General features: G+C 41.2%; 1 protein-coding gene across 2 annotated transcripts; it reads left to right on the top strand.

Moving 5' to 3' along the window:
- The first annotated feature begins 4,415 nt into the window (after window positions 1-4,415).
- dhx15 (DEAH (Asp-Glu-Ala-His) box helicase 15) lies at window positions 4,416-28,921 on the top strand. 2 transcript variants are annotated; one of them, XM_029526406.1, is made up of 14 exons: window positions 4,416-4,645; window positions 6,104-6,416; window positions 7,480-7,673; window positions 7,904-8,063; window positions 9,328-9,546; window positions 12,836-13,003; window positions 18,763-18,849; window positions 19,259-19,408; window positions 19,901-20,009; window positions 23,931-24,122; window positions 25,158-25,280; window positions 25,365-25,555; window positions 26,289-26,458; window positions 27,576-28,921. In XM_029526406.1, exons 1-14 carry the CDS (start codon window positions 4,638-4,640, stop codon window positions 27,691-27,693), a joined length of 2,202 nt encoding a protein of 733 aa, XP_029382266.1. In that variant the 5' UTR covers window positions 4,416-4,637; the 3' UTR covers window positions 27,694-28,921. The 2 variants fall into 2 exon arrangements, with proteins under 2 accessions (XP_029382266.1, XP_029382265.1); XM_029526405.1 differs by lacking the exon at window positions 4,416-4,645 and adding an exon at window positions 4,670-4,807.
- Window positions 28,922-60,948: the final 32,027 nt, after the last annotated feature.

Genomic DNA, 60,948 nt, shown 5'->3' with positions numbered 1-60,948 from the left:
CTTTCATGCTTCAGATTTTGAGATGGGCTTTAACATATTGTATATATACTTGGAATCTTGTCACAGTATTTACTTGCTTTGCTCTGATCCAAACTCCCTCACTTTTCTGCGCAGTGAGAAAGACTGGCCAGGTCACAGCAATGCTCACCTGCTTTAATAAGTGTGACCAGAGGGACGGGGGGCAGCTGTATGTAGGAGGGTTTGACACCCCATCATATGCGGGTTCTTCAAAGGTTTGAGGGATGGGGGTGGACAGGAGCATTTGGAGCAAGCAGTTTCCAGGCCAACCACTCTGAAGGGTTAATTGCTATCCCAACCAGATGTCCCTTCCACTGATGGTCACTGCCCTTGTGATCCATGCTTCATTCACTCACCTTGCTTTTTTACGCTTATCTGAGTTTTATCATGTGGTGCCTCATAGACACTTGGGTTCACAGAGCTCTGCAGGTTTGCCCCCCTGGTGCTGCGATTTGAGGAGTGTAACTTTCTGCTCTGTTGCTGACAAGGCTGTTATTATTTGAAATAATGGAGGAAAGAAAAGAACGGGCAAAAATATATCAGTCATCCTTTTCCTCGTTGTTTGATGTGCAGTTAATAGTTCTAATGTATTATACATATGATACCAATAACTGAATCCTTTGCTGTTATTTGCACTTATATATAGGAATCTGTTGGCACTGTGTGCATTTCTGCATTATTCAGCTGTCAAGTATAAATGTGGTATAGTCTGTTTCAGACAGGTAAATTATGTGAGCCTAAAGCAAAGGCTATTTAATCTTAAAGTACATGACACCATGATGTTGTCCTCCCACGTGGACTTGGTATCTCTTCAAAGATTAAGGTTGTTGATTGATTTTTTTTTTCTTTAATTTTAACTTGCCTGCCAAGTTTCATATACGTAGAAGGAATTTGAGCTGATCCCTTTTGTATATGTTTTGCAAAAACTCACTGGCAGTTAGCTTTAGCTTTATATTTGAAAAAACATTATCTCTCTGCTTTTCTAAGTCTTTGCAAAACCAAGACTTTTAATGTAGTGGGACTGCCATCAGGCCTCATGTTTGTATGGATTTTTACTTGATCGCATAAAGCTGTCGACTGCTTGTGGTTCTTCGTCCCCTCTGACCTCCCCCAGTAGTTTCCACATTTCCTAGAGGCAAAACTGAAATTGGCTGCAACAACAACAACAACAACATGGCTCCCAAGGCAATGCTGGGAAGCAAGGCAAGCAAAGTCGCAGCATGTTGGAGGAGTGAGAGCTTGCAGACAGAAGATAAGCAGGAAGGCCACACCGGGGGTCAGCACGTAGCCACGGCATACAGTTAGATCTCTATTAAGATAGAAGATAGTGGTCCAGTGTGATTAGATCCGATAGGACCTAGTGATGCAATATCAGTTATTGGGCACTGGCAGGACATGCCTCTGCCCCCAACAAGCACAGTAATCAGGGCTGGGTCAAACTTATTGGTATAATTATGAAATGTATTGTCTTATTATTATTATTATTATTGTCTTTATTGTATTTGTGAATTTCAGAAAAAAGTACACATTTTTGGTTCATATTAAATTTGAAGGAACACTGATTAAACTTTACAGTGCATTTGGTACCTTAAACAAAACAGCTGCAGTATTCCAGTTTACTGCAGATCATCGGTGTATAAACAGACGTTCTACAGAATGGCAAAGCATTGAATGAATGTTACCTTTTATTTCTCCTAAGCAGTATTCCCTTCATTCTGTAATCTTGCACAGCTGCTGCGGAGCAAATAAATGAGCGGAGAAATAGATATTAATGAAAAGATTTATTCAGGAAGGAAAGCCACTTTAGTTTATCACCAGAGTTAAAGAGTCTCACAGTTTATTGTAGCTCAACATTTCCTCTCATATTATGCTAGAGAACTTGTTCACAAACACACTGTATCATTAGCCATGTGAATAGACAGCAGTTATAACATCCTTGGGTCTGTTTGCAGAAGCTTTAGCACAGGATTAATTTTCTGACAAGCTGGACTTTCTATTTGTGTCTTTTCTGTATCACCTTCTGCATTTGACCATCTAGTTTGAGTTGTTTATCAAGGATGTTCGTGTAGACCTCGGACTGACCTACAGAGAGGGTGGTGCTGGATCTCATTTTGCAAGCAGCTCTACAATGATGTTATGTAGTTTATGATCTCAAAAAGGGCATTTAATTTCAACACTACGGTGTTGAGCAGTGTAATAATATCACAAACAGGATATTATAATGCTGAATTTGTGTATCTTCAGGTTGAATTAACTTATTTTCTGTCTGATTTTGAAACCCACATCAAAAGTCCCGAGGTGGTAATTTTCAAAGTAAGTGTTTTTTGCAGTTAAATTCACCCAGGTTTGGATCTATGATTGAAAGTATATTTTAAAGTTTTTCAGAGCTTTAGCACATTTGCCTGAAACACCAACAGCCTCAGTGCCTAGCACTTAATTCTCTGTTGTCCAATTCGATAAAATGCCCCCCACTTAAAAGATTTCATGGGTAGCCAAGAGACTTGTTAAAACTTCCTGTTAAGACTATATTGGCCCATTATGCAAACCCAGAAACTACACTGAAAATGTACTGCAAGAAAGCTAAGATGTGGCCTGAATAAGCAAAAAGCCTTTTTCTCTTATTCAAATCAGTAAATCAACCAGTTAGTTTTAATGTGTTGTTCAAATCACTCCTTCTGACAACAAATATCCATTTTGCATTTCTTGATAGTTAACTTTCATCTCTTCTGTAACTGTTTTACTTCTCAATCTAGTCATGCTGTGTCCTCTTTGCATTTTTTGTGGCACCTCTAATTATTTTGTATTCATTCTTTGTATTGGTTTTGCATCTTTGTAGTCTATTTGTTATAGGTTTGCATTTTTAAAAGTTCATTTTAAGTCTTTAGTGTTTGTTTTTTGTTCACTTGCATCTTGAGTCTCTTTGTAGTTGTTTCTGTGTCTCTTAGTGATGTTCCACAGTTGAAACACAACTCAGTAGTCTCAGTAAAAACTCTAAAACTTAAATTGATTGGGTCGCTGGCTGCTGAGACCACTGGACCGATGCATGTTAATCCCTCTTCCAATACTGTAGAAAATGCAACTATAATAGGGCAATAAAAATGTCCTTTGTGGGTTACATTTGCTATTCGGGTCAAATGTAAATTATTGTTGCAGGTTGATTGCATGGAGCAACACGATAAATTATTCGTCCCCAGTGTTGTCCATGCTGTCCCTACTTGTGTTACAGCTATGTTTGCCAGAGCTATTTCATACACAATTGGATTGCTATTTAATTGGGTGTGAAAGAGAGATGGACAGAAAGGTGGAAAGAATCTTCAGTATTTTAAATTATCCTTGAATATTAAGAGCATTATGACTTTGTTCTAACGTTGACTTCTACTTAACCATCACCATTAATCCCCCTGCTACTGTATAAGCAATGAGCCATTTGCCATTATGCAGCTTGTTAGCAATGTCCAGGGTGTGTAATTACCTGTGTCAACGGCAATGATTGTCGTCAGTAACAGATTATTCATCACTTTATAATTGTCGAGGTTGAAAAGGGCTTTAAGGATCTGCAAATAACTTTACTCTTTTCAAGATCTTCTCCTTTCTTGGTTGCGCCTTCTACGCTTGAGGCCTGTAAACGAAAAATAAGATCACAAAGACTTCTATTTCCCTCTTGGACTATAATTTTTAAACAAAAAATAAACAACTCAGACAATCCCATGTATCACTATGTAAGCATTTTTTTATTTAAAATGTGATTTCTGTTGGGTCAGGTCAGCCGAAGTTTCAAGCCTTTTTGTCTGATGTACCAGGACACACTCAACAGAGAAACATTAAGAGAGAGTTTTGAATCAATTTGACTTAAAAGACCATCATCGTCTAATGTCCTTTCAAATATAATGCTGTCCAGTACAATTTTTTAATTCAGTTAAATTTTCCATGTAGAGTTGTAGAAGTCATTATTTGTATATGGAGGAATTGTAAGGAAATGTTATTACTTGACGTGCACCAAAGGCTAAAACCTGAAAATGACAGTAACTAAGATAAAAATAAAAATAAAAATAAAAATTAGGAATAAAGAAATAAAAAGATCAAAACCAAAACATGTGTTTTTAATAAATGTGTCACAGCGGATGTGGCCCACTTCCCTTCAGCTCTCACTGCCTGGAAAAATCAAGGCAGCAAACTCTGATTTCAGCTCTGTTCTCCGTCAGATGGACCTTTTTTCAAAGAGACGTGTCTGAGTGTGCAAACATACTTCACACATGCATGCAAGATATGTTTCTGTAGCTCAGACACAACTGAGACCTGCATGCACTGCAGTGGACTGAAGGGGGCGAGGCTTCGTGTGTGTGTGTGTGTGTGTGTGTGTGTGTGTGTGTGTGTGTGTGTGTGTGTGTGTGTGTGTGTGTGTTTGTGTCTGTGTCTGTCTGTCTTTGGCGGGCACATCATCATCCCGACCGAGAGGCAGCAGACCTCCCGCATCCCCGAACCGCTGCACCGTGTCTGCAGGGACGGCAGCGCCATGTGCAGGACTCGGTGAAGCCGGGACTTCCTCTCTCCGCACCGCGCTCACCGGGCTCTCATAAATAAACCGCAGCGCTACGACTCATTTTGCCAAAAGGATAATAATGATGAGGTAAGAGCTTCCGGTCGCCATTTTGCCGGAGTTGAACGGTTTATGGAGAATGTGCATGGAATGATGAGTCGTTAAGTCGGACACCGGGGACAGGATGTCCAAGCGACACCGTGTAGATTTAGGCGACGAGTACTCCTCCGCTAAACGGCGGTCATGTGTGGGGTATGTCCCGTTAGCATGAAGCCGGAGAAACGTCCTGCTGTTGCGGCGTGGTGTAACGCTGCCGTGCTGTTTGTTTTTGTCCCGTTGCTAACTAGTCGTGCTAACAATAAGTCTCAACAACTTTAGCTAGTAAGATACTGTGCTTAATGGGCTAAAGTGGCTAATAAAGCTAACTTAGCAAACAGTTATTTTTTTAGCCATTGGCCTGAACTGGATTGCACGTGGCTAGGTGCTAGCCAGTGCTAGGCTACATAGAAAATACAGCGTAAATACAGTTAGCAGGTCAGAGCGGACACTTGGTTGTCGGTGCATGTGGCGTTTAGGGAATGTAGGAGGCAATAGGTGACTGCGCACAGGACCCCCCACCGCCAGGCTAATGTTATCCGCTCAGCAACATGCTGTATCAGATATTACCGCCATGCCAGACACAAGTCAGCATCAGTGGATGTTTTTCTATTGAGGTGAGCACAGTCAAGCGGGCACTGTGCTTTAATACGCTTCTGTAAATCACCGACGGGCCTCCATAAGTTCAACCGACCAGGCTGAGCTGTCTCGGTTGGTCTGTTGTCAAGAGACCCCGAAGGGGGTCACTGCTCATTTGACATAACCTTGATCCTATGGAGGAGAGAAAAATTCATAATCAGGATATATAAACAGCACACTGTGTGAGGTATAATGTTCCACAAACAAGAGACAGTAGCATCATCTGTGGAGTGCAGGCTGCAGCCTCCCCACAGTCAAGGACACTGAAGGTGTCTCCATCCAGACAAGCTGTTTGGTGGTGATGCTCCCCAGCTCTCTAGTTGTTATGCCTGGCATCACTGTTGTTGTCAGCTCATTTCTGTCATGCTGTATTCAGCAGTCATGCACACATTCAAAATAGATAGTATATCTAGCTCTAGATCACCATAACGCTTTTTCCAGTTTGATATTTTCCATATGAAACTGTAAAATAACTTTTTTGAAATCAGAAAAAAAATTACTCTGACTAGTTTAGTCATGACCTTTGCATGCTACACCTGATTAGGCCACTGTGAATAAAAATTAGCTTTAACCTTTTCAAGGTATGTATGTATGTGTGTGTGTGTGTGTGTGTGTGTATATATATATATATGGGTGGCTATGGATACCCATTTCATGTTGTACTGTTTGTTTAATCTCCTGTTGTGTATTTGTTGGGCCATTTTTCATCAAAATTATTGCATGCATCCATGCTATAGCTTGGGCTCGTGATGTGTATGTGATGGAATTTTCTTGGCTTGTTGCAATGCTTCATCAAATCTTAACTTCTCACAGGCGTGACCATGGCAGGGACAGAGAACGTGATGAACGCTCAAAAGATCGAGACCGGGACAGAGGCAGGGATGGGAAGTCATCTGCGGTGCCGAATAACTTAGCTGCATGCAGTGGCGGTTACCTCAAGCAAAACCCTATACAGCAGCAAATCAACCCCTTCACCAACCTGCCTCACACCCCACGCTACTGTGAGATCCTGAAGAAGCGGCTGCAGCTCCCTGTCTGGGAGTACAGAGAGAGCTTCACTGACATCCTGATGCGGAACCAGTCCTTTGTGCTGGTGGGGGAGACAGGCTCTGGAAAGACCACACAGGTAGAGAGGGAGATGGTCTAGTTTTCATATAAACATTTACTATAACTTGACTGAAATGTGCCAGATTAAATAAAAATTTGACAGTGATAAAATTGGTGTTATAACATTTAAAAAAAAATCAGGGTGTATTGAACAGATGCTGCATTTCAAATAGTGTCTCTGGAGCAGATCCACAGTATGTGGTTATTAGATGTAAGTTCTTGAAATGGATGGGTTGTCTGTTTTAAAATTTGCAAGAGAGAAGATTAGAGTAAATTACTAGTTGGACTCCTCCTGAGGGGAATATAAACTATCTTCCAAACACGTTTGAAATGAAATGATGTACTTGTTTGTGCTTTTTGGTTAATGCTTAAAAATGTATGTGTTCTACACATTTCTCATGAGGTTTTGAACTTTTTAACAGGAGTTATATTTATGGATCTTTTTAAGGGATTATGATCCAAAATGATCATAGTAGTGATCATAGTAAAATAGTATTTCTTTAATGTTATGGTTACACAAACAAAACACTGCATTTATATTTTATTTTAATACAAATACAGAATAAGTAACATAACATAACAGTAACATAAAAGGTTGAACTAAAGCATAAAATAAAATTTTAAGAGCGTTAATTGTGCTGGTTAATGATTCAACAAACACAAGCTGGTGCTGACAATCAGTTTTATCCAGATTCTATTTCTGTAGGTGAAAGTGTCATCTTGTCTTTAAAATTGAATAATTTCCAAATGGTAATGATTAATGAAACTCAAGCCAACTACCATAGAGTGGATCTCATGGTCTCTACACTTAAGACATGTCTTCACAAACTCCTTGTGTTTTGGAGCTCAAAGCAAGAGCATCCCTCCAGTTAAATTTTGACAGTTAAGATATTCACAGGTGTTTTCTTTCTATGGAATAAGCAGACTGTAGTAATGCACTTTCAATTTGTAGTCCTATGTTTAATCTGTAATTTTTGAAGACGTGTGGTGTGCCGCATAATTAATTTCATCCCCTTCATCTCCCTTCTTTGTCATTTCCTTGTATTTCTTCAACCAAACCTGAGTTATTTGCTCTTTTCCAGATTCCTCAGTGGTGTGTGGACATGGTGCGGTCAATGTCGGGACCAAAGCGAGCAGTGGCCTGCACCCAGCCCAGGAGGGTGGCAGCCATGAGCGTTGCCCAGAGGGTGGCTGATGAGATGGATGTCATGCTGGGCCAGGAGGTGGGCTATTCCATCAGGTTCGAGGACTGCAGCTCTGCCAAGACCATACTCAAGTAAGAGGACCTTTTTAAAGATCCTAATTTGTTAGTTTTTGAATTCACTGAAACCCATCTTGATATTTTTTTCACAGCACAATAATTTTTTGCTTGAGAAAGGAAATGTCTCATTGTGGGAAATTTTAAGATGAGTTTTATTCAAATAATAAAGTTGTGCAGGTTGAAGAATCCTTTGTATGTGATTGTCTCTTTTCTCACCATGCGAGATCTCTTGTATTCACCCGCAGGTACATGACAGATGGAATGTTGCTGCGGGAGGCCATGAATGATCCCCTGCTAGAGCGCTATGGTGTCATCATCCTGGATGAAGCTCATGAGCGCACATTAGCCACTGACATCCTCATGGGTGTCCTCAAAGAGGTTGTCCGACAGAGGCCTGACCTCAAGGTACAAACGGGGGTTTCTTTGAGGGCCTTAATTTTAGGATTTGCAAGCAGGTATATGAATTCAAATAAATCCCTAATCTGAGAGTAGTAATTTATCCAAAACATTCATTGTTTGTTCTGGGAGATCAACTCGTCGCTTTTATTTTTCCAAATATCCAAACTTGATGTTGAAAATACTCTTGACAATCTGTTTGCATAAATATGCCCCACTTAATGCCTACAAAACATTGTAAAAGCTCTAAATATTATATTCCCTGTAGGATAAGTCAGTCACATCCGGTATTTATGTCCCTCTTTTGTCACTCCTTCCTTTGATCACATTTTTCCTGACAGTGTCCCCATGTCTGACAGCTGTGTGTCTGTTAAGGCGAAGAAATGTTGCTGTTAGGCTCAGGAATCTATTCTGCACAGCAGCACTAGTGGAGATTGCTCCCAGAGTCAGCCCCATTTTAAGCCAATCAACCAGGGGAGAAACAGCAATGTGTCGAATGTGGATGGACGCATGGAGGCAGGCAGAAGTTTTATAGGCAGTGTGTGCCAGACATAATTCTCATACAGCAGATGGATAATGACTAGTTGTTTGTCAGTGTGGAATCAAAGGTTAGATTGTTGTTCGCAGACTGTTAAATGAGGTCTAGGTTATTGGGAATGATCATCCACGCACACCCCTCTATCTCCTTCATCCCCATCTCCTACCAAATTTGAAAGTTTAATTTGCCTTGATTAAGAGCAATTATGATGTCTCACAGAGCGTAAAGCGAAATGCAGAGACGCTGGCCCCTGAAAATGTTTGAGATTGAAAATGGGAGACGTATTTCCCATCAGAATCCTAATGCGCTCTATCTAATGGCTTTGAGAGAACATTGTGTACCCAATATCAGGAACAAGAGCTGTCATAGCTGTGTGTAGGTCAGTGACTTGGAGTATAATGTCAAGTTTGACACCATGGACACTATCTTAGGTTTGTGCCAATGCACCCATCCTATATTCAAGTTCAGAGTAGCATCCTTCTTGTTTAACGTTTTGAACTCCTCATATATCCTGTATTATGTTGTGCCATAATCCGCTGTTCCCTCATCCCCAATCATCACTAAACCGTTCTAGATGTTAACTCATTCTTTACTTCCACGTTCCCACGTTGCTATTGCCATGAACACTGTTTTTATTTTTATTTTTATCTTGTATTTCACCTCTATTTTGAATACTGTGTCCTTTACAAACTTTTCTCACTTCCCTCTCTCTCTTCTGTGCCTTTATTTTTACAGGTTATTGTCATGAGTGCTACACTCGATGCTGGCAAATTCCAGGTGTACTTTGACAGTTGCCCACTGTTAACGATCCCCGGAAGGACGCACCCAGTGGAGATTTTCTACACACCAGAACCGGAGCGGGATTACTTGGAGGCAGCCATACGGACTGTGATCCAGATTCACATGTGTGAGGAGGATGAAGGGGACGTTCTGCTCTTCCTCACCGGACAAGAGGTACAATTAATAGCCCTCATTGGAGTACCTGTTTTCTTTATTCATAGTTTCAGGTTTAACAATTAATCAACTAATCATTTCAGCTCATGTATGGTTATTTTTTTTGTCCTCATCAGAAGAAATTTCTAGAATGTTAATTTTAATGTAATTCCATATATGGTTTATGTTTATTCACATACATGTGAAAACAACAATTTGCACAGGAAATTAGTAATCATCAGACTGATAGATAGATAGTTAATGCATGTCAGTGTCGCTGTTTGAGAAACCACCAAGACTTGCACAGCGAAGGAAAGAAAATGAACAAGGAGTGACCCACATTTTGCCTTTCCAATGAATTTCTTAAATTAAGTCCTTTATTTATTTCTTTTTCTTCCCTCGCCCTGCAAATGTTGTCCACTGATGTGTAATGGAGGGCAGGGTTCATGCCCAACATGATGAATTTTGTCACAGCTGGGTGCACACAGACACGCGTGCGCACATACGCAGAGACATGCACATACACTAGCTATTGCTTGTCAGAGCCTACAGTGTCTTTGCAGGTTTGATTAAATGTTTTTTGAGTACATGTGGTAACTTTGAATCTTGTTGTTGTGTCTGTATTACTTCCACAATCACATTTTGTAGCAGCATGTTTATTGGCAGTAATTATTTGTCACTCAGCAGCGGCAGCTTGACCGTTGCAGAATACCTTTGTCAGTTTCCATTAGTCAAAGCATGATCAATATGCAGCTTGTTAAGAAGGGAGTGAAGTCATTGGAGGGCACGGCGTTTGAAGTGGTCTCCTTTGAGGCCTGGTAATTGATTTTCGATTACGTGATATCCCAGCTGCTCAGACGGCCAGCAACATTGATAGTCACTTGTGCAGAGATTTTTTTTTTTTTTTTTTTTTTTTTTTTTTTTGCGATTAGATATAATTTGTTGATGCATATTCCACCCCCTCTGTACTGTGTCAGGCTAAGGCATTATTGAGCGCACTCCCATAGCGAGTTCATTATCAGCCCTTGCTAATTGGGTTAAAGGAGTTCATGTGTGTTACATCTGGCTGAGGTGGGTGTTCAAAGAGGTGCTGCAACATGCCTCTCAAACACTCCCTAACCTTGTCAGTCTCCCAGCAACATTGATAGAGACTAATGATCAGGAGGCAGATCTATTGCAAAGCCCAAAACTCTTTTTATCTGGCTGTTTCATTTCAGATGAATGCGAAATGCACAGTGCTTAGTTCATCTCTCTTCTGCAGTTTTTCTGAGAAAAACAAATAGAACTGTAGCACCAACCCCAAACCAGAAAGTCAAAACTTATCACAGCTGTTGAGCAAAGATAAGTCCTAATATTTAAGCTTACCCCTCAGCAGCTAACATCAAAACATGGGGATTGGCAGGGGGGTTGTTTGCGAGTCAAGAGGAGCTCCTAAATGTGTCGGTTATTAGCTTGGCTGTAGATTGTTGCTTCTGGGGTCGCAGGGAGAAATGGTGGACAGGTTCCCAACACTGGCCAACTGCCCCTATGCGTGTGTACGCACAGACACACACTCTGTCTTCATGTCCCTAAGGGACAGCCAGCCAGCTTGCTTCCAGCGCTTTGGCAAACTGGTCCATTTTTTTCTTCATGGCAGCTGCTGCATCCAGAGGCTTGATAGGCTATTAATACCCAGGATAATTTTACCAATCCATTCAGATTTACCATTTTCCACTTGTCACTGTGTTGATTAAGAGGCACATGGCCATCAGCAGGCTTTGACTTAATGCAATGAACAAGGAGACAAACAGGGCAAATAACACATCTCCAGTCCTGAAGGAAAACAGGAAACATCACCATGGTGCCTTTTCATGTCGAGGCAAGTGTTACTGGCACAAATGAAGTCACTTTCTGCCATGTGTTAACGAAAGTAATCTTGTTGTGCTTTCAGAGAACAACAGTGTCTAAGGATGTTGTTGCGGTGGCATACAAAATAAAAAGATGTATGAATTACTCAGATGCTCTTTATTTGGCCACAACCACCAGTAACGTTGCTATTCATTTTGGGAATCTGAAAGTCTGTTCATCATGACACTCTAAAGAACTGCTGCATTGTTCCCATGGGCCTGCAGGTGGTGCAACAGCATAGGCTGTAATGTGACACGTAGTAACTGGTGCTTCATGACGATTAAATGATTGTTGTGCAGAAAATAGTTATGAACAGTCGAACAGAAAGCTGTTACACGTTGGTCTGGGACATACCAGAAACTACTTAAAACCTTCAAGTGTGGTCATGTTTATGCACATATGGGACAGGTAAAATAAAGCACATTTTCCCATGATGGTTACATCTGTGGTATATGTGGGTGTGTTTAGTTAATTTAATATTGTATTCCAATAGACCTATTGAGTATAAGATCAGTCCCTGTGTACACTTTTATGTGCTCTTATTCCTGGTGTTACTCAGGTCCTCTGTCTGTCTGCCAGCCCACCAGCTCTAGAACGATCAGCTTCACTAAACTGATCTGCCACACGTAATAACTGGTGCTTCATGAGGATTAAATGATTGTTTTCCAGAAAACAAGGAAAATAATTCTGAACAGCAGAACAGAAAGCTGTTACATGTTGGTCTGGGACATACCAGAAACTACTTAAAACCTTCAAGTGTGGTCATGTTTATGCACATAGGAAGTAGGTAAAGGAAGTAGGTAAAATAAAACACATTTTCCCATGATGGTTACGTCTGTGGAATATGTGGGTGTGTTTAGTACATTTAATATTGTATTCCAATAGACCTATTGAGAATAAGATCAATCCCTGTGCACACTTTTATTCTGGTGTTACTCAGGTCCTCTGTCTGTCTGCCAGCCCACCAGCTCTAGAACGTTCAGCTTCACTAAACTGATGTGCCGTGATTTGCCGCTGGTTATGCATCAGTGCTGCAGTCTCATCTCACATTCCCCTCCACAATACTGCACTGTGGAATAATGAACCCTGTTTGAGTCTGTCTGGCTTTGTATGTGTGTGTGTGTGCCAGCTGAGAGTGCGCGTCCATGTTTTCCGTGATTGCGGCATTTGACAACAGAGCCACGGGGAGTTCAGCAAAGCATACTGCAGTCCAGGTTTAATTTCCTCCGTCAGATGGAGTGATAGTTAGAACAAATGTACTGTAGCAGGGAACCACCGATTCCCCAGCCGTCTCCCCTCGCCATGCCCTATCATCTAGAGTCACCACCATTGTTTATCCAGGTGTTGTTCAAATCGTGTTTAGATTTTTATGTTTGCATACCCAAGTGATGCCCGCATTAATTATTGTGCTTCTATCTTTCAGGAAATTGACGAAGCCTGCAAGCGCATCAAGAGAGAGGTTGATGACCTGGGGCCTGAAGTTGGTGATATCAAAATCATTCCATTGTACTCCACACTGCCTCCACAGCAGCAGCAGAGGATCTTTGAACCACCCCCACCCAATAAACCAACTGGTGCCATCGGAAGGAAGGTATAACTGCCTTGTTGCTGTAAAAACACTCAGAAGGGTTGGTTCAGGGAGGGCGGTTGAGGGAGAGAAGGTAAGTAAAAGGGAATTGAAAGGAGTTGATGTAGAAAGGACAGATGGGGAATAAGGTGGGTAGAGGAAGAGAGCTGGAAGGTAGTGACTGAAACTTTTTTCCCTTTCTCAGCTTTAGTGCAGAACTGACACACAACATATGCTGCTTTTGTCAGCATGCGCTGCTCTGCTCTAAATTATAACTGGGGTATTACTCACGCCCTCTGAGCCTGAGGAAAGTATTGCATTCTCAGTCATTTTTATCTTTCCACTACATTTGCACATGCCCTGCTGCTGCTCAGGGAGGAGGCCTTAGACCTTTGCTGTCTGGTTTGGGAAAGGTTATATAAGCTGACCAAAACCATGGGTTTTTCTTCCACTGTATATCAGGATGTTCTTCAACCTCTTAATCTCAGAGCAGTGCTTGATCCTCTCATTGATACAGACACAAGACAATTCCTCTCTTTTGTGTGACAGTTTCTATTCAGATGGGCTCATCACGAGAGTAGTGGCACCACCTGTGCTGCCACACTGTTGGCCAGAGATCTGACAGAATATCAGAATACCATCACTGCCAGTGAATGAGCAAACATTCACCCCCAGCATCTGAAAGGGGACGTTGTTGATAAATGACTCATTGCTACAACCCCTCTAATTGATGGAGATCAGGCTGACATATGAGCAGAGAAAAATATTTATGGGCTGTCAAAGTTAAATGAATTCCGATACTTAAAAATGCTGAATTTAACCTGGATTTTGGGAATACAATGTCAATAAATATGCAATAAATCTAAAATTTAAAATGTATTATTTGACCATGAGCTCACTTATCCAGTTCATATTTCTGGGTTTTGCAAGAATGTTTGGATGATCTATTTGACTCTCGTCTCATCTCCTGTTATAGTCTTAATTTTTATTGTTTTAACTATTGAAGCTGAGTGTCACGTGGGCTGTGCAGTTTTAAGGGGTCCAAGAGCTCCACTTTGATCTTTGATCTAGCTTTACCAAAGTTCAAATGTCAATAGTCAACTTCTTGACTTTGCTGGTCTGACATGAACGATGGAGTATTGCTTCTGCCTCCTGACTACCGTCTCCTGAATTCCCTGGAGTTGAGTTACTTCAGAGGTGAATACAGCAATGATGCTGTGAACACTGATTTCCTGTTTCCCCCAAGATCAGATTTCTCAGGTGATTGTCGACTCGGTCGAGGTGGCAATCTAAAGTTGCTATGCCAGAAGTAAATGTGCTTCTCCATATCTGAGGGAGCAACCCATCAAGTAAAGAATGCAGAGATGTCATCCAAGCCAGCCCAAGAGGAAGTAGTGAAAAAGGATTAATGTTCACCGTGTCTGCAGCTACGCATGCTAATGACTGCATTAGGCACCCCTCAATTAACATAAAGCAGTAGCTCGTCATTGCTCCATTTCTCTACGAAAGCCGGTGATCTTCCATTTTTGAACAGTTTAATCATTTAGAGCCAAGGCAGCAATTGACTAATTACAAACAAAGACTATAATCTCACTTTGCTTTCCAGCGTCTTAGAGATTGTCTCTAACAAATGTGCCATGATGAGTGTTAGGTTTGTTTTTAGCATTGTCACGTTTGGAATATTCCCTTAAATGTCAGTCGTGATTCCACTGCATATCCATTTCAATGAGCTTTGAATTTGGGTGCGCCAACACTGCCCAAGGCACGTTCTACTTTCCGCAGTTGGGGAAAAGGCTTTATTTGTCAACAAGGCTGTATCTCCCAGCAGGGAATGTGAAAGATGGCCCATGTTAGCCATAGCGCTTGCTCCCATGCAGGTAATAACCCAGAAATAACATGCAAAGATGATGCTCTAATGATATTACTGATGAAGAAGCCAGGATTATCCAGTGCAGAAACAGACTTGAAGGAGCCAGCCTGTATTCAGTGTAATGGCCCCAGCCTGGATAATCCTTCAGAATCAATGCAGTCAATGAGGCCACCCATATGATCATGAATGCGAGAGGTTGTCATGTGTGGCATCTGCCGGAGAACTGACTGTGTCTGACCGCGAAGGGCAGCACAGCCTCACCGATTTCATTTTTTAACTGGACTTTGAAGCATTTAATGCCTTTAATTCCTTGCTGAGATGTTGGCATATAGTGTCTGTCATGAGCCGCTGTCTGACAGCCAGCTCTCTTTGTTTGGCCAGCCACTTTCCTTTCAGACTGCCTCAGTGTGGCTAATTGCTTTCACAATGTGACTCCTCTATACCTTTGGGCTTCTGAGAGCTCCTCTCCTCTGCTGGAACTTAACAAGCTGTAACCTGGGGCTTCCCAATGAATTGGGAACTATCTGAGTTTTGCGTTTTACAACCTAGGACATTTTGGATATTATGCAAATAAAAGATGAAAGCAGGATGTCAAACTTGATGATGTAGTTTTTCAGTCTGTTTTATTGGATGCATTATAATGCAGGATTGTGTTACGTGCAAATTTTTTCCCGCAATACTTAGATCTGTGTTGGATCTTCATTCCTGCCAGACACCCCTGGCACACCTTTTCTTACTTAGTTGATACTGCTCCAACTCCAAAAGGCCTCTGTAATTGATCTTCATTATTGTTCTTTTATGGCTCCTTGTCTTTTTGATACACATGCAGTAGTAAAATTATGGTTATTGCTGTTCTTGGTTGAGCAGCAAAGATGATGACAACAATAAAGATGGCCATCACCATGGGCAACCCTTAAAAGTAGTTGCAAATTTGATGAAGAAATACTTTAGTAGTAGTAGTGAAGAAGTACTTTCAGAAACTCATCTAGCGCAGGTAGCAAACAGCAGTGAGTGAAGAAAACTCACATTGTCATGTAGTGCTCATGTCAGTGTCCTCTGGACCACCACAAGACATCTATTCACAAGATAGCACTGTCTGGTCATTTTCATATGGATATGGATGCTCACTGCCTTCTGTTTATCCCTCTGTTTGAATACTAAAGGGAATGACTCTTTCGATAGGTGAATTACCTGAGGTCAAGGACTTAATGCAGGGGAGAAAAAAGGACCTTCTTGGCATTAATAACTAAACAGTCAAGCATTCTTTGGCTAGAGAGAAATCCTCACTAAAAGGTGGGATTTAAAAGTCTCTCGGGCTCACAGCTTGAAGACAGCTGAAGAGGCACAGCTACAAAGGAAGTGTGTCAAGTGTGCAAAATTGGTTCTGTGGACCTGTATCAGCAAAGACTACAGAGAACCATTTTGTTTTGTGCTTGGCATTCTGTCATAAAGAAATCAGACTGCTACCACCAAGTGACTGCTCAGGTCAGCCTAAAGCTTTTTCCTGTCATGGTAGATGTTGAGCAAGTAAGCAAGAGAAAGATTTTTAAGTGTGGAGATATGATTTTCCAAAACACCCACCTCCATATTAAGCTGTGACACCTGCAGTGGCAGCTGCCAATTGAGTGGGCAAAGACCTGACTGCCACAGTTTGAGGGTGATGATGAATCTAAAAGATTTCTCTGTCCAGTTAGTTTCCTCTGTTATATAAGGACAACTCACCCTTGCGTTGGTCAAGCTTCATGTGAGATCAGCTGCAAGTTTATTTGCTCCTCCCCTCTTTCTTATGCCCCCTGTTTGTGAATATCCTGACAGCTAATGACCTATGAGGTGATGTGATTTTTTTTTTTTGTTTGTTTTCTTCTTTCCTCCAATTAAACTGTCATTTCTCATAGTCAGTCTTGCTATAGGGGATAATTGTTATATAAGAAGATCTGAGACTGGGAAAAGGTAAAGGTTCACAGTTCATTCCTTGTATCATTGGACTGCTTTTCCTGGCTTGCTGTATTTCTCTGTTAATGACATCTGCCCTGATGCGGAAATCAACTCCCACACAACCACTATGTTATCACTATGTTATCATACCCTCAGATGATCAAAACTGCATTATCATGTATGAGCTATGTTTAAAAAAAATAAGGAGTTTATTTTTCTTTATTTCCAGAATTTCAGAATGCCCACAACTGTCTCTTTACCTTCCTTTGAAACTTACAAGGAATTGAAACCAACTTTTTCAGCATATATAGGCACTGATTGACTGAAACTGGGCTTAAAAATGTGGATTCTGCTGTAGCTAGAGGCATACACCTGTCTCCTGTCTTTTCTCTGTGGGCTATGCTGGAGACATCTATGCCGGTTAACATCAAGAATGTAAATGCACATCAGGTCTGTGGCAGTGGTCTACTTCTCCTGCTGGTGTCTGATGGTCGATGGGTTGCTGTAACTGAAGAGAGGGGACAGACTCAGCAGTTTGGCACATCAAGCAAAGTCAGCGCCACTACAAAGTGCAAATTTCTGCTCACTGTCATTGTGGATTAGAAAAGAAAAAACAGCAACTGCATGTAGTATCATTTGTCATATTTTCTTATGCATTAATGATATAGTCAAAGCATCAAAAGTAAACATGTGGCTTAGTTTTGCTCTTGATGACAAATTGATTGAGAGAATGTCACCTTCTCAATTACTGTTGGAGAAAATAATTGTGTTGTCTGTGATCAAGCAAAAATACGGCCTGATCAGATATCTCAGATCCATCAATTGATGTTGGGGTAGCATCAACAGGTGACATTCATTATTGAAAAAAAATCCATATCTTCATTATCTGTGTCCTCCATTAGCCACTCATGTCCATGTGATGGGATAAAGATCCTCCTTCTGACTTTTGTCATCATAAGCGTTGATAGTCGACAAGTTACTGTCAAATCTCAGACGTTTCAGCACAAATTTAAACAGGCATGCTATTATGGAAATGCTGTAAGACCTTTCTCATGGTCAGTTCACGATTTTAAAAATGTTCCAAATTAAAGTTAATGCTTTGCATTTTGGTGTATCTGTGGTGGTGTTTGCAGCACCGCTTTGACACAGCCGACTTTGCGTAACACACAGAGCCAATCAGTGACAATGAGCTGTGCACACTTAGCGTGTCTGCAGACAGCAGTGCGCCATATTTCCAGACATGTGCTGGGCTCACAATAGAGATCTACAACAGCCGTGATTCCTAGGGGGGGGGGAAAAGAGACTCTGATGAAAGCAATAACCATTGTTGAGCTCTCAGTGTGTTGAAAAGCAGGTCACATAAAAGGAACCATTACATCAACAATTTTCTGCAATTTTTTTTCTTTTTTTTTTCTTTTTTTTCTTGAAAATTTCAGAAAAGAGCTTTCCAGGAGAAGCAACCTGGCATCTTCACAGTAGCAGCAACATGCTGAGGACAGTTAGACAGGAACTCCAACCTCATACACACATCATAACACAAAGGACAGAAGTAATGCATTTGGACGGGACACTGAGCACCTTACTAGCTCTCCCCACAAGTACATTGAAAACACATTGAACTTGATTGCAGGAACTGATGTGGGAGACCCCTGATGGGTTGCTTTACAGTGTGTAAAGAGCACAACAGAGACATCTCTACAGGCTTTTTCAGTCAGCTGGCTCACATCAAGTTAAAGCAATGCTGATATCTTCATTTGTTTCGTCTCTTTTCTTCCTCATGTTTAAAAATTACTACACTTTTATAATGGTCAGAAATTGCTTCAGTCTTTTAAAAAATGTCAATTTGTCTGTGTTTGAATGTGCAATTGTGCAATGGATTTGCTAAATAATCATAAGGCTGAGGTCTTGTAGGTTTATCCAAGGTCCCTGCCCCCGACAGGGCGATCATTTTTTAACCCGCGTGTTTTCATTTCCACAGGTCGTCGTGTCAACAAACATCGCTGAGACATCCCTGACCATTGACGGTGTGGTGTTTGTAATTGATCCCGGATTTGCCAAGCAAAAGGTTAGCTTCCTCACGCCTTCCCCCCACTGCCCCAATCTTCTCCTACCACTCTTTATCTGCTGCGATCATCTGCGTCTGTTGCCTGAGAATCCCCAGATAAACACAGCAGTGCACACCTGACAAAGATGGAAAAGCCAGTTATTCATTCCTCTGACATTTCACCAGCCCGGAGCCAAGTCGGTGCAAAAAGAGATTATATATGCGGTGTAGTGGATTGTGTGTGTATGTGTTATTGAAAATCTTTTGCTTGCTGCTTGTATATATGGTCGACTGTGGGTGTTATTATGACTTAAGCTATTTATGTCTTCAACCTTTACCCCTCTAAAAAGTATATGTGAGTACAATTTTGGCTTCTTTTTTTTTTTCTCTCTCCCAACCTGAAATCAGTTTTGTCTTTTTATGCAATCAGGTATATAACCCACGTATAAGGGTGGAATCACTTTTGGTGACGGCTATCAGCAAAGCCTCAGCCCAGCAGAGGGCAGGTCGTGCTGGACGAACACGCCCAGGAAAGTGTTTCCGCCTGTACACAGAGAAAGCTTACAAGACAGAAATGCAGGTAAGAAACAACACAGTCTGAAAATTTAAATTCTGTGAGGGGGAGACAGACTTTTTATCCTCATACCTTACAATTCTTGAACGCCACAAGCTCTTTCTAACCTCCCCCCCTGAGCTGCCCTCAAGCCGGAGAAGCTCTCTGTTAGACAGCATTTGCTCTTACAACTCTATGATTCTTAGTTTTTACCTGAATTGTATTTCCTAGAAATTTAAACTTAACTACAGTGTCCCTCATAACCCGCGCTGAGCATCATTACTGCCTTGTGACAAATTAACATGTGGATGCTCAGTTCTCCCTTATAGAGCAATTCGTTTACAAGCAGAGTGGCAAAGGGAGTTTTTATTCAACATGTAAAATAACCCTACAAGTCCCCTAGACCCCTACTCTTTTTTTCAATTTGGCAAATAAGTGTCACATGAGGACATTATAAGATCCAGATTAATACATGTTGAATGCTCTTGGGCATTTCCTGTTTTCTTTTCACCAACACAGGACAACACATATCCAGAGATCCTGAGGTCTAACCTGGGTTCTGTGGTGCTGCAACTGAAGAAGCTTGGCATTGATGATCTTGTGCACTTTGACTTCATGGACCCACCAGGTTAGTATGCAAAAAAAGCATTTTTCAATCATTAAAAAATAATTTTTCTTCATATATATGAAATCATATTGACAAGTGATTGTCAAATAGCTGAACATCCTGTTACATTTCTCCCTTGTGTGGTAGTTTTTAGTGTCAGTCATCACACCCATCAATTTTCCCTCCATATTCAAACACTCACAGGCACTCTATAATCCAGTGCTACTTCTATTTTGTCTTGGAAAATACCTGTGCTCTTTGCAGCATGAAATCAGATTGTAGCTGTTGGCAGACTTTGCATGGTAGACAGATACAACAAATCTACCTAAGTGTTTCCAGCAGGTTGTTAATCATTGACCAAGGATGTCACCAGCCTAGCTATGAATGAAATCTCAAGGTTTATGACACTGGTGTAAAGTAAGACTAAGATTTTGATGTTCGGTGCATTTTAAATCAATACAAACTCAGTTGCCATGAAATATAGCAACATTTAGTTTAACCATGGTTGTTCTGATGTGCAGTATCAAATCTGGGTCGGCTGTGTCTCTTGGGAGCTTGGGAAAGACTACAAAGCAAAAATAAAGTGATCTTGGCAGATATCAAATACTGCATAGTGAATGTTGAGATTTGCAGATAAGTGCTCTGGCAGACACATCGGTAGCGTTTTGCTAAGTTTAGATTATCGTTTTTCAGAGTGAGAAAAGACAGTTATGTTTAAAATTGGTTTATGTTCTGACTTTCTCTGTTTGTACTTCTTAATTCTTGTGCTTCTGAATGATGCTGGATCTATTCTAAGACAGACCTTCTTGCACTGAAGCACAGAGTTATAGAGTTTCTCAGGAGAGTGTGTTCCTACATCTTCCTGAAGGGACCACCCCTCCTTTCCCTATCCCTAACCTCTCCCCCTCCTTTTCTCGCCATAATATAGTTTTCATCTCACCTCTGAGATTAAACCCATCTCTCCCCGTCCACTGTAGCAAACGCCATTTTGAGAATGAAATTGGTTACATCAATAGCACTGCTATCACCTTGGCTATTGCCTTCCCTTTATATTCCTCCAGTGAAACATGACTGACCTCCACCACCACCCCCACATTTCTCACAACACATAAGGGTAAGCACCAGCATATGGGATTGGCCTTGTCTGCTGCTTCTAACTGGGAACAGTGGGGTGAAGGGAAAGGAGAGGATTACAGTTTATTTATTTGATCCACTTGCAGCAGAGGGTTTCTCCTAACTAGGTCTAGAGCACACTGAAAGCCGGAGCTATAGAGTGCAACCAATTATGTCTGTGAGAGTTCCTGGACAGTTGCATTATAATATCTCATTATAGCTGATCAGTTTCAATACACTGTGTCGAAGGCCCGCCTCAAAGTTTGCGAACAAGTCAAAAACATGGCTCTGGAAAGTCAGGACGCTAAGGATGAAACAATGGCATAATATGATTTTGAGGGAGAGCTTGCCTCAAATCCTAAATGTGTGAAAATGAGGAAATCGCCAAAATTGTTCCAACCAAAAACTTAAAAACTCCATTTGAGGCCGAAGTGGTAATTATGGTAAGACTAAAATCTTGAATTGTTTCTTCATATTTATAATGCCAGTGCCAGGTACTTCTGTCCTGGTTTATGAGGCTGCACTTGCAGTTACTAGTGGAAATAACAAGCAGTAACCCAGGGAGCAATAAAGCTAATGGCTTAATTAAGAGGTCCATCAATAATTGGCCTTTTTCCATCATGCTGTGACCATGATCTGATTTTCTGCTGCACATAGCAGGCTACAGTGAAAGGAGGTTGGTAACCTGATAGAGAAGCTGGAGGTGTGCAGCTTGTACTTGGAGCTCTTTATTGAACTGTGGCTGCTCCCTCTTGTTCCATGACTCTGTGTAATACCTCAAACTGATCCGCTGTCAGAAAAAAAAAATGCCAAAATGACTGTTGTTTTGTTGAGACACTTTTGATGGATTGTGGTAAATGTTAAACTCACTGACACATTGTATTTCCTGTCATTTCCTTCAAATCTACGTGTCATTTATTTGCTATTAATGTGAATCTCTAGTTGTAGGAAACATTCACTATCCCAGTAATGCCACCACATGCAACCGCTTTATTATACTGCATACACACACACACACACACACACACACACACACACACACACACTCTCATTCATCCATCAGCGTGACGGGTTCAGTCACCGCTTGTGTTTTGTCAATGGATCGTGACTTGGCAGACATTTACTTAAATGAAAATCTTTTAGGTTGCCACTTCAAATTTGAAGTCATCTAAATTTGAGTGAAGGTATTTTTTCCCTGATAATCAAACTAATCAACCCCAAAATGCCAGTGGCTTTTTTCCATTTAAGCTTGTCCATAATCTTTAATGGATTCCTGATTTTCCTTTTACTGTGAACAGCTCAAATATCTGGTTTATTTTCCTCTTTGCGCCTCGCTCACTAAGCACAAGAGCGACAGTGTGAGCCAGCCAACCAAATGGAAAATCCAAAAGAAATCAGTAGCGATTTACACAAGGACTTGGCTTGGTGGGATTCATTTGCCTCATGACATTTCCAAAGGAGTACCTTTCAAAGCCAATGTGGTTTAATGTACCTTTAGCCTTTCGTCTCATTGATTTGGCCCTTGGTTAATATATCTGATTCTTGTGTGTTGAGGCAGTCAATACTTAGTTTCTGATGAGCTGCATTGTGTATAGATTGAATTTCCACACTGGTTCATCATGCTAGCAGAACTTGGAAATCAGATTTTCACTTTATGCTCAGCCCCACATAGGCTGTAGGTGTGGTTAGTAATGTGGCCACGACCCACTTTGTGTATTTTACTTTTTTTAAAAGTAACTTTGATACCCTGAATCAATATTTGTTAATCATAAAAAAAATGCCTCTCTGCTGTTGGAAATTGAATTTTTGGGAGCACTTGAAAGAAATGAAAGTGAACAAGGAGCATAGCCAGAGCTTGAAGCTAATTTTCAGTTAACATGCAACTGGTCATTAGGCTTCAGCTCTCGGGAGCCAAAGGTCAATAATTGCATCTGGGGGAAAAATCTTTTAACCAAACGGTGGAAGCCTTTTGTTTTGAAGCATTAAGTAGAAAGTTCTCCTGTAATTGCATTAGTTGTTTAGAATTGCCTGAGCCGGGAATGAAAAATGAGCTTTGCCATGATTACTTCTCTGCTAAGTTGTTGTCTAGTGTAACTCTGGTCATCACATGCTGAGAGCCTTCTCATTTTGATTCACCTTGTGCTCTACATGCCACAAAACTTGCCAACAGCCTCCCTTTGTTTGATTGTCTGTCTCTAGTCTAGTCTTAACTCTTGTTTGTTATCTATTAAAGACCCACATTCAGCTGTTGATGGAACTATTGTTTTCTCTTCCCTTTTTCTCCTGAGCTGAGCCAACAAGCAAGTTAATATCTGAGCTGATAACTACTGACCACATGGCATAAAATCCCATTTTAACTAATGTCCTCTCACCAAAAACACATTTGTTGCTGCAGTTACATCCTTATTTTGCCCTGGATACCTTTTCTTCTATTTGGGAAAATTATGTTTTGATATTAAATATCTTCATTGGACATTCTGTTTTGATAATGTACATACTTGATATCGCGATTTCTCAGTTTTGATACCAATTTAATTTGAATTTGGGAAGAAAAAAATATGCCCAACTGACCAAATCTGACAAATTCATTAATTTATTCAGCTCAATGTTATTTTCACTGGTGAATGAGCTCCTGATTATTTTCTGGATTCATCATTTCACCTTCTGTAGTAAACATGGAGTACTAGAATTCTGCAGATTCTAAATAGTTTTTCTCATATAATGCTGGTGACACTTTTTGAAATTGCTCTTTCTCTGAAATCAGTGTGTGTTTACCCACGAGACTAGAACATTTTGAATGGCCTGTGTCTCCCACTCTGTCTCCCCCAGCCCCAGAGACCCTGATGCGAGCCCTCGAGTTGCTGAACTACCTGGCAGCACTCAATGACGACGGTGACCTGACAGAGCTGGGCTCGATGATGGCAGAGTTCCCCCTGGACCCCCAGCTGGCCAAGATGGTCATCGCCAGCTGTGAATTCAACTGTTCCAACGAGGTCCTCTCCATCACTGCCATGTTGTCAGGTAATGCCCAGGGCTGGCCCGCTGTGTGGGGCTGAGCTGCTACTCTTTCTCATGGACCATGCTTCACAAATGGCCAGTGAGCTGAAAGGAAATTCACAGAGCAGTCTCCTACATGTGTTTGATCTCTGTATGTTATAGTTGTGTTTTTGCGTAAAGTTTTTAATAGGTCCATTTAAATCAAATGAAAATCTTAAGACATGATTTACGTCTGACTTCTCTGTGTGAGCAGTTCAGACCTGCATGGTCTTAATCTATGCAGAGTAAGTGTCGTGTGTTCCCACTGAATTTAACAACAAGGCAAATGGAGAATTAAGTTGGTGGTGTCAGCTATTATTTGTGAAGGACGGGAAAAATACATGTCTGGACAAAATGTATAGGTGTAGCTGGAGCAGCCCCAGCCGACTACAGCAGTAATTGCACTTCAGGCTTTCCAAAGCAGAATGCTGCTCATTGAGATGAATCTTGATGCCTTTGAAGGGAGTGCAAGGGTCTTTGAGTGGGGAAATGGATTTAAGTAGCTGTTTGGATGTGGTGTGCACTTAAAGCAGGTGTTTCAGGATGACAGGTTTTTGCTGAGTTCATTAGAGTAAGCAGCAAAAGTACACCTGAGAATGGTGCCACTACATCAACCAACCGTGAGGCTCAATAAACAGCTTTTACCCATTAAATCTACAATCAAGCAGGTTTGACATTAAGCAATTCAGAGCAAGTGCATTGAGGGTAGAGGGCAGAACCAGAGTCCTCTGGGTAATATATACACCACTGCTTTCAGTTAGGATGCTTGTTTGGACAGGGTGTCACATGTTCACTGTATCTTGTATAAAACCATAGAGTAGGGCATTAGGACCAAGAAGCCCACCCTCCTCCCCTGCTCTCCTTTCTCCTTCCCTTTTCCACCATAAACGCTTGGCAGTACAGTGTTCCCTGTGAAGTGCTCTGTGCCTCTCTTGAGCTGAGGCCTTGTTCCTCTCTCTGGGATTTGCTTAACTTATCCCCATGGGCGGCTGTGTTGGGGCCTATACCAACCTTGTCTAGTCCCACAGTGCTTCATCCGCCCCACGGAGGCTAAGAAGGTGGCTGACGAATCCAAGATGCGCTTTGCCCACATCGACGGAGACCACCTGACGCTGCTGAATGTGTATCATGCCTTTAAACAAAGTGAGTGGCCCAACTAGTCAGGTCACTTTTAACTGAGATTCTTGTTTGTTATAATTCATCAAAATGAAGGCTTTTCTCTCACAGACCACGAGTCCACCCAGTGGTGTTACGACAACTTTGTCAACTACCGCTCGCTTATGTCAGCGGACAACGTACGGCAGCAGTTGTCCAGGATCATGGACCGCTTCAACCTACCGCGACGCAGCACTGAGTTCAGCAGCAGAGACTACTACATCAACATCCGCCGAGCATTGGTCACTGGCTTCTTCATGCAGGTTGGTCATATCAACGCTCCTTCAAGCTGAACCTGCTGAAATTAAACATTGTCATTCTTTTTTCTCTGTTATTTGAGCTGATGAGTCTTTGAACTTGTCACTTCCTGAAGTTTTTCATTGATCAGTTTGACCATTTGAAAATGCATTGTGCAAAATATTTGTACTCACAAAAATGCAGCTAAAATTTACATTGTAAAGGTGTACCTTTCAACCACACACACATGCAGACATGCACATACACAAACAGCTGCTTTGTTTTAAACACATAACAAGAAATCATGTCAATTTGTGCCTCGCTCAGGGAAACAAATGGCATTTTACAAGAAGCCATTTTCAGGGCTACCTGAAACAAGCAATGTGACAAGTTGAATTATGGTGTTAATATTTAAATATTTGTCAACATTAACCTTTATCTCGCAAGAAAATTTGCGGTTCATGTTGGAGCTTTCATAGCATTTGAGATCATGTCTTTGTTTGGAAAGGCCTTTATTGAGACTGATTGCCTTGGTTAATCACAACAGCCACTGCAGCTTTTACCAAGTATTGGTAGAGTAGGAAGAAAATTCATCACTGCCTGATGAGAGTTTTATCGGTGTTATTAATTTAAATGTGATGGAACTGAAGAGATAACAAAAATTACGTGATATACCAACAAAGGCTTGTTTTCCTCTTTCTATCACAGTGGTTTTTTGTTTCTCATGATGACCTTCCTCTCTTCCTGTGCTGCTGACAGATCGCTCATCTGGAGCGCACTGGACACTACCTGACAGTGAAGGACAACCAAGTCGTGCAGCTGCATCCCTCTACTGTGCTGGACCACAAGCCTGAGTGGGTGCTCTACAACGAGTTTGTACTCACCACCAAGAATTACATCCGCACGTGCACTGACATCAAACCAGAGTGGTAAGTGTCAGCTATAGCAGTTTTAGATTTTTTTATTTTTTTTTTCCCACTAAAAGATTTGTTACAAAAGCACTGATTGTTTGATGAAGCATGCATTGGAGTTTTTCATCAAGTACAGTCATTGGAATATTTTGACAATGTTTTCACCTCATTATTCATGACTGAAAGGACAAACGTATCACTTGTTTTCTGGTTGTTTGATTCAAGTATACCTTTTTAATAAGGAGACGTCATTGATCATTTGTTCTTTTGTCCTGTTTCACTCAGCCTGTGTCAGATATCTTTGATTTCTGCACATAAGCACTTCATGTTTGCTAGTTAAAAAAACTGGTTATGATTATTCTTTTTTTCTTTTTTCTTTTTTTTTGGGGGGGGGGCATCCTTTTTGTTTCCATGGGTGCATTCACATATTTTAGTCCCTTTTTCCCCCACCCATACTTTAAAAGTCTACATTTTATAGAATTCACCCAAAGCTGCCTAAACTTGTGGAAAGATCTATCAGTGGGTAATGGACAACATACACCAGCAGTGAAACCACATGTCAACACCAGCACCTGTTGCCATGTATGTAAACCAGTGCACCGGCAGTGTTGTGACGCACATTGTTGTGTCAGGATGCACCATTATTGTTTTTCTTGGTATAAGCACACAGCAGTGCTTCAGAGAAGCAGCAGATTTATTACATTTATTCCACAGACCTGCAGACCCTGGCTACTGTACCTGACTACTGCTGTCTGCACAGCATTTCCAGTCTGTGCTATAGGAGTCCAGTGATTTGAAAGTTCTAAAATGATTTAAACAAATAACTGATCATCAGAGTGACTTTCATTCAATTCTGTCATCAGACTTACCAGATATCTGCCTAAAGAGAGCAAACTCTCATGGAGATGAGACACCACTCACCATCTTCACCACTGTCAGCTTGTATGTTCTCCACAGCCTTGCTGATAGTCTTACCTGTGTTTCCCTTCCTCCTCTGTGACCTCGTGCAATTACATTTCAAATTTGTTTTGGCTGCGCTGGCAGTGAATGCATGAATATGGGAGAACAGCATTCTGCCACAAGTAAACACCAAAGAAAATTTTTGTGACTAATGTTTACTTGCTTTCTTTCCTAGGTTGGTGAAAATTGCCCCGCAGTACTATGAGATGAGCAACTTCCCTCAGTGTGAAGCAAAGAGACAGTTGGAGCGTATCATTGCTAAACTCACATCCAAGGAATACACTCAATACTAAGAAGGTTTGCATGTACTGCAGCAGCTTCCTTAGTATTCATACAAAGAAAATCTGAACTCATTTGGCCTTTTTATTTTATTTTTTTATTTATTTTTCAACTTTTTATTTTTTTCATGTCCAACAACCTAATTTTGAAGTGGAGTTTTGTCTCTCCATGTTTAATGTATTTTCACACTGATGGATTGTGTCCAGTTGCTTGTCATTGTTTTTGGAGCCAAGAAGGGGAATTCCTTTATCGCACTATAAATTGACTGTGTGATTGGTGATCTGGACTTTGTCATTATCATTTTTGTCTGAAGCATGATAGTTTATGTAGATTTAAACATTCCTCCAAAAGACATGACAAAAAATCCCACCTCGGGGTTCTTGACTGGTGTTTTGCTTCTTCTGCTAAAGCACTATTAGTCCATGATGCTTTTGATCAAATGTAATTTATACTGTATTTTAATGCAGGCAGAATGTGATGTTCTCTTGTCATGGAGATACAGCAAGTGAAATAAGTATTGAACACGTCACCATTTTTCTAAGTAAATATATTTCTAAAGGTGCTACTGACATGAAATTTTCACCAGATGTGGGTAACGGCACATACAACCCACACATTCAAAGAAATCAAACCTTAGATGTCCATAAATTAAGTGTAATAAAATGGAACGACACAGGGGAAAAAGTATTGAACATGTGAAGAAATGGAGGTGCAAAAAGGCACCGAAAGCCAAGACACCAGCTGAAATCTATCAGTAATCAGAAAGCAGTCGTGCCTCTTGTCTCTGCAAATTAATATCAGCTGGTTCAGTCCCAACTGATGGCCTATAAAAAGGTGTCACAAGAAAGATGTCATGATGGGTAAAAGCAGAGAACTCTGTCAATTTTATTGTGGAAAAACTTACTGATGGCATTGGTTGCAGAATGTTTTCTAAACTTCAGAATATTCCAGTGAGCACTGTTGGGGCCATAATCCGGAAGTGGAAACAGCATCATTTCAACATAAACCGGCCCCGACCAGGTGCTCCTCGCAAGCTTTCTGATAGAGGATTCAAAAGAATTATCAGAATGTTCCCAAACACACAGCCAAGTAAACTCTTAATTTATGGACATCTAAGGTTTAGTTTCTTTGCATGTATGGGTTGTTAGAGAAATGCTGACGTGTACTGACAATTATTTTACCTGCTGTATTAAGAGGGGCACATTTCCTGTCAACTGTTCAACTTAATAAAATGACTTTGCAATAAAATATTTTTGTAGTGTCAGCATTAAAATAACAATCTGCACATAAACTTTTCACTTAACCCTCAAACATGCATGCACACTCAGTCACGTTTTGACCTGCCAAATCCAGCTTGTTTCTTGGCTCTTCAGGGAAGTTAAATCTTCTTACTGGGATATTGATAGCTTCAGAAACAGTTGGAGTGAGGGGGAATGTTAATTACAAATGTTTCGGAACAAGATTGGGTGTGAAATCCCTGCTGTGCTGGAGCCTGTTTAGGCTGCAATGCTTTGTATCAGTGCCTCTCTAATGTGGAAGGTACAGTTTTGGAATAGGGAGAAGCACTGCAGTGATCTGAAAAGTAACCAGAGTAATGATTGTCAAGCCAATGAACTCTCATCAGCTCAAACATGAAGTAGCATCCAGCAAAATAAATAAATGAATAAATCTCAGGCATTTCTCAGGAATACACTTTGGGAAGCCTTCCTCTCTTGTTCTCTGGGTCAACAGCTTAACCAGACAAGCTATCTGTGGCAGGCGAGGCGTGAACTCCATGAAGAGTTTGTGAAACAGAACTTGTGAGGAGCCTCTGGAGATGTTGATGGAGGACTCAGCAGAGTTCAGCTCAGTGGGCTCCTGGGAATACACTTGAGGATCCTCCCCTTCCCATCACTTCCAGCACCGAATGGAGCAGCACTATATGGCAAAGGGCAGTGGAACATTCAAGGCATTGCTGCTTGAAAATGACTAAAACCAATATTTCATTCTCAATGTAGTCCATTAATTTTCTTTGGATTAACAAACAATTAACTTACTAATTATGTTAATACCCCTGTGTGGAAAAGTTGGAAGCATGAAAAACAATAGTTAATTAAATTAGTTAAGTGCTTCTTGTACATAATGGCCTTTATGTAAAGATAACTGCTTTTCTCTGTGCTGCATCTTGACTTTACATTACTTGTAAGGGAATATACATCGATGTCAGGATAGAGGCAGAAATGAACCTGTAAGCATTTTTTCAATCTCTGTAGTGTCTGGAAGTAGGCAGTAGGCAGAGATACTAGACCTGCTTTGGGAGTTTTAAATTAAGCCTGCAGATTGTGTAATATGCTAAGTCAGGAAATTAGCATGTGTGCTTTAATATTTTTGGACTGTTGGGAGACAAGTTTTTAAGTGGATGGCCTGAGGCTAGGGAATGTACACAGGAACACGAAATGGTGCCAGTGAGATTAGTCTCTCTCTTAAGTGAAGCCAATAGAAAACCCATTAGTTTGAGCTGATCTGGAAATTATATGGAATTGACCCTGTGGTAAGAACAGTTTTTCATGCTCAATACATCCCATTGATTTGTGCTGCCATAATTACAAATGAAAATCATTGTGTCTCCCAGTTTTATTTTGTTAGTGTCTGATGTGAGGCTGTGCAACCACTGCATGCAGTCTTATTTCTTGTGCTTAATCATTAATCTGTTGTTGTCAGATGTTCACACATGAGTCCTTTGATTTGATAAAAAATTGACTCCTGACAGAATTGGAATTAGTTTCGTTGTTTACGATTTGTTCAGCTATAAAAAGCCAAAAAGTCACTTGACGTCAAGGATACGTAGAGCTGAGCTACGCAAGAATACGCTGTATACTTTGTCCTACAGCTGTTCAACACCCATTGCGGCACCCTGCATGGATGTTAGAGGCCATTTTATGTGGCTCTTTGACGGTAACTCAACAAAAGTGGCAAACGCAAACAAATAACCGACAGGTATTGTTCAGCGTGTTTCCAAACAGTGTGAATCACCAGCTCGCTACAGCTCAATCTCCCACCACCCACAGAGTCCTGGATGGTGCCTCATCATCATTTGAGACTGTGGGCAGGGGGAAGTTTATTGCACAACACCTCAGCGTTTCAGGAAATCCATCCACCCACCCACTCACCCCAGTCCTCCTCCCATCCCACGCCAGTCCTTTTCCCCCCACCAGGGCCGCCACCGTTCGCAGCTAAGACAGGTGTCTTATCTCCATCGCACAGCACAAGCACAGCCAATCTTCCAGGAAGATGGCGACTGGAATGTGACAAATCCATCTGTCCTGGTTTGAATTTGTATGCTAATTTGAAGTAATAGCCCCTCTGGTGACAGTGCAAGGGAACAATTCAATCATGCCATCTATGACAGTTGCTTTCCAGCCTTCTCAGTGATATGGGAGTATATGCACGTACCGCCAGGTTAGGCTTGATAGATTGGTTATGTAGGGGAGATGTGGCATGTCGACTGTATGTTTTAAAATGGGCTGCCGGTTTGAAATGAATCACGCCACTACTGACAGCACCTGTGCTGAAATATGCAGCCACTACCTGTAACCAGAGAGGAAACAATATTTGATTTGACCTCATTTATTCCTCCACATTGCATTTAGATTGGCAGCTGTCCTGAACTTTCACCCAATTTCACCGTTGCAGCCTTCATAGCATTCACGCGAATGATAGAAATATCCCCTCTTGAAATCAGTCTAACACCTTTGCTCCATTGTCAAAGTGAATTATCGCAGGCTGTTGATTCAGTGAAAAGCTTTCATGTGTCGCCGGGCAGAAGAAGACGGATCAGAGAAAGTACAGAACATGCAGGAACAGGTATACAAACAAACCGAGCTGTGCCACAGATTCAGAAAGAAACTAGCTATACGATGTGTGACTTCTCCTTCGCCGTGACTCTCCCCTGCACTGTACAAATGTAGGGCACTCCCTAATCTTTAAATTAATCTACAACACGGGACAGATTATGGTTGATGGTGACAGATAAGGAAAAGGAACAAATGGCGCTTCATTTTGCTTGCATCATTCTTTTTCTTTAGCTCCAGATCAGGGCCTGCTTCTTTTCAACACACTCAGTTGATTTACCTCATTTGTTCCTTGCAAAATGGCAGCATGACGGCAAAGTGGCTAGGGCTGTTGCCCCACAATAATAAGGTTGCGTGTTCGGTTCCTGGCCTGGGTCCTTTCTGTGTAGTTTGCATGTTCTCCCTGTGTCTGCATGGGTTTCCTCACGCTGTCCAAAGACATGCATGTTAATTGGTGTTAATCTGAGTGTGAGTGGTTGTTGGTCTCTGTCTGTCTCTGTGTGTTGGACTTGTGATGGACTGGTGACCCCGCCCTCGCCCCGTGTGAGCTGGGATCGGCTGCAGCACCCCCCCCACGACCTGGACACAGACAAGCGGTGGAGATGAATGAATGAATGTTCCTTGCAAAAACATGTTTCCATTAAAATGTCCCACAAAGTAATCCAAAGGTGTAAAATCACTCATTGTGGCCATTCAAAAGCATGACAAATGAATATATTTTTATTCTGTAATTTAATCCCACAATATTGATACTGCTAACAAGCCTCATGAGAATTGACTAGACGAAATGTGTCAGCTGTGTGATGGCCAATCACTGCAGAGAGATTTCACTGTCATTTTCTGCCTTTCAATGCTTTCCCTGCTGCGGTGAATCCTCGCTAATTTCTGCAGGAAAAATAAAATGCACGGCGCTGCGCCAATTGACCACACTTCAGACGGGTGCAGATCATGCATGGCAAACATGTCTGATCAAACAAGGAGGCCTGCAAAGAAAACTGATGAACAAAAGGCCCATCTATCCGCATGGGTCTCACTTCACGATAAATAGTGTGCTAAAAGACAGCTCTCCAAATGAGCTCGGCGAGCAGGTCTGCTGCACAGTTTTCAGTGAGCTGAAAGATTCTCTGTGCTCAGCATGGCTGTACATGAGTAAAACAAATTCATCAGTCCAGTGTTACTTGTTTTTTTTTTTATATATATTCTAATGGCTGACATGTTATACAGAAACCAGTAGTTTATGTCTCGGCCTGTTCAAACACCAAATAAAACCAAATTACATAAAACTTTTCATTTAATTGATAAAAAAAATTCCTCTTCTGTAAAATCTTGCACCCATTTAAATATTTTCATTTTGTAGATGCCTCCAGCCTACATGACTCTGCCATGCATGAGCTCCATCATTACAATGTAATGTAATGCTTTAGCAGCTTTATGGACAAGAGCACTATATAGGTCCATGGAGACTGAATGTTAAGGAGTTAGCAAGATTTTCATGGCATATATGGAGTATAAACTGTTTTGAAGTGCAAAGTGCTGTAAAGGCATTGCAGTAACATAACAGTAATTGTGCGTCAGACTATAAATCTAGAGAGTGTTTGCTGGGAAGATTTTTATTTATTTATTTATTTTACTCCTGAATCCTTTGAATTTACATTTAGTTCTAATTAAACGTATATCATATCTAGACAATCCTAAACCAATTGTAGTAAACAACTTCTCGGAAATATGAGCTGTACTTAAATGACTAATGACACGTGAGAGTTTAATATCTCTGTTGTATCTGAATCCAATTAAATTTTATGCATGGTTTTAGTCTCTTTATCTAACTGCCCTTTTTGTGGCAACTGTATGGGGGTGAATTTTGATACAACTCCCCATTAAAACTTTATGAAGGGTTAAATTTCTGTATAATTGATGGCATGCGGCTTTGGGTGACAGGTGGTCTCTTCCCATGAGCTTCTGTGCAGTAAAGTCTCCAGACATGCCCCTCCTGCCCCTCTGCCCATTTTTGCCTTCATGCATCCTGGTGTACAGTCTGTGGTGCACACAGACGGGCGACTAAGGAAAAAGCCAACAAAAGTGCTCCTTGGTGTGAATTCTTCAAGTCTCTGAGCTCCACTAATGAATACCATTCCTCCAGAAAGATATTCCCTAATGTGGTGTTTTTATGGAGGTGGTGGTTGAGAGAACTCGAAAACATGCCATAATGTATAATTTACATGATTTTTAATCCTGATTATTCCTTTCTGTGATCCACTGATGCTCCAAGGGTGGGGGCATTTTCTATATGCCCCTCAGGATAGATGTTCCATCACAGGATAAAGGTGATAACTCGGGGGGAGTCAGTATTGATTTGTTGTGACACTTCTATCTAGGAGACCACACACACACACTTCCCCTTTTGTTGAACAATTTAAAGTATTATTTTTTGGGTGCACAAATGACTTGACTACCTGCACTGCCCTAGTTGACCAGTTTAAGGGGTTTAACTGTACTGTGATGTAGAAATACATTGATTCAAGCTGCACGGATTTCAAATGTGCAGTTGACCACTATTTTGACCTTATTTATAGATATATATCAGACACAACAGCGACTTTATGCCCCTGTATCACAGTACTGGTTGCCCTGTCTCCAGAGGATTTCTCAGATGAAGGCTATCGACCTACAGTGACACCACCGATTCTGCTTTTCTTAGCCAGATATGTAAATCAAGTAAATACTGACAGTGATCAGGTTTAATATCAGCGACCACAACAAATTGACCAATAGTTGTCTTGTCCTGCTTTCAATTGTTCAGCTTCAGCGGTACCCAATTAGGAGATAACCAGATGCAAATTTGCCTCTTTGCATCTTTGTGGTGTGGTGGCTGTTTACATTTTTATTGTAGATGTCACAAAATCTAATGAGGTATAGATTATTCTTCAGTAGTCCTGAAAGTGAGAGAAATAATTAAATATACTTCTTGTAAGAATTATAAGTCCAATATTTCAAGTTTAATTTAACAAATTTATCTTCAATAAATGCCCTGCTCACCCACAAAGTTCTCCTCACTTATTCTGGCTGATTAGACGTTTGCTGAGGCTGAAGCTGCACCAGAGCATGGAGGGAATTATGCAATGTCACCAGGCTCTGTGAGGGAATACTAGTAGAAATGATAGAGGTGTCAGTTGCCCCACAGTAACAGATGTTAATGAGAAACAGAGTACATACCCACACAGTCCTGAGAAAATGTCTGATCAAACACTTGAGTGGGTGTGCCCATGGGTCCACAAGGCCTTAAATAAATAATAACTCAGCAATGTTTCTTCAGGTTGCATGACTTCTTTTACATTTTAAAATAAGTTGAAACCCTCCTAGGAAAATCATCTGTGAAAATCCCTCGCTGGTGGACATTTTGGACAGAGGGGCGTGCACCTGGATGTATTTTTTGCAGCAGACTTTTATGACTGCAAAATCACACATATAAGTCGTGATTTGCACAAAGATGTAACAACAAAGCGAACTGGATAATCTAAACAGCATTCAGCTATAATTAATGCTATTAATTATGCCATGTGGTAGGGCGTGTCAAAGTGTTTGCCAAAAAGACATGCAGTGCTCTGCAGAGGTGTGTCCACAGTCACCCAGTAATTACTATCCAGTGCACTTTATCCTCCTCAATTTTTTTTAAAGGCGAAATGGCTCAAGTGTAGGCAGCAGAGGTGAGACAACGTAATGTTATAAATTGAGGTCCTTGCTGAGTGCAAAATGTTCAAGCTTTTAATTTTTTTTTTTTAATTTAATTTAAAAAATTGACTTTCAACTCGTCAGTCAGTTAAGAGCAAAGTGACTGCGTGCACCCTGGTGTTGTTTTTGTGTGTGCGAGTTTGACCCAAATAAAATCATTTGTAATTCATGAGCTTGATGTTTTTCACATTGTTGTTCATTTTTGGCTGTCTGATTGGTTGAAATATCTGAATGTGATAAAGTGAGGATGGCCTCACACAAACGGATGTCTGAAGCGACCCAACCTGTCCAGACTCAGTCCAAACCTCTGATTTGTCCCGAGAGTTCCCACAGTGCAACTTTTTTTTTTTTTAAGGCATCCCACAATGCATTGCAACCCAAAGCAGCATGAGCTAATCAGGGAGAGCAGCAGGTGAGCTTCATCAGCAGGAGCATCAGGACAGGTGTAGGCTGCAGGTTCTCCTGCCTCTGCTGACATGACATGGCTCTCCGTCACCCCCCCACCTCCCCCGCTGACCCCGGCCGGGAAGCGGACGCCACTTTGGGCATCACCGCCTCCGACGGCAGCTCACTATTGTTTTTTGTTTGGGGGGGGAGACGCTCACGTGACCGGGGAGGCAGCAGCCAGCACACCGCCGCTGTGCGTTTGATAGCTCCAACGGCACCGGGCGGAGAAAAAGGAGAGGGGAAGCGGGGCTGAGAGGAGGACACACAAACACACACACACGCACATACAGATACATATAAAAGAAGAGACTCGTCGAGGGAAGACTTGACAAGCGGCAGAATCTCCGTTTGCGACGCAACAACTCCGCAGACTCCTCCGCCCGACACGGCTGGCGCTCACACCATGGACGGCTGTGCTCGGACCGAAGACGAGCTCTTCTCCGCCTGCCTGCTGAACCTCACCTGGGAGAGCGGCTTCGAACAGGTAGGAGAGGCACGACCACAACAACAACAAACAAACAACAAAATGAGCAGAACAAGTTGCTGGGGATGTTTTTATTTATTTTATTTTTTTTTTTTTGAGTGAGTCAGCACATGAGGTGGGAGCAGGTGGGAACTTCACAAACTCAGGGAGGGGTGGGGGTTGACCCCACTTTGCTCCTCTCTCTGTTATTTTTGCAAGCAGGTCTGCACCAAACTAGATTTTTGACTATCAGGCTCCATTATTAGATGTCGTGTGTCTACTTTTTTCCCTCCCTTCTGAAAGGGTGCTTTCCTGAAATTCCACTGCTCCCTGTAAAGGCTCAAACATCCTGTCCTTGGAATCAATAATAAATTAACCTACTAGACAAAATAAATCTGATGCCAGGAATTCTATCAATAAATTAGAGGCAAATACTCACTTAGCATTCGTTTTGAAGGAACTGCAGGCGCCTTATCTTCATGATCATGTGGACTGAGTGATGCTTCTCACGCAGAGATCAGCAGACTCCCCCTTCCTCGTCTTTCAACCCCCTGGGTTGACAACTGGGTGTTAGATTTAGGTAAGGCACACGTGGATCGGAGTCTGTTTCTCAGAATAGATCTGATGTGGAGCACTTTGATCCTGGAGTGTTGGGGCCTGTTCTCACACAGTGGAGCGGCACTGGTGTCTGTTTTGGAGATAATTACCTAATTCCTCCCTCTGCCCTCAAGCTTAATCAGTTCTGCCTTTAAAATACACTTATCGTGCCGTATGAAATCCCTCTTAATTCTCATATTCTAATTTGTGTGAGGCTAAAGTCATCTGCCACAAGAATGCCAGTGAAATCATCCACTATGAATGCAAAGAGGGCTCCCAGCTATTTAGCAATTTACGCTCAATGATTGATGCCAAAATATTTGTACAGTGATTTTTATGGTAATTAATTTGAATGCCACCATGAGAGCTCAGTATATATATACACAGGATATTTATTTCCGTTATCAGTATCCAGGTTGCAATACAGTGGAGGAGGACATCTAAACAATAAATCTCCTGTGGTTAAGTGGTTGAGTGGGCTACCATTTTGAATTACAAGTAATCACAAATTAAAGAGGATTAGGCCCTTTAAGCCAATGCCTGCAATTGGCTGTGCTAAGAGTCATATTGTAACAGTTATTAAGGCACAGGAAACAAAAGCCACCAAACATGATTCAGAATGGCAAAGTCACTGTGAATGGCATTTCAAGTTTGCAACAATTAAGCCACAAGTGTGTGCTGCAAAACGGATTTTTGCATATCGCTCAGGAGCTGTGCATTTACAAACAAGACACTGAAATCCACAATGAAGAATTGACGCAACAAGCTGTTTTAGTTCAACTTGGACCTGGAAAAGTCAATAATAAAAGTTGATAATGTCACTTTTATTTGAAAGTGGTAATTAAAAGAGAGTTTTGTCAGTTTTAGTTTTTTTTTTTTTTTTTTTTGCAGTTTCGTAACAAGAAAGCTAATTGACATTTATTCTGTAATTGATCATGCTTTATATCAGTGATAATCAAGTCCTGAAAATTGGCTTGGTCCACTGCAGAAATGTGATTCTGCTGCTCTTTTTGATAATATCACTGAGAGGAATGGGGGTTTTGCAGTTTTTAGCTTGACAAAACAAGCAGTTTGCATTAAATTCTGTTAAACTTTGTCACATTTTGGTACAGTTGCATTAAAAAAAAACCAAACAAAACACTTTTAGGTTCTGGGAATTTGAGATGCATTTGTGAATCAGTGACAAAACAATGTTTTTCGATTAACAGGAAACACTCATAAGTAGCAGGCAGCCCAACATTACTGTTAGGCTGAAAAAGCTTGAAAAAGTGAACCCTTTGAAAGCAGGTCATCTGCTTGGCCAGCTTGTTGTTAGCCACGGACATATTCTCTCTCACCCTCCTCAAGTCCTACGGCGGTCAGGCAAATAAATAAATAAATAAATAAATAAGGAAGTAAAAGGAAATGTTGACACAGCCTGTCCTTGTGGCCAGATTATCCACTCATGCTTGAGCTCTGGGTAAAGGCACTGCATTATTCAGCCTAAGACACAGAGATGGGGAAAAAACCGTGGAAAAGCTGAGTCTTGCCGCAGGAGTGTCTACACATGCGTGTATGTTTTTGGGGTGAGCGCCTTCACTTTGGGTATTGGGATAGCAGAAATGCATGGGGTGGGGAAGATGATGTTTTTGCTTAATTATGAAATGAACTCATTGCCTGTCACTTAACTCCATTTCTTTTCCACTCTGTGCGTCTCTCACCTCCCCCCCTCATCAGGCTTCTTGAGGCCGCTGTCCGTGGTGCTGAAAGTTTCATCACACATTTTGCGCATTTCTTTTTAGAATTCTAGGCTCCAATCCCTGTCCAACCCTCACTGCTCTTCAAAAGCAATGTATTCAGTTTGTCTCGACAAAAGGCATGCCAGCACTTGGCAGTCCACCTCAAAAGGGTGAAGCCTATCATTCAAGACGTTTCAAAAAAAGCTGCAGGTAGCACAGCATGCTCTCAGAGGCTGTAAAGGCTAATGTTTTTTTTTCTTCTTTCTTTTTTCTTTGTATGTGACTGCTTCTACCTACAGTATATTTCATCACAGCAAGGCTCAAGTTACATTACTAGTCACTCAGTGGCTTGGTTAAATGAAAGCACTTTATATATAGTATTTTAATCCTTGTGAGTCGCTCCTTCTTTGTAATGAGATGGTGTGCTGAATGGTTTGGAGAGGGCTTTCTTAACAGTCTCAAAGGGAAAAAATATTGAAATATGGTAGTTTTTCAGTTGAGTTTTTTTTTCTCTTTTTTTTTTTTTTGTTCTTACTCTTGCGTGAGCTCAGAAGTACTCAGTGGTAACTTGCACCCACCATTCTGGCTTCAGGGGAGATGGGTAGAAGTTCTCATATATAGCTGAAAAGGCATTTGACAAAAAATTAAGTGGTAACCTTAAGGAAATTCTTCATCCTTCTTAGAACAGACAAGTCTGTAGTTCAGGCTAAAATTCTGAAATGTTTTTATAAAGATGTGTAAATAGGTTTCTCACTGTTGGTGCTATACAACACATGATTTGGTCAATCAAGGCTGCATCAGATAACAGTTTGGAATGGAAAGTGAGGGAGGGATCATGCTACTGCTGTTGTTTAACCTACGATTCCTGGTTAGTCTCTGTGCATCGACAGGTTTGGTTGCCCAGTGGTGCATGGGACTCCATGGCATGCCTGTGTGTCAAACAATTTACTGTATACTTGTCTATTAATCTTGCTATATACTGAGTTGGAGTGGAGCTATCTTTTTTTTCTTTTTGTTTGTTTCTGTAATCCCTTTGGTGGATTTTTATGCTTGGGCATATAACCTGTTACTATGCATCATAATGGTGCATTAGTTTTGAAATTAGTTTTAAGTTGTGTAATTTGTGCGTGTGTGCATTTTTTCCAATGACTGCAGTTGGGGTACAAAAGAGAGTAGATGGGCAAGACGACAGCAGGTGTAGTGACCCAGTCTTAAACTTAAATCTGCCATGGACACACTTTATTTAAATTTCAAAGGGACTTGAACCACCAGAGGGAGCACCAAACTTTGATTCCTCAGGGAGCTGTAAAATTAGTCAAATTGGGCCTTTTTATTACTCCCACATCGAGTACATGCTGTATATTGGTTCGTCAAAATTGTGTTGATCCACTTTAATGATCTTTGGGCTCATTTTTTTTTATTTTTATTTTTATTTTTTTTTGGGGGGGGGGGGGGGGCTTTTTCACAGACAATTAGTGGAATCATAATATTACTTTTAATAAAGTAATGAAAGCATCTTAGCAGGGGTGTGCATGCACTCCAGACTACATTGTTTATTTGTTAGGAAAATATGTTTCTCATCATTAACAATCTATTGATACCTTTAAAATCTGAGCTGTGAAAATAGAGCTTAGACTGTGAAAGATCCTTGCCTTCTCACTGGGAGGTAAAAGTACTCTCACAAACATTGAATTGTACTTCTGAAGTGTTATCAATCCCACCTGAAACGGAAGGCCCCGGTGGCAGAGCTGAACCCCTGTGCCTTTTGATCGTTCCAGCAGTGCCTATAAACAAGTATTTTCCCATCTCTCACTCTGTCTGTATCTCTGTTTCTTTCTCTCCTCTCTGTCCTCCTTCCCCACCAAGATTTCTGGAGGGGGAGGTTCCTTTGATTATCTCCACCGCCGATTAATTGCTTTTCTTAACCTCTGCTCAGATGTGCTCCTACACTGCCCCGGAGCCTGCTGCATGCACACAGATGGACCCCTGCCAGGAGAAAAACAAACCACACTGTGCTCCTCTTCCCCCCACCTTCTCCCAATTACTGACCTTCATCATTTCCTTTCGCCTTGGATGTTATCACTGGCATTATCAGTGTATTTACTTTGTTTGTTTAGCTTGTTACTTGGCGCACTGCAGCATTCTTGGCTAGATTTTGAAGGCAGGCTGAGTGTGTGTGTGTGAGAGGTGTATTAATTTCTGGGAACAGTTAAAGCAGTAGATGGGATGAATCTGTTTTTGTCAGGTAAATGTATTGTCATAAAGTGTCTGTGAGTCGCCAACTGAGGTGGAGCGAATATTGCACTGCCTCTTTTTTTCATTTGGAAATGTCCTTATTCCAAGATTAAATAGAGTTTGGCCTTGAGTTGTGCTGGCCAAGCAATTTCAGGAAGATTTTTTTTTTTTTTTTTTTCCTTCTAACACTGAGTGCTCTTTTCCGTCTCACTTTGCCTTTCAGATGCACATGTACACCAGGTCTCTGAAAGGGTCCCACCGTATTCCTCCTAACATTGTCATGTAGCATTGGCCTGCCTCCTCTAGACCTTGGCCTTTTTCATGAGGACATCCTGAAACACATTGTGGGATCCATCTCACTAATTTATGGAGTATGTCTCACATGCAAGCCACCTACTATACTGCCCCTGTCTGGACTTGGCTAAAATTTACTCAGGATTTGACAAGTTTGCTTGCTACATGACGCAAGAAAAACCTTAAAAAAAAAAATAAATAAATAAAAATTTGTGTTGGTGACTTTTTCCTGAATTTTTAATGCTGAGTGAGTTCAAAATTTAGACATGAAGTTTCTTGCTTAGCCTAGAGTTGTTGGCAGAAAAGTGTTGGGATATAACCTTTCTAGTCTAGCGGGAGTTCATAATCCATAGCTCAGACTTTTTGGTCTTGGTCTCTCTCCAGTTCATTTTTTTTTCCTGCCCTCAATAAGTGAATCCAGACAAACTTCTCTTGTAACTTAAGTTTTTCATGGCTGTTGATGACATTACAGTAAGTAGCTTTAGGGATTTTTTTATTTTTTATTTTTTCAGTGTAGCCTAATTGGTTCAAGTGTTTGATATAGAGAACACCGTGGGGCTCCGGTCTTGTGAGGATGAGATGGCTCAAACATATACGCGTACACACATACGCAAATGCAAAATCTGCATGTTAGACACGAACAGACCCATAATGCGCACACTGACTCTCTCATTCACTTACTAAAAGGCCAGACTCCCTGGACTCTATAGTACAGTATGGTGTTGCTGATTTTCCCCATCAGCAGAAATCCGGGATGAGCTGAGCTTAATTGAGTTGGGAGGCCTGGTGTGGGAGCAGGGCCCCCTCATACACCCGCTCGTCACTTTCTGTCTTCATCCGTCCACCACCGTGTCTCTAGCTGCTTACCTCCAAAACCCTGTGCTCTGCAGAAGACGGAATCCTAATGCACACAATTCTGTGTACAGTTTTGGTGACGCCAGATGCATATCTTTTTGAAAATTAGCTTGTTGTTTGACCTATTATTACTGTCTCTTAATAAAATAATAAAGTCCATAAGCTTTCACATATGTGGCCAAGCTTATAGTGAAACGTTTATTTCAAGTTCTGTGTGACAACCAAAACAGAATTTCTATCTTAAAATCAACAAACTGCATTGTCTCTATAGCCAACAACAAAAGCAGATTACCTGTTCTATTTGAGGGATATTAAGATGTTACATGCCATTCGATGGGCCCTGGGAGGCCCGTCATAAAAGCCACTGCAAGCTGTTGAGACGCAGACTCAGAGTTGTTTCCATCTTTTAGCCGCACTTGGGGACTGATTATGGTCAGGCAAACGGCCTTTACCTGGAAAGTCACTTTCACTTTCTCGTCTACCATTTGTTAGTATGGCTAATGTCTCATTAAGTCTCACATAGGGGAAATGATGTGCTCTTTGGGTGAAGGTTAGGCTCTTATCATGAGACAAAAGAGAGGCTGATCATTGTAGCACAGGCATACCTTAGCCTGTCTTTCACAACAAGTCCTATTTGTGTCCCTGCTGGAGCTGCTTCATTACCCATAATCTATTGGCCCTCCCTCCATCTCCTCCCAATAAAAGTTAAAACATTTGGGCTAAATGATGAATGCGCAATCACTTTAGCGTAGTGTTCTGTGGATAGGAGTGGACGGAAGGGGGTGGGAGGGGGTAAATTTTACATTATCAAGGAGATAATTACAAAGCAATCATAAGCTATTTCCATTAAAGTGGTAAACAAGCCAAGGGCTTGTGCTCTTTTCCCAAGAATAATTAAAAGTCACTTTGCATTCTATGCATCAGTGTACTTTCCTCCACTCAGTGGCCACCTCTTGGCATAATAAAGCTGGCTGAATCTTACTGTAGGGGAGGGATCCTTCACCCACAAGTGATTTAGCATTTTCTTGATCTTTTGTGTCTTGTATCACTCATAAATTTGTATGTGTTAATCGTAATTTCATCAGCTGCAAAACTCTTCAGTGCTCTTCTGCCTTACTTTTTCCTGAATAGTGTTCATAAGTGTTTTTTTTTTTTTTGTTTGTTTTTTTTCTCCCCCCCTTGGTGCCTAGAGGTGAATTTGAGCTTCTGTGATTGGGTGTGTAACTATACAGGAAGATTTGGAGAACTTAAGAGAATGGCAGCTTGTTGGAGGTGTAATGATAAGGTTGTTCATTGAGTTCTCCAAACCGTCAGAATTCCTAACAACTTTTTCTGAGGTCACAAAAAGTATGCCAGTTTCAAAAGCAGATCTATTATGGAAAAGCAAAAGGTTGTCCACGTGTTCTGTGATTTCCTGGAGCAGTCACATTTTTACAACAAATATATTTCAATAACCTTTTACTGCAATCTGCAAAACATATTTCACAAACTGAAAGGCTCCTAGGAAAAAGAGAGGGAGCTAAAACTAAGGATTACTTCTCCTGCATGCTATCAACTTCTTTTCTCAGTTTAAGCCACATCTATAACTTAGGATGCCTGCTGGCTGTGGCACATCACGCCACTGACAAGTAGTCGTTACTCACTTTCTAACAACACTGGTATCAGTCAATTATCCGTGGAATCGATCAACATAACCCCACTGCCACTCATTTTAAAGAGCCAATCAATCTACATAGACCTTTTCTTTCTCTCTCTCTCTCTCTCTCTCTCTCTCTCTCTCTCTCTGTGTGTGTGAGAGATGCATCTACTTGCTTGAAGGCTTGGTTTATGATTTATTGTTGTTTATTGCTGGAGTCAGACTGGAGTTGACCTCAGATCAGTTGCCACCATTTCTTGTAATGTCTCTAAAGCTGCACATTAAGTTACATGATTGCCCCACCGCTACTAAGGAGTCATCTGAGAATTCATATATTTATGAGCACCTTAACTTGAAACACTGGTACCCAAAAATTTTTCCTTGTGACTTCCTCTGTTGGTATGTGATAGCTGCACCTTCAAATTCCTGTGTAACTTCATTACTCAATGAAGCGGCCCATAATTCCACATCCCACCGTAAGTAAATGCTGTCGTGGCAGTCTGTGAAGCAGAGAGGGTAGAGTGGGGAAGGGGGACACCTCGTCCTCCCTACCTGATGACATGCAAGGTTTATCACGTTGAGCAGAGACATGGTCACCTTACCCCAGGCCTCATTGTGACAGCCAGCAAGTCACTTGAGAGCACCATTGGAAATCAATAAGCCCCCGCTCTTTAATTGTTAGAAAAAAGCTTCCCTGTTTACAGCATCACATCATCAGTCAGGACAGCCTGACTTTCATTTATTTTTGCCTTTTTCTCTCATCACCTCTTTTCCTCCTCCCAACACTTTGTGCGCTGGCTGGCTGATTGCTCAGTAGATTATATAAAAGGAGCTGGTTGGATTTAATTTTTGGGGCCTGTTTAATATGCACATGGACACTTTTATGGTTAACTTCCAGAGGCGAAAGGCATTTGTTTTTCTTAAGTGAATACAGTTTGTGTGTGAGCTCATTCACTGCTGTCTCATACTAATGAGTGACAAGTTTCCATCCTCTGACTTCCAGGTGCAACTGCTACACTGTGCTTAATGGGGGTTGATTTCCCATCATCCTTTTCATCTATTGGATTGCATACTTCTGCGTTGTACCTCTGCTTTTTATCAGGCAAATCCTATACCTGACCTCAGATTGTATGAAACTCCATGAACGCTATCCATGGATGTGGGAAAATTCTACCTTAAATAATTTTCAGATCCTTTCATATATATTTTCTGGGGATGCTGACCCCAGATTTGGGACCACTCCCTCCTGCATGTCGTAATTTCAAAGTATCTCAAGTACTTCCAAATGCATCTCTCTTCATCACAGACAGGTCAAAGCAGGTAATTGTGTCTTTCTTCTGAGAAGGCCAAAGCCAACAGTTACTGTTTCCACACTTTTTACTCCATCTGTGGCACCACAAGCTTCTCCGATTAGTGTGTTACCTGGGGAGGACCATAGCTCCAAATCTCTGATTAGGCCCTCTCTGGCTAATTAACTGCTTGGGCCACAGTTGGCCATTTGCAGCATTTAATGGGGGGGACGATGCCGCAGCTGTCCTTCGTCTGTCATTCATCCGATTTGTGCCCTTTATGCCACAATTTGTGCCATAAAATTTATAAATAGCCAAAGCTAGCATACCATTTATCACTGATTAAAGTGACAGAGATTATGGTGCATACTACATCGCCATGTAAGCAGCAGTGGAGATTGTGCTTTAATTACGAGAAAGGACAGGCTTTTGTCCTAGGAGGAGAAATTCCTTGTGATTCCGAGAGAGAGTGCCTAATTATTACGATGCTGTGGTACTTTAAAATGCTGCAAGCAGGATGATCGCTGTTAATTTTCGTCTGTCCTCCCTCTGCTCCCTTTGCTCTCTGGCTATTCAGGGCAACAGGCTGCTTAATTATTTATACCTATCCTTTACAGTATGAAAATCAGGAGGGCACTAACATGCACACAACAGAGGGAATCTAATATCCCCCCTCATGTGTCTAGTGTAGACTTTGACTCTCTCCAAATCCTTCATTCTGTTTAGTGACATCGGCTGGGGGGGAAATGGAAGCATTCAATTTAATCCTGAACAGATGGCTTCTTTTTTTGGTTTACCTGCTTGCAAGTACACACCAACATGAAGACACTAATAAAAGAACACCAAAAAGCTACAATATATTCACTAACACTCAGCCACCCACTTGCACACACAAGCTCCAGGCGTGATGGTATCATCCACTTGTCATGTGTTCATTAGGCTGGCAGACTGTTTGCCCACTCTGCCCTCTCGTGTGCATAGATACAGATAGACATTTTTTTTTTTTTCTAGACCAGTGCTGCAAGATTATTTTGTGTGGATTGTTTGGATTTATTGGTACTTCTGATTTTCTTTTACATTCAAACTGGAACTCTGCACAAGCATGTTGGCAAATTTTTTATCTTTTCTCACTGCTGGACACACAGGCATTATTACATTTGACGAAGACGGTGCCGTTTCTGAGTCATTTTAGTCCTCAATCTTGATTCTTGGTAATATTTTAACCCTTCTATTGGTTATTTATTTCAAATATTGTGTGTTTGTGAAAATAGCCTGCGCTTTTCTTTTTCCTCCATTCCTTCCCAAGGGAAAGTGGATAGCACATGTGAATGGATTGCTTCTGATTAGTGGGGGTGCTCTCAAAAGTTGCCTGCAGTGTTTTTCTCCAGAAACAAACAGTAGTGTGGTCTCCCCAGGGAAGACTGCCATTTTCTTAGCACAGCACAACCCCCAAGAGAAGCTGTTTTATCTCCCAAGTGCTGTTAACTTTTTCAAGTTTTTTTTTTTTTTTTTTGAGGGGGCAAAGACTCTGTTGGATTCAGCCTCATTTATTATACAATGAGGGTGGCTTTTTTTTTTTTTTCGTCACAGCATTAACTGGCTGCCACTCAACTCTCACTGAAAATTGTGTCGAATTAGTGTATTTATGCTTTGACTGTGCACGTTTACACAATTTGTATCAAACAACACAAAGGTTGGAAGAAATTTGAATCAGTGTGAATCATCTGATTTGTGTCAAGAGGCAGAGTAAGGGAATATAGGGAGCTAGGTAAATGGAGTAGTGGGGGGGGTTTGGGGAGAAGAAGGCGACTGATTTGTCTCCGTTCTGTCGGGAGGATTTACGGTACAAGTGTGTTGAGCCATCAATCAATTGTGGTGCACTCCAAGGACAACTTTGGCTCTTTATGCAATTTGTAAGGCTGTCCAGTCAAATTGATTCCTTAACCAGGAGCTGTCCAGCTCCCTGAGAAGAATAACCCCCCCCCCCTCTTGAAAAGAACATCAACCTCTGTTTGATGTAAACCAGACAATAAGTGATACAACTGTTTATTATTGATGGCCAAAATCAGACTGCAAAACACAGTGGGTGACAAAAAACAAGATTAAAAGTGATTGCAGAAGTGATTGACTAAATGTGATTAAATGGACTGACAGAGGATTGATGCTGTAGAGAGCCTGTGAGAAATGACTCAGACATGATTGTTTTACTCTGTCCTTCATGGACCATAGCTCCAGAACAAAAACAAATTATATGTACAACTAAAAATGAACATTTACACCCTTAATTCAGTAGTGCACACACTTGAGTCACTTGTGGTGTTCAACATCAAACAAATGTTATTTTGGGCAACTAGCAACTGTTGGATGTATTTTTTTCTTTCATGGTGGTGCTGCGGCTCTGTTGATGTGACTTGGCTGGGTCACTTTTTCCATCCACATTGAAACATGTCAATAACTGGATTACCATGAAATAGTCTGTGATCCCCCACAAGATCAACCTTAATCACTTTTCAAATGCCTTGACCTTTCTTCTGATGCTGCCAGCAGGTCAAGTCGTCACTTTTGTGTAAATAGCTAAACATCTACATGTTGTGGTGGTGTTGTTCCTAGAATATTAACCCTTTTCATGACTTTAGGTGGATTCCTATTGAATTTGTTACTTTCTGGGTGAAGTTGGTTTATTTTACAGCTGCTCACAACGCCAGGTTTACAGTTGTACAGTTGTTTTGTTTGGTGCTCATCAGCTAATGTTGGCAGATGAGCTTGAAAGTAGACAAGTGCACACTTAAACCAGTAAACATGGTAAGACATCAGCATGAAAAAGCTTTGTTATTGTGAACTACTGTAAACTCTCTGTAGCTTTTTGGTCCATTTGCATGCCTCACCGCAGTGGACAGTCAAATTAAAGATGATCCTTTCGCAGTGGATTTTATGCAGTTAGATATCAAGTTCTGACAAACCACAGTATTAGCCAAATCATGCCATGTCAAAAGATGCTGAGTAATTGCGCATCACCATTTCCTGCTGAGCAGGCTCTTAGTTTTCTTACATATTGGCTCTGGTGATTTAAGACGTTTAGCGGACAATATGAAAGCGATTACTGAAGCAGGCTGTACACTTGAATAATTGATACAGGAAATCAAGCTCAGCTTGTCAGATTCCATAATGGTCCCCCACTTCTCTTTTCCAACAGACTCACACACAAATATTCTATTTGTGTACCAACGCCTACGATCAACCGCTGTGACTTATTTGCCTGGGTGCAGTGATCACATTAATGTGGAAATAATAAAAGAATCCAACTTCAATAGCATATAATGAATTACACTGCTGAGTAAATGTCTTGGCATTGCTTTTAATATGGTCTTTAAGATTTTAGATTAGCATCCCCTCATTTTTCTGCTGTGAAAATCAAATTCAAAGGAACATTTTCTTTCCATTCCGCTGACTGAAATGACTAGAAACATAAATATAGAAACAAATTGAGTCAAAAGATTATCTAATGGAGCGTGCGTCAGAGCAGTTTGTCACAAGCTTTATATAAGTATATTGCTCTGTCACCACATTACTTTTACTGTTGAAACCATTTTATTTACCAAACAGCACCAGTTTTGAGCACTTTATCATTCATTTAAGACATGTAAGCAGTCTGCCACCGTTAAGCCTCTGACAGCTGGCACAAGACGCACATCACATCCATGTGAAGAATGGCTGAGTTTGTGACAACAAATAGCCTGAAAATATAGTTCATTTCAGAATGATCAGGGGAAAAAGAAATCCAGTCTGAGGGCTGTCTGATGAACAGCACTGTGACATGTCAGCCTCACTGCACATTTTGTGTGTGATAAGAAAAATCTAGAGGGAGAGAGATCCATTATTAACAGTGGCTTCTTTCACATCGAGATCTTTTCGGAAGTGACATTCCTGGTCATCACAGCCAGAAATATCAGTCGTAATTTGCTTTTTAGGACGCTGGACCGAAATTCAACCAAGTCTTCAAATAGTCTTTTTTTTTTTTTTTTTCTGAACATGAAATAATTAATTGTGGAAAACTGTAGATGTCCAAAGGTGTCCTTTTATGAGTTACATGTGAAAGTGTGCAATTAAATGAACTCCACAATACCCTTTGATGTGATTGCATAGCACATGAATTCCAGCTATTGACAAAGAAAGTGACAACAGTTTAGGGTTGCAGATGGAGACTTGCCAATGTGCATCATCTATAAAACAGCTGCTTCAGTTTGGACAGCTTTAGCCTGCACAGATCAATTTCCATTTCATTTCAGTTTGGCAAGGATATCTTTCCCACAATGCCATTATTAGTTGTTTTTCACATTGATCAAAGAAATGCATAATTTTTACACATCTTGACACTGTCGAGCTTTGATCTGTCAAAGATGTTGTTTCTGTGGTAAAATCTTTACTCATCTATCCAAAACAGTTGTCCTAAGACATCCACTGATGGCCAATGGTTTCAATAATGCAGACGACACTGGACAAGCTGACATTTTATGAGCACTTTTTTTTTTTTTTTTCTTGTTTTTGGGTCATTTCCAAAACTCAAACCTCACAAATGCTCTGCTCATGTTTTTTCTGTTTACATTGTTGTGCCACAGTTCACTTAGTATTCATTGCAGAATCTACCTCAGACTGGTCAAATGTAAGGGAAGTGAACTGCTTTAAATGGAATGTGCAATAAAAGGAATTTGTGAGAGAATATTTCAAGATTTTACAACTGCATCACAGGGCAAATGTATGACAGGACAGAGTTCAGCACAGGGACTGGACTTAAATGACAAGGTGTAATCAGTGACTCTGCTGTAAGGGAAGATGGTATTTGTCATTCAGGTAACAGCGGGACACAATAGTGTAGAAATTGACTTTTATTTATTTATATATATATATTTATTTATTGGATTTTGGTTTCTTTTTTTTGTGGCAGAGAAAATAATTTTGTCCTGGGTAGGAAAAATACACGACAGCTGTGTAGAAAGTAGAGCTTTGTTTAAAATGGGATGTTTCTTTCTTGGCTTTGGTAACAAGCCCAAGACATGTTACTTATGATTTCTTCAGTAATTGGTCTCTATGGACCGATTTGATTAGTAACTGTCTACCTACTGTTACCAATAACCTTTTATTTTATTATTATTTTTTTTTTGGTACCAAACTAGTTCTAAACACTGACCAGGGCCAGGGGAATTCACAGGGAACGAACAGTTCATGGACCCATCTGTGATCAGATTTAAGTCAACAGCTCCTTCCTCCACCTCTTACCAGGAAATGACAAAAACAACATAGCTTGATTTAAGGGGAAAAAAACCAAAACAAAAAAACCCCAACTGCTCCATTCAGGAAAGAGCAGAGGTGCCATTCTACCGCATCCACATTTCAAGAGTGTAGACTTGGCTAAAATGTGATGTTCAAGCAGTTGGACATCACATTTTAGCCTGGCTCAGAATAGCTTTTTGTGGCACCTGTCGAAAGCACTAGCCATTTCAGCCAGTGCTGCCACTTCTGGCTCCATTAGAAAGTTGGTCTTTGTTCAGCTTGGTTTCTTCTCGTTTTATTCCACATTCTGCTCACCTGTGCGTTTGCCAAGCAAGGCATTGTGCAGCTATTTATTGGCCAAGACCTGGTCAGTTAGGAAGAGTGGTTGCCCACCAGGTTCAGTGACATCACTCCTCAGAAAAGCAGCTTTTGCCTCTCCTTTCCCTTATCGATAGTTCAGAGAGTGCATTAAGAGTGGCTGCTCAACCTGATTTATTGAGACGTGCCGGTGCCTTTCTGTGCACCCAAAGGGCACTGGGTAACAATCTAGTCTCACTTCCTTTCCCTGCAAACAGTGTTTATTTACTCACTCTCAGGGAGGCAATGAAGGCAGCTCTGACAGACAAACAATCTTATGATGCACCCTTCATGTCAGGACTGCCCCCCCCCCCCCCCCCCCTTCTCTCTCCCCCAAGAAATGTCTCAGTCAGTTGTCAGTCCTTTTTCCCTAGCCATGGGCCCTGTTGACACAGGAATCCGTCACTCCTCACATGGGGGAGAATGGGACATGTTGGCGGCCATTACTATTCATGAGGCGGTGTGATCCACTCTGTCACCGGTTGTCAGTGAGAGGTGTCTGTCTGCACTGCCGCTCCCCTTACTCTCTTTATCAGCCAGGGGTGGCTAATGAGAAGCACCAGGTTAATACCACCACTAGAACAGCAATGGCTTTAAACCTCTTAATTCATTTAGGCACAGCTAATTGAAACCCAAGTGAACTACACTCTGGACACCATCAATTTTCCTGCAAGCCATAGCTGCAAGGGAAATGTGTATGTGATTTCATCTAATTTTTGAAACTGATGCCAGGATTAACTCACCTTGAACCAGATAATTTCCTTCTGAATGTGCTTTTTTTTTCCCCTTTCTGTGTAATTCCCAACACAGACCATGATGGCTATGAAGCCAACATTAAGTCTTTCTGGAAAATGTCAGAAGACAGCCACAACACAGTGAACCTGGGGTGACATGCAGCACCTAAAATAAGCAGCTCTGGAACATCAAGTGTCCTGGGCATGGCTGTTGTTTTTACTCACTGTAATTGGACTAAGACTAGACATCATCGTGGATGTAAGAAAATGTAAATTAAAAACTCTTACTCATCTCACAGTTGTCAGGTATGACTTGGTCGTCATCTACTTCAGTGTTTAATCAGCATGCAGTGAACACTACAGCCTTATTGGCTAAAACCACGAGTTTTTACTCTTCCTCCTTCCACCTCCTTGAGACTTCATGCATATTTATCCTTTCAGCTTTTGTCAGTGCTTCAGGAAATGAATATTGACAACAGTTGGAGGTTGTTTTCTATTGTACAACACGGTCAACTGGGTGCATCTTGCACCTTGGGGGCTTTCTTTCTGAACAGAGATTGCTGAACACAATGCATTCCAATGTCTTTTTTCTCCTTGCATTTACTGCTGTCTTTGATGCATCTTTATGCTGCACTGAAGGGCTGTGGCCTAATGATATGAGATCATTTTACCTACCTTAGATGCAGCTGTAAATATTCAAATGAGCCATCATCCATCGATGGAGTGAGAGATAACGGGTCCATCTTTTACCTGCCCCTTCTTGTGTGCGACAGCAGGATATATTTAGTTGACAGCATCATCGTCTCCAAAAGAGCTTGATTTGCCAGCATAAATTTAAGCAGACGCACATCCCTCCCTGCGCTTGCAGAGGCAAATGCTTATTCATTTACCCGTTTGTCATCTCAATAGTTATTTTATGGTGGTGCTGTATTAATTGAACTGCTTCTACTGCACAACAATTCAAGGCCCACTACATCTATTACAAAGGGAGTGTGTTGGACACATCGCTCAACGGGCTCACAAATCAGCCTAAGCTGAGAGGGGAACCTCACAATAATGTAACACAATCGCACTAATCTTTCATTTACAATGTGCTCCTTCCTCAGCCAGGCAAGGAAAATGTCTGAAAATCCTGAAGTGGCTGCAGCGAAAAAATCTGATTGGCTGCATCAGAGTTCCAGTAGATTACTGTGTGCTGAGAGTTGTTGTCTGGCTTCACAGAAAGAAATATCTGACATGTTAGAGAAGATTACATGAGAAGTCATTTCTGTTGTTCATCATCTGAACTGTCACCTTAGAGCATTGTGCAGGATTGTTTCTAAACCTTATGTTAGAAAGTGGAAGATATCAGAAAGTTTGCCTTATTTTATAACACGATTGTCATGGTTGGTGAGAGAGAGAATTATCAGTTGCAGTTACAACTTTTAAACTTTTAATGTCACACTGTAGTCACGTTTAAAATTGATTCTCAGGTTTTGATGAAATTGACAATTATGGGATTTTTTTGAAATGTAATATTGATATTTAATAATGAAGTTGAGAGATGAATGATAGCAGTACATGATTGGATTAAAATTTGTGTTAATGAACAATTTATTCACTCAAAATTTTTATTGGCTCTTAAAAACTAAGATTTTCTTTTTGTAATGCACGTTATTTGTTAACTTAATATATGATGGAAATTAAAGTTTGATGTGATCCAGAAGTGGATAATCTGTTTATCTTACTTGTAGAGCATGAAGAATCTTAAGACAGGCCTCCAGACCTAAAGAGAAACATCGAGCGTGTATATCATAGCATTTTGCTTCCACAACCACTGCCATAGCTAAGTTTCACTTAGCTATGATGTATTGTCTCAATCTCCAATTTTGTATTGCCAGTATCCACTTTTTTAGAAAATATCAATGGCACTGTTGCATTACTTTATCTCACAACAAAGAATTTTCAGCAAACAGCAAAAAAATAAATTTGATGAGCAATTTATCTTAAATGTGGATTGTGGCTTTAACAGTATTTTGATTTCTCATTTTCTTCATAAAGCTGGTCGGGGGGGAGGCAGTGGCCTCTTGTTTGCTTTGTTGCTTTAATTCATCTGTTATCTTCTTAAAGACTTAATACTTCTATGACTCAGCATCCCATTCTCTAAAACAAACAACATGCTCCAGAGCTGATGGGGACATCCAATTTAACTGCCATCTTAATGGAATCTATAATAAGCACAGGGGCACAATAATGGCAAAGCACTGCATCTTCTGATAACACAGCAAGCATCAAACTCCTATGATCACCACACAAGTCCAGTTTTCTCCCCCTCAGAGGAGCAAAGAACAAAATGTCCAGATGTCATTGTCAGGTTGCTGGTAATGCATTCCCTGTGGGTTCGTCACAGGGGGCTGCCTCAGCTCTCCGGCAGCCCTCATGCCATATAGAGGTAATCTGCAGTCTGCAGCACAGGGGCTTCTCTGCATTTCCTTCTACACTTCTGAAAACCCCCCTGACTTTAATTTCACGGGCACCTGTTCCCTCATGTGCTCATGGCGGAGGAGTCAAATCATAGCCTTTCATATAAGCACTGGGACAAGGCCAGAGACTTTACTATTCAAGAAGAGAGAGAAATGCCTTCACCACACGAACATGCTATATGACAAGCTGGTACAGAGGTGACACGTGGAGCTATGTTTCACAAAGACAAATTTGTGCCACTGTTTGTCATCTCAAGTGACCGCCTCAGTGTGTTACTTTGATGTGTAGGTACAGCATGAAAATGACAAAGGTAGTAATAGGGTTGAGTCAGGCTCTGTTATGGGAGCTACAGGGGCTGCAGATGGTTTGATGAGGTTGAACTGTGATGAGAGTGCGTGTTTGTAGGTTTGTACATTCTTCTTGTATATCCCCTGGTTGTCAAAGATGGAGTAAAGCTAAAGGAGTACATGAAAACTTCAAAGTTCCGTAACTTTTTTCATAGCTTGCAAAAAGATTGCTGTAACAGCCAGGCAGACTGGGAAAAGGCAGGCCTGATCAGTGGAGCGCGCATGTGACAGTCTGATGAAACGATAGTGACTTTGGCTCCTCAACAAATATTCAAATGAGATTACATGAAAGCCTGAGGAATGACAGACAAATGGACACAAATCATGTTTCATTTGTTTACTCTTCTGCAAATGTGTTAGGCACCCCCTCCTGGCTCCAGAGGTAATGATTGTGGTGGGACCAGATTAAAGGCTGTAGTCAGCTGTTTAGTGGGGCTCTGCTAACAGAGATTAGCGGCAGCTGCTTGGCGACAGACTTTGTGGGAGAAAGTGTGTGTGTGTGTGTGTGTGGGGGGGACGGGCGGGGCGGTGTGTGTGGAAACATCTCGGCAGAGGGATTCATTGTCTCAGATCACACAACCACCTTGATGAGTAAGAATCTCAACAACAGGAGGCAGTATGAGCATGAAGGACAGGCTTTTATCTCCAACCCACATCAGAGCTCAGTCACCAGCTTGTAGTTCTCTTCCCACTACATCTCTCCCTGTTGATTTCTCGCTCTCCCTCCTTTTTGGTGGCGTACGCATGGTGAGTCCTTGCAGATGTTGCCCGTAATGATGCAGACGGCACACACAATCATACAGAACTGAAGCAGAACTAGCTGAAATTAGTAAAAATTACTTTCTCATTACCTCCCTCATTGCTCCTGTAAGTAGTCTGAGTTTCCACACGATTAGGAGAACGAGTCGTGGAGCACTGGGCCTTACCGCACTCCCTCTCTCTCTCTCGCACAGACTCACACTCTCACACACAGGAAAAAGTAAGCCAGGTTAACCTTAGTAATACAATTTTTACGACCCATCCAAACCCTCATTACTGCTTCACCTTCACACTAATCGCTGAACAAGCACTATGTCAGAGGCAGGAGACTGTTAGACAGCATGCAGCTGTGTCATGTTTCATGGTTGGCCTTCTATTCTTTTTTTTTTTCCCTCCATAACTTCAGTGTTTGAACTCCTCAACCCTCAACCTTTCTTGGTCTTGACAGAAGCTAATTATTGCATGAGCCTCACAGATAGTGTGCCCATTTGTCCTTGTCTGAACATAATCAAACTCAGTACTGGCTCAAATCTGCGAAGCCAGGGGCCAAATAAATTTGAAAAAATTTGCATGGTGACATTACTTGTTTTATTTGCGGAACATTAAGAGCCACTGTCACAGGTTTCAATACTACCCCTTTAACATTTTAACACAGATGTAGACAAAAAAGAGGGGTTAGTTTTTTTTTTTTTTTTTATTGATTTATTTTTTTTCCCCCCTCATGTGGGGTTTGAATGGGCAAGAATATGCTTGGACAGAATGAAGTCACAGATTTGCAATCGAAACATGCATTGCAAGAAGCAGTGGGGATGAAATTTCTAACTATGTGCCGCTTCTTCAAGCTGCCAAAGCTGGAAGACTTGAAAGGGCGCAGTTGGCATGGCTGAGTAATGGATCGCTCGAGACGGTCCGGAACAGTGGTGTGCCAGGATCGCTTTACACGAAACCCTGGAACACAGAAAATGCAATGTCCGCACAAAGCTTTGCAACAGGAAACCCGGAAACTGGTAGCTTGTGAGCCACAGATGAAACAGTTTGCTCCTTTTTATAGGAATGCTCACCTTATCCCTTTTCTCTTTTTCTCCAAGTGCGTGAGTGAAGTGTGCAAGGTGTGCTGTATGAATCTAGGACAAGGCAATATACTCAGGAAGGCTGTGATAATGTAATGAGTCTCTGTGCAGAAGAAGAAATGAATTAGTCCAACATATTCCCTCTCTATTTGCAAAGAACAGCATATTCCCAAGCCTACAGAATCTTCTGTTTGCTCTGTTCACATTGATTCTTCTCAGAAAATGCACGCAAGACAAACATTAATTTGCAAAAACCCAGGTATAGTCTAAATCATCAGTGTAAATCAAACAGATTTGCAAACTACTTCCCTTACTACAACATTATTACAACACGTTTGTAATCTTAGTATCAAGGATGGCTTAGGAGGATGCGATGCTCTGTTTTTAGAAGCAGGGAACAATATTACACCTTCAAAATTAGACGACTTCTCCAGCCACAACCTTGGTTGTGACGATGCGTTTTAGCACCCATCTCTGGCTGCAGGACCTCATACAGTGTCAGATGAGTCATGTGCCTGTTTTTTCCAACTGTGTGGTGTTTTTTTTGGTCTTTTTTTTCCGCTGTGCCTGATGCTTTGTAAAGCTTCACCCAAAAATAACTTCTCCACTGGAATAGAAAGGAATCGTGTTCTTCCAGTTAAAATTATCTCCAGTCACTCTTTGGGAACCCACGCACTTCAGCCCGAAATACACTCCTGCCTTGCGTCACGAGAGGACCTTTACATAGGTTGGGAAGGAGAAACCGATGCCAGCTCCAGCAGCACGTGCCAAGGTCTCATTGTTTGGAAACGGTGCCAGCTGACTCCCCTCCATGTAAATGAAAAGCAGCATCTTTTTTTCATTTTTTTCATTTTCCAGGGCATAAGGTCAAGTCAGCTGAGCTAGAATGTTGATCTCTAAGAAAGCTGTTTTCCCCCTGAGCAGGCGGTGGTCACTGGTCAAATGATAGATATTGCATTTGCCCATCCTTGCCATATTGGGGCATTTTTGTTAGCTGTGTCACATGATTTTAGCCATATGACACAGGCCTACTGCATCATTGAAACGCATTTTAAAAATATGCACAGGCACAGCATTGTAATTCAAACATTTCATTGATTATATTCATATATTTACAGAAAATTATATGAATATTTCTATTATAACACTACTGTGTCTACTATTACTATAACTTGTACTGTATATAGTCCAGTGGGGGACAGCTCTGCTTTCGACTGAAACAGAGTGTAGCATTGCATCCTATTTCAGGAGTTTATTTATTTCTGTTGGTAAGTTTTATTTTGCTAAGGGAACAGTAATTGCAGCTGTAAGCAAAATGTAATGTGAGTAAAAGTCACCCAAAACAGAGAAGACCCAGTAAACCAATACTTTTAAATTATGCTTGAGCAAAGAAAAAAATGTTAAGATAAGGAAATTCGCTGATCTCACACTGAGAAATGAATGTCACAGTGTAGAGTACATTTTCCACAGTGTTTATGAGAAACTTTGAAAAAACAAAAAAAACTATATAACCTTATATATCACAAGTCGACTACCCACAAATGAAACAGTTTTAGAACAGAGTTTCTATGAAAAATCAGCAGCGCAGATTCAGTGAATAACCTCAGGATGAAGGGGAGTGGCCAAGGTCACCAAAATCTGAAAGTGAATCATGGAGCTGGGGATGAACTGGACAGGAGGTTAAGGCAAGGCGACCTCTGCTTTTGTGGGACCTTGTACCAAACTTTCTGCACAACACTTAATTTCCATTGCAGAAAGAACACCACAAATGCAAATGAGCATGAAAATTTTGATTTAATTCATCGAAAGATTTATTTCAGATGCACAGATGTGATATTGTATGGGGTGTGGGGCACAGTTGGGAACAGTTGACTTATAGTGTTTAATAAAGCTCCTTTGTACTTATATTCTTTAGTCAGTCTCTACTGTATTATATTCATAGTCTGTTGACTTCACATGAATCTTAAGTTTTGCTTTTGGAAGTGACAGATTTGGTAGCCCCCTAGTTGATTTGTTTTCATGAGAAAAGCTAGAGCTGTTAATCTTGGCATGGCTCCAGGGGCCTGTGAGGACGTGGGTCCAAACAGGCCTGGGAACAGCTCTGGGGCGCCTGCTGTGGCAGCTGGCTTCAAGCGGTGACCAATAAATGATGGTCATTTTTTTAATTTGCAGCAGGTCTTTCATTGGGCTTGCTGTGAGGGTATTGTAGAACAACTGATGATTTAAGACTATCTTTGATTATCCAGTTTTTCCCCCAGCATTTACTGCATTCACTCGTCCAGGCATAATTAATTTGGTATAGATCAGATACTTTTTTTTTTTTTTTTATAATTAACATGGCTCTAAAATCTAAATTAGACTATGTTTCCAAAGTGTTTTCAGTGGACAGATATGCTTGGATGCTCAAAGTGAGTTTAAGTGTAGGTGTTATCGTTACCTTTTAATGGCGGATGTACAATCTCAGTGAATGAACAGTTACACTGTATGCTATCTAATCAAAATGGAAAACAGTGGAGAGGAGGCCCTTGCTGATTACTAAGGAAGCGTGATTGAATAAACTGCACACTAAAATTGATAAACTGTACACATTACTTGGATAGGGCTTCAGCACAACTGCAAAAGAAAATGATTTGCCTAAAGTGCTGAATGTCAGCACACTGCCATCCTCAAACTGTTCAAATCTCAATGACAGCTTTTAGCACTGATCTCTGGCATCGCAGATTCTCACGCCTGTGAAGGGTTGGTCAGCCAAATGGATCTCTGAATGGGCCTACAAGCCATTGATGCTCAAATAATCTTAACCTGCACGATTATTCAATCCTGTTGAAATGGAAGGTTATGTCAGTATTAATCTGTATTATGAGGTCACTCAAACAAGGTTGACATTTTGCCTGCCAGGATCCACTTCCCTGTCGCTTTGTGTTTGTGATACTAGCCTATGTAAATAAGGGAGCTCTGCTTTTCTGTTCTGCCTTGCCTTAGAATTTGTTTAGGATTAGAAATCTCATTTTGCCCGAAGCCCTGCTTGCTTTAGATCAGTCAGCTCATCTGCAGATCTCGGCGCAGATAAACACTGCCGTTCTCTGGGCCTCAGCATTTTTTACTTTCTGCAATTTGCAGAGAACCAGTATACTCTGTTTCTGTCACATCACAGGCTGTGTTGGGGAACAAGTTGGGGAGGAGGGAGCCAGTTGAAGAGGCGTTGGCACACCTGCAGGTCGTGACAAGTGTGCAAGGAATGGCAGAAAGACTAAGTGCTCCAGGGGTTATCTACCTAATTTCAAATCCATTCGGAAAGGAAAGCCTGGGCGCTATTCCCATCTTTACAGAAAGATTTAGAGTGAGTCAGTTGATGGGGCAACAGGGCAAGGACAGCCTTTGTGTGGGAGATGAGTGACAAAATGAGTCATGGCCGTCAGTTGGGTTATGGAGTGTGATGAGGAACAAAGAGACAGTAGGCCTGTCAAAGAGCAACACTATTAGAAGAAATCACACTCTGCCTATCTTCACCGTTGGACCTGTTGTATAACATGTAAAAACAGCTCTGCTTTTTGCTACACAAAATAAGGAATTGTATCATTTTCATAGTTTTTAACTATATTAAAATGATTGTCAAGGAAAATATATACAAAGGTTTCTGATCAACAGAATTAGTAAGAAAAATGGACAAATTGGAAAACAACATTCCAGTGCTTAGGTTGAATGATGTCTCCTGCAGCTTTTGTTTTGTCACGCTTCTTGGGTGCTGTCGTGCAGGGCTACCCAACATTGTGCCAGGCCCACGTTGCTATTTCTGGGTGCAAAATATGGATGTTATATAATTTTTTTCTCTCTGTGGAGCAAGCACAGGTTGCACTTGGGCCCTTCACCTTGCCACCATGCAGAAACCAACCTGGAAGGGGGCTGGGCAGAGTACTGAATGTACTTACTTTGTATGGCACACCAATCTGTTGGGGTTGAGTCAGAATGGCCACCCATGAACACCTTCCTCTGTATCAACGCAGGCTGGCCCCTCGTTGTGAGACGTGAGACGCTAATCTAGCATAACGGGGACTGAAAATGAAGCAGACCAGAGAGTGCCGAGGTATTAGCATTTGAGCGTAGCATGCAGGAGGAAAAGCTTTTTAACAGCCCACTGCACCCATATGGCATTAGCACATAAAATGCCACTGTTGACATTTTTGAGGCTTGGTGCCTCTGTAAGTGCAGGGCATCGATATTAGAGTCATTAGAGGGAGTACTTGATGGTGAAACAGTCAAGCACAGCCTAGCCAAAAGATTTGGAGGTTTTGGCACAGCTTCTTTCGTGCTTGCGCTGTTTTTTGCTCCGGGGGATTGATGCTGTATTTATATCACCCTTAGCTGTGCGAAATTAAATGACTAGCCAGGCCCACCAGCCCACAAATTCCCAATATCTCTTTACCTTCACTTAAAAGAAATCTCATATTTATATGGATTTTAAATGTGACCACGGCAGGATTATACCCCTGCAATCATTACGTCCTCTTAGCTGTTTGACACATGTCATCCATTTGCAAATCCTACTCTTGATAGACGCATCAAATTAAAGCTGCTTAAAGGTCAGTTGAAGGTGATAGCCACTCATTAGCTGCTCCCTGGGTTCTAGTAGGTATGCATTGTATTGATCCTATTTTTTTCCACTGCAGAAAAAGAAACGTTTCTTGGCCTGACAGTGTGGGAGATTTGCCTTATGTCTTATAAATAGCTTATAAAAAATTCTAAATAATATTGTAGTGTTAGGGTGAGGATATTTTTCTCTGTCACTATCAGGTAAAATAAGAATTCAAGGGAAAATTTTACAGTACAGTGCCAAAAGTCTTGATAGGAAAACTTTTTAGAGGATTATGGCTCATAGCAGCCATACAACTTGTTTGTGCAAAGGTTGTTTATGCAAAAAGTGAGTTGCTCGCAAGCACTGCAGTCCCTGGTGACATTATGCACCTAAAATCAACTTGTGGCACATGCTCCAAGATAACAAAAGACCTGACAGCTAAAGGCAATCTATGCGATTCTGAGACTGTTGACAAATTAACTTGAAAAATGAGCAGAAATAAAGCTGAAGTTGCACATATGGAGGACTTTGTAATCTATTTAGTTATTCTGGTCACAGTGTTCAGTAATCAAAAGTAGTACAGTTTGCTCTCTATGGCAATGAAA

This window comes from Echeneis naucrates, chromosome 18 (assembly GCF_900963305.1).
Source record: "Echeneis naucrates chromosome 18, fEcheNa1.1, whole genome shotgun sequence".
NCBI lineage: Eukaryota > Metazoa > Chordata > Actinopteri > Carangiformes > Echeneidae > Echeneis > Echeneis naucrates.
This window is presented reverse-complemented; position numbering and strand designations above follow the sequence as displayed.

Bases quoted from the DNA above. Each gene is read 5' to 3' on its own strand.
- dhx15 (XM_029526405.1), top strand. From the start codon at position 4,740: ATGTCCAAGCGACACCGTGTAGATTTAGGCGACGAGTACTCCTCCGCT. The intron at 7,674-7,903 runs GTAAGAGGACCT...ATTCACCCGCAG, and splicing joins TCTGCCAAGACCATACTCAA to GTACATGACAGATGGAATGT. The intron at 9,547-12,835 runs GTACAATTAATA...TCTATCTTTCAG, and splicing joins TCTTCCTCACCGGACAAGAG to GAAATTGACGAAGCCTGCAA.